Below are 72,089 nucleotides of genomic sequence, written 5' to 3' on the forward strand. Positions count from 1 at the left end.
GTGACTTTAACAGGGTGAAAAAAACTAGGAATAGCGATATGATGACACAATTCTCTGTACAACATGCTGCACACACATCTGTTGAACTTACTGTGAATCAATTTCTTATAGTGTAATAGCCAAAGGAAACCATCTCTAGGGACTGGTTTGGATTCTTTCTTTATTTTAAATGCAATAATAATTTATTAAGGAAAACCTGTCTTCCATAGCAGTGGACGAATTTCCTGTATTCTAAATCTCAAACTTAGAAAACAGTTTCTGAAAGGTACCTTTGTTAATATTCTTTCTTTGCAACAATAATTTACAAGAGGAAACATGAGAGCTCTGAAGCACTGGATCCATTTAATACAGTCTAACCATCATATACTACAGAAAAAAATGAGTAATGAAGTATTACAGGATTTCTAACTATTGTCAAAAAAAGCAGTATGTATTTGTGAATTCATCATCACTCTATGAACAGCAGTGCAAACAGTGTTCCCACTGTTGCCTAGTGTTTTCCAAAGTAATTCTGCAGATATGTATTTGTGAGATCACCACTCCCCAGAGAAGCATAGTCGAAGTTCTCGCTATTGACCAGGTAACTTTGCACTCTGGCTAGATTTCTCACTGTTGCTTAAACTTACTGTGCTGATATAATGCATTAATATTGTTGACACCATAATACTATCAGACATGCAGCGTAACTGTACTGATATTACATATTACTGCTATCATTCTAATATTGTGAAATAAGGTAGAATTTACCTTTTCCTTTAGTCTGTTTATTGTATTCTCATCTTAGAAAAACTAAAATTGCAATTACACCAAATGGACAAAACAACAAAGGATTATTATAATACAAAAATAAAAGAGCATAAAATTCCAGGAAGAGTTCATTCTTCTGTCGAGGTTAAATGTACACATCTCTACTGTTGTTACCCTAACAAGATTTGCATTGTTGTCCAAACTAACTGCACTGATATTATATGTTTGTGACTGTTGTCACCCTGACAATATTTACACTGTTATCCATTGTACTGTGCTGATCTTGCTGCTGTTACTGCATTGGATAACTTCGGGCAGTTCTCACTGCACAGAAGATGTTTCAGTTTGTCTGATCACTGAGGACAATATGCATAATTCCAAATGGACTTTTCAAACTTTTGTACTTTTATGATATCCCCAAAAATATGCCAAAATAAAATTGGAGTAACATGAGATCTTGAAGCGACACTTGCGAATACTGACTCACAAGGTGATATCTGTGTCTTTAAGACACATTTGAAAATGAAAAAAACATAGCAGTATGGTATTTAACATATCAAGCAAATTAAAAAATAATTAGATTGTACTGGGGCAAAAAATAGAGGAGGGGGCAGTGAATGTTGAAAAAAATCCAAGGTAGTGAGTGATTACTTCGCATTTTCACAGATTATGTAAGAATATGAGAATGAATGCAATGATACAGTGGCAGATGGAATGCAATCTAGCTAATAAGGGAATGACATCAGTAGAGGGGGACAGAGAGCCATTGTGTGAATCATCCCAAGGATTGTTTAAATAGAACAGGAAGACGTTGCTAGCCAGACTGCTTCGAGTTCACAGGAATGCAGTAATTAATGTAACATTCTTAAATTATCCAAGATTGTTAACATATTTTAGAATATATATTTTTCTGACTGTGACTCTGATGGCAGCGAAAGTCTCATGTCTACAATATGCAACAAAAGTAATAGATATAGAGGATACAGCCTGTGTAATGAAACACGGTGTCAGTCTTCCTGTATTTCTTCTTATGATGAATTCTATCCATCTGAGCTGTATTCCTTCTTAGGCATAACAAAGAAACATTAATTGTCTGATGGCAGTAAACTGAAACATTCTTTTTTTTATGAATTATAGAATGAGGACATATTCCTAAACATTTTGAAATTCTAGCATTGGCAAACAATGACACTTTTAAGCAGTTATACGAAAAAAGGAAGGATTATAATCTGTTTTAGTTTTTCTGCAAAATATCATAAATGCGTATACACCGGGCAGACACAATAGGTCTGTATGTTCTTCATATTGATCATTCCAGCAGTAGCCTTAGCTATATGGGTTATATCCTACCAAGAAACAGAAAACCAAACATGTATGTACACCTCTTTAAATTTCTTTGGATAGAAGTCGTTTGGTGGGTCTGGCTCAGGGTTTAATTTAGGCTATTGACCCTTCTTGTATAGTAGTTTCTGGTAAAAGAAGGATGCCTCTTTTCCTGAAGAGATTCAAGATTTTGAATTAGAAGAGGAAAATCCAAGGGCAGATTTGGGATTTTGTTCTCAGATTTTTGATTCAGACTCAGAGGAGACCTCAGTTTCTGATTCTCCCATGTGGGGTTGCTTTTTATGTGAGACTACTGCTAGAATGTCCCAGTGTTTTCAGTGGGAGAACAGTAAGGTTTCTCAATCCCTCAGAAAATACTATGAGTTGTTACAGAAAGATTTTACTGAAACTACACTCATTCACCCTGTCCTATCTGCTTTAGAGGATGTTTATGTTTCTGCCTGTAATTTTCCTTATAGCCAGTTGTCCCCAAAAAGGCAGATAAGAAAAATGGGGCCAACCATGTTACTAATGGCAGCCACTGCTTCCCCATGAATGGGTGCACCATTCTGACATAACAGGGAAACCTTCCCTATTCCCTCTCCCAGGACCAGCAAGAGTGGTTCTCCCTTGCCCACTGAGGGAACTCCACAGCCATAGAGGACGTGGATAACCCCCCAGTAAATACTGGCTGTAAATGCTACTTCAGAAGGATTTGGGGTAAAGGATAAGTGGTCTGAGATTCAATAAATGGTCATAGCAGAGTCAGCCACCTGCGGCTGAGGCAAGTTGCTAGCCTGCTGTGCTGGCAAAAGCTGTTTGCTTAACTTTTTTTCTTTTTGGGGCTGAAGAAGGACTGACTGTGGCATCAGCAACCCGTTCCATGGTCAAGCCAAAATGGTGCCTCTTTCCCAGAGAAGACAAGCAGCAAACGCCAGTAAAACTACACAAGTAATTTTTTTGACTGAAAAAAAAAACAGTAAAAAATAGGTTCATAGGAGGTTACAAAGGTTACTCTAGAGTCTTGACAAGCCTAGCCATGTTAATCCCAAGTATCCCCATTTGTTCTTTTTGGGTAGTTCGCAGAACAAATTTACAAACAGAGAGATCTGCGATCAACACTGGTTATCCCTGTCCATGAGGAACATGGGTACCACCCCAGGGGCGAATTTCCAGTCTTCCATCCAATAGGTTGCATCTAGGTTGCATTTGAATAAGGTCACTGAGGAACTCTGTTTTATGTGAATAGGAAGTCTATTCCAGAGAAGCAGCAGCCTAAGGGAGACATATCTGTCTCTCCAGCATGTTCTGTTACTTAAACACTTTGGCAGCCTCACAATGGAAAATTAAACATAATTTCTCCACAGAAATAAGAGTGCTCCCAAAAGTACATTACAGTTGTGAGACTGTCTGTGAAAACATAACACTCCTAACTTTAAAATAACTTTTCTGAGGAGAAAAGTAATAAACATCAGAAAATATAAGAAAGAAGTTTTTTTCCAAAGGGAACTTATCTGCCCAACAAAGGAAAGTATAAGCAGACTGTCAATCCTGAAAAGCCTCAGAGGAGTGCACTCTTCGGCAACAGTAAAGCGCTGAAGGGCTTCACTCCCAAACTTGTCTTTTAGCTGACTCATCTTGATCTGCTTGTCGGTTTGGGTGCATGAAAGGTCCCTTGAAGCTTTAGAAGCTGGCTGGCCATTATATCCTTGGCAGGATATAACTCATATAACTAAGGGTGCTGCAGCAGTGATCATTCAAACAGCTACTGTTATGGTAAGTTCAATTTACACAACTGTTAGAATTTAGGGAGACTATTTATGAAATTTGAAGGTTTATGCTAGGAAAAAAAACAACAGTACAGGAAGCATAACATAAGGCATATTACCTCACTCCCTTCTAAGCATCAGTCAGTTAACCAGTCTTATAATAAGGAGGCTACAACAAGGCAAATTTGCCATAATATAGACATAACATTCTTATGTGCTATTTAAGGGAAAAGCTATGTTATTTTTTTTGCTGGCCACTGATAACTGTGCACAAAGGTGACATGGGAATTTAAGGCACTAAACATGACTGCAGTGAAAAGTTCAAGTAAGATACTGTTGCCCCTTTTATAGTTGGAGAAGTATACATCCGTGACCAAATGATTTGTATACGAAAAAGGTGGCATTGACACTCACTATCAGTGTGTCACAAAGATTGTTAAGAAGATTGCATGGTCATACTTATGCATACTGCTTAACAGAAAAAGCATGTGTCCAGGCTTTACCTGTGTCTTTTTGAGTTACTACTCAGCAAATGTCCAACCATACAAAAATAACAAATCAAGGCTATCAATTCAGTAATGTTTTTTTTAAACACTTTTGCAGGGGAAGAAGTCCCCCACACTTATTGAACGTATATATACCAACTTCATTGTTACATGTCTTTTGCACACAGTGCAGACTAGAGAAGTTGTGACTGCAGCTGAGCTACAAAATATAAGTATCATCTTGATTTTTTTTTGATTATTTTTACAGATTACTGTTTTTACAATTTAATATATATAAAGCACTTTGTCTATTCAGTATCTTCACAAATCCTTATCTGTTTAAAAACTTTCATTTGTCTCTAGTGCTTGCTGTCTGGTAGGCTATTGTGTAAACTGAAACATCTCCTCTGTGTAATTATCTCTTGGCTAGTGGGGGCTGGTTCTTTTGTGTTCTTGTAAAAAAAAAAAAGTTTCTGTCTTTTGCACACAGTGCAGACTAGAGAAGTTGTGACTGCAGCTGAGCTACAAAATATAAGTATCATCTTGATTTTTTTTTGATTATTTTTACAGATTACTGTTTTTACAATTTAATATATATAAAGCACTTTGTCTATTCAGTATCTTCACAAATCCTTATCTGTTTAAAAACTTTCATTTGTCTCTGTAGTGCTTGCTGTCTTGTAGGCTATTTTGTCCCACCCTCCCTCCCTGTTGGTGTCTTGCTGTTATACTTGGTGGCTTTGCAGTTGCCCGCCCCTACTGTGACACACCTCCCAGTCTAGTGTCATTAGCTCATTCTGCTTAATACAGAGAGAACATTTGATAAGGCCTTCTGTTCCTCCTTTTTCCCTTTCAAAAAGTAAAACAAAACTTTTTTTTTTTTTCTCTTTCGCCTGAACCTTCTTGTGTTCTGACTGTCCTTCTCAAACATTTTGGAAATACACAGTATATTTCAGAGCATTTGTTATAACTGTAGTTGCTATAACTGATTTAAGTATTTTTTTCTGGTTTTTTGATTATTTACTGCTTAGCGACTGCATTTTAGCCTGTTTATACAGCTCTGCATTCTATTTAAACTGTTTTTGTGTTGATTAACTGTTTTGCACTTTTAAAAAGTTAGTTGTTGCTTAATTTTACCTGTAGGCTAACACACTCAAGTACGCTAGCCGCTTAAAAGCATTTATAGCATTTACTGTCTGTTTTTCCTCTGTTTTCTGCAAAAAAGAAAGAAAAAAAAAAAAAATCTTGTTTTCCCGCCTTACTGAACTAGAATAGTCCAGTCTTCAGAGTTTGCTGATCGCTGGGCTTTGTCTTGGTTCCTGTGCTATTCCATATCCTTATTTGGATAAAAGGAAGCGTCTTTGTTCACCAGTGGGAGTGGGGAGCACTGAGCGGCCTATTTGTCCCTAGAGGAGTGGTTTCCAGCCAGAAACTTGTAGTCTATTGGCCATTTTGGGTCAATTCCTAGCTCTTTTCAGCCCCCTGTAATAAAGCCCGCTTTAGCTGCTTTTCGCTTGTATTCAACTCAGCACAGCTCCTCGTGGTGTACTGCAGAGTTCTACAAGCAGCAGAGAGCAAAAGAGTGACTTTTTCCTGATTTAAGTATTTTTTTCTGGCTTTTTGATTATTTACTGCTTAGCGACTGCTTTTTCGCCTCTTTATACAGCTCTGCATTCTATTTAAACTGTTTTTGTGTTGGTTAACTGTTTTGCACTTTTAAAAAAGTTATTTGTTGCTTAATTTTACTTGTAGGCTAACACACTCAAGTGCACTAGCCGTTTAAAAGCATTTATAGCATTTACTGTCTGTTTTTCTCCTGTTTTCTGCAAAAAAGAAAAAAACAAAAAAAAAAATCTTGTTTTCCCGCCTTACTGAACTAGAATAGTCCAGTTTTCAGAGTTTGCTGACCTCTGGGCTTTGTCTTGGTTCCTGTGCTATTCCATATCCTTATTTGGATAAAAGGAAGCGTCTTTGTTCACCAGTGGGAGTGGGGATCACTGAGCGGCCTGTTTGTCCCTAGAGGAGTGGTTCCAGCCAGAAACTTGTAGTCTATTGGCCATTTTGGGTCAATTCCAAGCTCTTTTCAGCCCCCTGTAATAAAGCCCGCTTTAGCGCGCTTTTTCACTTGTATTCAACTCAGCACAGCTCCTTGTGGTGTCCTGCAGAGTTCTACAAGCAGCAGAGAGCAAAAGAGTGACTTTTTCCTGATTTAAGTATTTTTTTCTGGCTTTTTGATTATTTACTGCTTAGCGACTGCATTTTCGCCTGTTTATACAGCTCTGCATTCTATTTAAACTGTTTTTGTGTTGATTAACTGTTTTGCACTTTTAAAAAGTTATTTGTTGCTTAATTTTACCTGTAGGCTAACACACTCAAGTGCGCTAGCCATTTAAAAGCATTTATAGCATTTACTGTCTGTTTTTCCTCTGTTTTCTGTAAAAAAAAAAAAAAAAAAAATCTTGTTTTCCCACCTTACTGAACTAGAATAGTCCAGTCTTCAGAGTTTGCTGATCTCTCGGCTTTGGCTTGGTTCCTGTGCTATTCCATATCCTTATTTGGATAAAGGGAAGCTTCTTTGTTCACCAGTGGGAGTGGGGAGCACTGAGCAGCCTATTTGTCCCTAGAGCAGTGGTTCCAGCCAGAAACTTGTAGTCTATTGGCCATTTTGGGTCAATTCCTAGGTCTTTTCAACCCTCTGCTATAAAGCCCGCTTTAGCGCGCTTTGGCGTGATTTAGCGCGGAGTTGCCCATAGAGCACCATCGGGCAGCCGGTTAAACAAGGTTAAACTATTTCTGGCTCCGTAAAGTCTGCTCTTCAATTTTTCCCTTAGAACTTCTCTACTTGCAATCTAAACAGTCTATTCTCTATCTCAATAGCTCAGCACTTGCTCCTAAAGCATTTTTATATAGGTAAAGTACTTGTATACTAAACAAAGTACTACATTAGCCTAGAATCCCTTGAGTACCCATTTCCTATAGGTCCCTTCTGACTCAGTTACACAGCAAACTTTTTCACTTTTTCTAGCATGTCGAAGGGTCAGTTGCTAGCGTCCTCTCCTGTTCAGCTGGTGAATCTGGGCATCTTGAGGCAATGTTACAATTGCCTCATGTACACAGACAACCCACTCCTTCTCCCACAAAACACAAATACATGTGAGAGATGCAACTATATAGCCAAACTGGAGGCTGAGCTCTCTCAACTCAGGACTGGCAAGACCAGACAGGAGGAGAAGGAAACCACGCACACCACAAACCCAGTTTCACATAGAACTATCACATAAACACACAAAGACATACTCGGAGGCACTGATCAAAAATCTACCAAAACTACAGAGGCCTCCAAAGCAGACACCCAAGCAACTGCCACCTCAAGACATAAGACATGCAACACATAGTTCTCAAATTCAGTGTGCTAAACAGTGACAGCCCTTAAGGCCAAACACAATGCCAGACACACTTGTTATAGGTGACTCCATAGTCAGACACACTGACGTCCCACTCACCAGACTGAACAAGGAAAAGATCACAGTTAGCTGCCTGTCAGGCGCTAGAATCCGCCACATAACACAAGCACTCAGGTCACTCCACAGCAAGTACAAGTATGACTCAGTCATTGTCCATGCTGGTGTGAACGACCTGAGACGTACCTCCCTGGACTACATGAAAAGAGACATAGAGGAGCTCTCAGATTATGTAGCCCAGGCCGGTATGACCCTGACCCTGAGCAGTATCCTACCCTCACCAAGAATGATGCCACATTACAGAGACAAAATGATCAGCTTTAATAATTGGCTTAATTACTGGTGTCATTCTAAGGGGATCCAATGTCTGTCTGCCTGGGATGACATGCTTGACAAGCCACGCTGTTTCGCAAGGGACGGCTTGCACCTGTCACCCTGGGCTTCTGGATATTGGCAAAGGCTCTTGCCACCCCATAGTGCCTTTTTAGGCAAGGCTCAAATGATAAACCTACCGCCCTAGAAAACAAAAATGGAGAAAAACTAAGGGTAATACTGCTCAATGCCAGAAGTCTAAACCTCAAGATGCACGCCTCAAGCCCTCCTCAGTATGGAGAACATCGATGTTTGTGCTGTGACTGAAACCTGGTTCAAGGCTCCTGAGAGCACCCCAGCACTATCAGGTTATACCTCATATCATGCGTTCCGGCACCAAAATCCAGACCGAACTACAAAAGGAGGGGAGTATCCATATTCATAAAGGATACCCACACCTCCAGGTTAGTGGCAACGCACAAAGCATCGGAGACCATCCAGGTGCAATTAACCATAGGTAAAACTGCCCTACAGTTTGTAACATGCTACAGACCACCTTCTCAAACTCAGGAAACCCACACAGCCTTCCTGAAGACACTGGAGAGTATAAATGTCTCTCCAAACACCATCATATTGGGTGACTTCAACTACCCAAACATAGACTGGGAACATTACTCAAGCCCCAACACCCTAGCCCAAAGGTTCCTTGACTTCATAAACTCAAATGCTATGGAACAACTAGTCACCATTCCCACAAGAGGAGAAAATATACTAGACCTGATCATCACAAACATGGGGACAAAATGCTCCACACCGGAAGTATATCCCTCATTGGTGAGATCAGACCATAAATTAATCTCACTGGAGATCCACATCCCGTCCCCATCCCCAGCCAAAAAGACCACAGTGAAGAACTTCTCAAAAGCAAACTTCACACTTCTTAAGACTGGAGTGGTATCCTTCAAGGCCCCCGAGCCAGTAGAAACCACAACCCATGCTGCTGAAACCCTTACAAATGCATTCTACGAGCACCTCCAGGAATGTATGGATCAAGCAATCCCTAATAAAATCAAGACCTTTTCCACCAAAGGCAGGCGCCCGGTCTGGTGGACTCCAGCCATAAACAAACTCTACAACAAGAGGATAAAGCTACTACATGACAGAGCAAAATCCCTAAATGGGAAGGCATCTCTGATCAATACTAGCAAAAAACTACGATCACTCATAAAATCATCCAAGGCCAACTTTGAGAGAAAAATCGCTAATGACACAAAAGACAATCATAAAGCCTTCTTTAGTTATGTTAGAAACCTGGGTGGAAACTCCCAGATATGCTCAGAATTAGTCCAAAATGATAAAAAAATCACTGAACCCACAGACATTGCCAACATACTGGCAGACAGGTTCAGTGCAAATTTCTCCCCCCCCCCCCCAAAAGGAGAAATATCTATCCCACCAGAGTCTAGCCTCCCAAACATCTCAGATGCCCAGGTGAGAGCTGCTGTCTCTAAAGCAAAAAACACAGCATCAATGGGACCGGACGGTGTCCCCGGCTGTGTGCTACACGAACTCAATGAGGAACTAAACCCACACATAAGGCTGCTGTTTAATCTTAGCCTTACTACAGGATACGCACCCAAAGAATGGCGTACGGCAACTGTGGTCCCACTCCACACAGGCGGTGCTTCTACGGACCCTGGAAATTACCGCCCCATAAGCTTGACGAGCCTTGTCTGCAAAGCTATGGAGAGGATCATAATGGAACTCATAAATAAAGACATTGGGGACCTACAGACACTGGATCCTACCCAATTTGGCTTTGTCAAGGGCAGATCCTGCCTCTTGAACTTGGTCGACTTTTTCGAAACAGTCATTAAGGCCATTGATGAGGGTAAGGCAGTTCACACAGCCTACCTTGACCTAGCAAAAGCATTCGACACAATACCCCACTCGGGCATCATAGAAAAGCTCACCAGCTTAGATGTAAACCCATATGTCACAAGATGGGTTGCAAACTGGCTCAAGGACAGAACACACAGGGTTAGAGTTGCTGGTGCCATGTCAGACTCTAAGCCGGTCACGAGCGGTGTCCCACAGGGCTCAGTCCTGGGCCCCCCTCTTGTTCGGCATTTATTTTTCTGAAGTGCAGGCAAACATAGGGGATTGTGGCTGACAAAATTTGCAGATGACTGCAAACTGGGCACCATAATTGACACTCCATCAGACACAGACATCCTCCAGAAAGGTCTCATAGAAATGGATAACTGGTGCCAGAGCCATGGCCTTAAGCTAAATGCCAAAAATGTATAGTCATACCCTTTGGGAAAAACAAGGTAACCCCTAATTACCACATAGGTGGTAATCCATTAAACACGGAAGAAGTTATCAGGGACCTGGGGACCCAAGTTGACAGTAACCTCTCTTTTGACACTCACATTGCCAAAGTGGTTAGGAAGACCTTCTACATTGCCCACCTGATCATGAAGGGATTCACATCCAGATCAGGAGAGGTCATTGTACCCCTGTACTCTTCACTTATCAGTCCAATGATTGAGTACAATGCCCCATTCGGAATGTACCTTACCCGACACCTGCAGCAGTTGGAAAGACCCCAAAAGTTCCTCACCAAAAGGATAAAGGGGCTCAAACATATGTCATACGATGCCCGACTGAAGAAACTCCAGCTCTATTCAGTCGCATACCATCTGCTCAGAGGTGATCTGTGCCTGACATACAAGACCATGTCCAACCCGGAATTAATGGACATGCTCCACCTCAAAAAATCCAAATCCACCAGAGCCACGAGAGCAAGAGACTTAAACCTCAACATGGATATAAATAGGACGTGCTGGAGGGACAGATTCATCACCCAGAGACTCCCTACACTATGGAACAGAATCCCAGTCCATGTGAGGCAGAGCCCCTCACTGACTCTGTTCAAGAGAAATCTTGATGAGTGGATGGGAGATCGTAGGTTTACCCCGGGAATCATCTCTGTATCACTGCTGGACAGAGGCACAGCAAACTAATGGGTATAGTATTCTCATCCTAAGGGGTGGTGAAAGCCACACACACTCTGGCTAGGCTTATAAATGCCCTAGGGCAGATAGCCTAGTATGAACCTATGAACCTATGAACCTATAAGCATGGGGAAGATATAGACTTATAGGAAAAGTGAAATCAGTGTTGGCATACAGTTAGAAACAACATCATTAATGATTTCCACTGTAAAAATAAAAAATTTAACAATTGAAAATTAATTTAACCAGTTGAGTCCTCATTGATTTGGAACTTGATGTGGCGTGGGGAAGCCTTAGTCACTTCCTGTGCAGACAGTCAACTCCAAGATTCAAGCAGATGCTTCTCTGTAAAAACATTTTCAAAAGCAAAGAGATAAAAAAAAAAAAAAATTGCTCTACCAGAGTATTACAGTCAGTGCAGAGTAGAGCAGTAGACAGCAAAAGAGACTCCTGGTGTAGCAGCAGAGACTTGCTGCTGTTGACTAGACTGAAGTGTAGCATTATGTGCATGAAAATCACTTCTGACTGTATCACACCTAGTGCGACTATATAAGAGTGATATCCAGTCACCTTACTCATAATAAATTCCTTCACTTTTTTTTACTGGAAGACAAATCCTTTTTTATTTGTTATTTTTTACAATACCCAAAAGGTCACAACATGTGAAGCAAACACTTTTTTATAATTATGCACTACCTTCATACTTTTTTAACATTATTAATAATGATAAATGACATTAAAAAATGGAGAGATAGGTACATCACCAAATATCTTCCTCTGCTCTGGAATAGACTTTCCCACAGGTTAAGCAATATAACTCCATATCCCCATTCAGGTGAAGCCTAGATGACTGATGGGTACTTTTAAGTTTACACCAGGAGTATCTGGCCTCACCCTCCTCGAGAAAAGTGTCAAGGCCTGAGGGTGTGTACTTGGCAAGGCATACATGGTCTTTAGACTGAATGGCCTTGTAGTTCCTGTGATGACCCACCACTGGACCAGTAATCAAGGAGACTCAATCTTCACTACTGGCAACAGTGGGGGGGGGTGGTGTAGACTGGGAGGATGACAAATACACACACAATATTTCCAGATACAGCTCTGTGCAACAAGTGCAATTTCTCTTAAGACCACACAGAGACCACAGTCAGTCTGGGGCTGGTTTCTCCTACCTTTCTCCAGATCTCCAGTAAGACTCCCCAGTGGCACAGCTATAGAGCTGAGATCTCAGCTGAGTGGCCAAGACCTCCATCACCCTCTCTGTCTAACCAATATCCTGTGTCCCTGCCCAAATAGCTGACAGGCATACTTTTTGAGGTTTGATTTACACACACACACACACACACACACACACACACACACACACACACACACACACACACACACACACACACACACACACACACACACACACACACACACCTGGAAAGGCTTGCACAGGTTTGCTATTTATGCCCCCTTTTTGCCCAGACTATGAGGTAGTTATCACTGCCACCAGTCACTCCTTATCGGCTACTTTAAGGCCCTTAACAAGGGGTGTCCAAGCTTACTGTGTAATATTAATATTAACACAAATGGTGGTTTGACCAAGAGCAAGGCTATTAGGAGTGGCCCACACAGTGTTACCAAATAAATATGCAAGTACTCTCAAAACTTAAATACGTCCAGCTAGATCAGCCACAATGAAAGGTTTAAATATATTTAATAATAAATAATAAAACAACAAGAAAATATTTGGTATATATTCACAGTAATATCAGAGTTCAAAATCACAGGAAATATTTAAAACAACATTGCAGGATAGTCTGAAATAAATAAAGAGAAATATCTAAACTAAGCTTTGCTATTGTCCTGACTATATCCAAGAGAATTGCACTGTTTCCTAGAAACTTACTTCAAGGCAGATGTGGTGAATGGCTCTGAAATTCAGATGTGGTGAATGTTTTTTGTCAGGTCTAAGACAAAATACAGAATGTTCTGTCTCTCTAAGAGAGTTTTCAAATTAATATCTCAAATATTAGTGCTATGATAGCTTGCAGAATGATATAATTTCTTGTCATCTGACTCTATTCCAGGTAAAACCCCCACTGCTGGAAGCTGATGGAATTTAGCATCTACCTGTGAAAATACATAGACCTCAGATCTTATGCAGATGCTGGAAGTCATAAAACAATAACATTCCCTCACATTTCAAGGTTAGTAATTACTTCACCCTAGAGACAATACAAAAGGTTCCCTAGTTTTAGACATTGTGACTCCTTGCTGCATTGAAACTGAAAGATACAATCTTTTATGGCATAGCCATAAAGTAATTTAATTTTAGTTATTTTTCTGAATTTAACCTCCTGTATTCCAGTTTCCACTGTTCTAATATATACATTTCAATAGTTACAATAGTACATGTACATTTCTGTTCTTTTCTAGCAGGGCACACTGTGGTTACATTTTAAGCACAAACACTTTATAAAATACCTTTTTAACGTACGTCTGTACAAACCAGTTTGATATATACGTGGCATACAGTTTTAATACATTTGTAACACAAGCAACCTACACAAATCATTTTGATATTCACAAATGACATATAATTATTTACAAAATTCCAGCTAGCTGGGCTGGAAGCATCTCACTTTGTCACACGTCTTCCCCTCTCGAAGACTCAGGCTAGTTTTTCAAGTGGACCTTGAGAAATGTTGCTTGAGAGGGATGAGCCTATCTGGGAATACATTACCCCATACTCTGTCTTGAGATCCCAGCTGCCTTTGCATTGCTGACCCCATTACAGTGTTGCAGTGTCATATCATATACCTGCAACCCTAGGCTCCACCATAGTAACTTGGGATTTTGCTGGCTGGCTCTCTGTAGCCATAAATCCCCCTCAGATTCCTCCTGCCTTCTACTGCAAATACTTAGCACAAGGGCCTCTCTATCTTGGTAAGGTTTTGTCATGTTAACATGGTACAATTTGTGCCCCTGCCTCCTGCCTAGCAGTTCCATGAGGTAGTTAACATCACTGACCTTCCTTTCCACTTTGAAGGGTTCCTCCCAAACTGCCTGCAGCTTGTTGTGTCTGACAGAAATGAGAGCCATAACCTGCTGCCCCACAGCATATTCTAGCTCAAGCATTCCTGTCATGCCAGACCTTTTTCTGCTGTTGGGCTTCTGACAGGTTATCCTGGGCCAAGACCATGAGTTCCCTGAGTCTTGTCCTGAGGTTTAGGATATATGCCACAACAAACTTGTTGTGGGATTCACACTCACCCTCCCACTCATCCTGAATCAAATTTAAAGTTCCCCACATGCTATGCTCATACAGCAACTCAGAAGGTGAGAAACCTGTAGATTCCTGGGGTATCTCTCTGTAAGTAAACAACAGATGGGGCAAATATTTGTCCCACTCCCTCTTGAAGTGGTCTGCAAATGCCCACAGCATGGTCTTTAGTGAAGAGTTTAACCTCTCCACCAGACCATTAGTCTGGGGGATGGTAGGGGGTGGTTTTTAGGTGCTTCACCCCACAGTGCTTCCACAGATAATCCAGCAGGTCTGACATGAAATTGGCACCTCTGTCAGTCAGTATTTCTTTTGGGAAATGTACTCTGCTGAAAATCTCTAACAAAGCATTTTCCACCTTATCTGACTCAATGGAAGACATAGCCACTGCCTCAGGGTATCTGGCAGCATAATCTACTACCATTAGGATATACTTCTTTCATGTGGAACTTGGGGTACTCAGCGGCCTCATGATATCCATAGCTACTCTCTGAAATGGCTCCTCAATCACAGGCAAAGGCATCAAAGGAGCTTTGACCTTGTCTTCTGTCTTGCCTACCTTTTGTCACTGCTCACAGGTCCTACAATACATCTTACATCCCTGAAAATCTCAGGTCAATAAATGTTCAGCATAATACATCTCTTTGTACACGTTATGCCCATATGACCTGCAAAGGGAATGTTGTGTGCTATGGTTAGAAGTGCCAGATGATAGGCTTTGGGCACTGCCAACTGTTGTATTCTCTCTCACTCTAACCCTCCATCAGGGGTGCACTCTCTATACAGTAACCCTTTGACCCAGTATACAGATTCCCCCTTTCATTGAGAATACCTGACTACTTCCTCAAGCCTTGTAATGTAAGGTCTGATAGCTGAGCCTGCCTCAACTCTGTCTTTGTAACCCTTCCTAGCTCCCCTTCCGCAGGAAGCCTGGTATCCTCTGACAGAGGTGCCTCACTGTCAGACTGAGTACTACAACTCACCTCTGCCCTTGCAGTAACTCTGTCCAAGGGAACATCAGTACCCAGAAGCAGCTGTGGCTCACCTTCAGTCCTGCTGCTACTGGGTATCTCCCTCCCAGAAGTAGCCACCTCACCAATACTGGCTTCAAGTGTGTGGTCTGTCTGGGTCCCCCCAGGCTACCAGGCCCACATGATTGTCTCCTAGCCTGACTGTGTGTAAATGCATGCACACACGGTACTGCATTATCAAAACAATTCCCTGTTCGGACATCTACAGGGATATACACAATCACATCTACTTACTTGCTTCCTTTTCCACCATCTCAGTCAAGGTGAACCCTAGCCAAAGGTATTTGGAATGGGGTACCTCCTAAAACTCTGACTGGAGTAGACTGCCCAAGCAAGTAGTGCTCCTCTTTAACCATTGCAAGCTTCACAATGGTTAGGTCAGAGGCTGTATCTCTCTTACAGTGGCCTGTTTCCCATCTACTAAAATAGGATATAACCTCTTGTGGTAGTTTGGTACCCCTGTTGTCTCCAAAAACTTACTGCTGGCATCCTGTCATACCCACTTGCTGGCTCCCCTACCATTTGTTCCCCACCTTGCCTCTGTGGACATCTATATGTTGCATGGCCCCACTGGTTACATTTATAACATTTAACCCTTGATCCTGGCCATGTTCCTGAACTAGTGGCTTCCCCTGTTACTGGCTAACTCTGTTGGGGCAGTTTAGGCTGCCCACCATGGGTTCCCTTAGACCCTTGAGCAGCACTGGGTATCCCTTTCCTATGCAGTGATGCCCTGCTTGTTAGGTATAGGTCTCCTATTTTTCCCAGCTCATCTGTGTTATTACATTCTGTATCTGCTAACCAGGTCCTCATGTCCTCAGTCAAATTGCAAAGGGCTTGTTCCCTCCCCAAAAGGTCTGCCAGCCCTTCAAAAGTGGTGACCTAGCACCCTGTCACCCACCCATGAAAATAAGTGCTTAGTTCGGCAATATATTAACACACACTTTCATCTGCCTTGCGTCTATACTCACAAAACTTTTTTCTATAAGTTTCAGGTGTTAACTTAAAATACTCTAATAAACAATTTTTAGCTGTATTATAATTTATGCAGTTATCCACAGTGATGGTGCTGCAGTAGCGTTGTCGCCTCACAGTAAGACACTGTCCAGTTTGATTCTCAGCTAGAGCATCATCTGCGTGGAGACATGCGTGAATAGGTGTACCTTCGTTGAAGGTTGTGCATCAGGACTGGTAACTCGGCACGTAAAAGTCAACTACCAATCATTAGCGGACTGTGGCAACCCCTAACCGGGAAAATCTGAAATACGCAAACATTTATAATTTATGCAGTTAGTATCAGACAATTTAGAAACAGCAGTTACAGCTTTACTATGGAGTAAGTGGGTCAGGAACCATAGCCAGAGCCCTTCGTCAACATTATACTGTTTACATACCCTTTCAAACATATGAATAAAACTATCAAAATTATCACCCTCTGTAAATTGTGGAAGAAATTTACTAACCTTTATTGCTTCTGGGGTTCAGTCACTCCATTCCCCATTACCTCCATGACCTTGATGAAGAGTTGGCATTTCCTTTTCATGTTGCCTCTGCCTTTCATTTTCATTGGCTTCCAAATGCTGCAATCTCTCTGCTGATTCTATTTCCAAATGTTTGGCCTCCAGTTCAAGTCTGTTTAACTCCAGATGGATTTTTAAGTCCTGTGAGACAAAGTTGAACTGTCCATTTTCTGAGAGTTGTACATCCCCAAGGCCACTTGGTTCCCTCCTGGTCACTGGTCTGTGATGCAGGTGTGACTAAGGTCGCACTCATTTCTACTTTAGTCAGGTTGGCATGCACAAGTCTCTTGTCTTGGCACATCTCAGCCAACTGGCTGCTTGTCAGGTAGCCATAATCCTCTTCTGACATCTTTGCCTGCTCTCCCTGACTAACTAAGCTAATCCCAATATGTGGATATCCCACCACTGCCAACCAATAAATATGTGACAACCCACCACTGGACTAGTAATCAAGGAGCCTCAATCCTCATCTCTGGCAACAGTAGGGGAGCGTACACTGGGAGGATGACAAGTACATGCACAGTATTTCCAGATGCAGCTCTCTGCATCAAGTGCAATTTCCCTTAAGAGCACGCAGAGACCACAGTCAGTCTGGGGCTGGTTTCTCCTACCTTTCTCCAGATCCTCAATAAGACTCCTCACTGACACAGCTATAGAGTTGAGAGCTCAGCTGAATGGCCAAGCCAAGACCTCCAGCACCTTCTCTGTCCAACCAGTGCTTCATGTCCCTGTGCAAGTAGCTGACACACACACACTCATTGAGGTTTGATTTACACACACAGACACCCCCCCCCCACACACACACACACCTGGTAAAGGCTGGCACAAGTTTGCTAGCTATGACTGCTTTTGTCCAGACTATAAGGTAATCATTGCCACGAGCCAACTCGTTATCAGCTACTTTAAGGCCCTTAAAAAAGGCCATCCAGTCTTACCATGTGATATCAATATTAATACAAATGGTAGTTTGACCAAGAGCAAGGCTATTAGGAGTGGCCCACATACTGTCACCAAATAAATAAGCAAGTTCTCTCAAACTTAAATATCTCTAGACAGATCAGCCACAATGAAAGGTTCAAATATATTTAATAATAAATAATAAAAGAACAAGAAAATACTCAGATATATTCACAGTGACACCAGCATTCAAAATCACAGGAAATATTTAAAACAATATTGTAGGACAGTCTCAAATAAATAAAGAAAAATATATAAACTAAGCTTTTCTATATATCCAAGAGAATTGTACTGTTCCCTAGATACTTACTATATCAGAGCAAGGCAGATGTGGTGAATTGTTCTTGTCAGGTCCAAGACAGAATACAGAATGCTATGTCTCTCTAAGAGACCTCTCAAATTAATGTCTCAAATCTTACTGCTGAGATAGCTTGCAGAATGACATCATTTCTTGTCATCTGACTATCCCATATGAAACCCCCATTGCTGGAAGCTGACAGTAGTTAGCATCTACCTGTGAAAATACATAGACCTCAGATCTCTGGCAGATACTGGAAGTCATAAAGCAATTACATTCCTTCACATTTCAAGACTAATAGTTATTTCACCCTAGAGACAATACAGAAAGCTCCCTAGTTTTAGACATTTTGTGTCTCCTTGCTGCATTGAAACTGAAAGCTCCCATCTTTTATGGCATAGCCATAAAGTAATTAAATTTCAGCTATTTTTCTGAAGTTAACCTCCTGTATTTCAGTTTTCATTATTAAAATGCATACATCTAAACAGTTACAATAGTGCATGTACATTTCTGTTATTTTCCAGAAGGGTGGTTATATTTTAAGCACAGACACTTTATAAAATACCTTTTTAGTACATGTCTGTACAAACCAGTTTGATATACACAGGACATGCAGTTCTAATACATTTGTAACACAAGCATCTTGCACAAATCATTTCGATATTCACCAATGACATAAAATGATTTACAAAATTCCAGCTAGCTGGGCTGGCAGTATCTCCCTTTGTCACAGTTCCTATGATCCTATGACTGTAAGATGGAAACCACCTGCAGATTTTTATAACCAGTACGTATATATTTATTTGTTTTTATTTATACATTTGTTAACAGAGTAGGTGTGCTGGGCCAAAGACTCTTTTCAAGCATGATCAGGGCCAAAAGGCAAAAGGAGGACAATAGTTTACATTATGATAAGATACAAAGAATGACAGTAATGATGCTATATTCAAATAAGCACAATGACATAATATTTACATAAAAAATTATGGTCCAACATTGTAACTGTATTAGAAGTGGATGCAAAAGTGTTGACACATACACACACACACACACACACACACACACACGCGCGCACACACACACACACACACACACACACACACACACACACACACACACACACACACACACACACACACACACACACACACACACACACACACACACAGACACACACACACACACTTCCACTCAAAAAAGCACAAATGTAAGGAACAGTGATACAAATGAAAGTGGAGTATATAAGCATGTGCTGAAGGATGTAGAAATAAGTATTACAGCAATTGGGAGAAGATGGTATACCATACACTACATAGATTGCAATTTCAAAGAAGAAATGTAACAATTTAGTGTCCTGGTATGATGACTCTGAAGAAGAGATTAGTCAGTTCTATGTATTGTATACCCAATGCAGTGAAGCTGTTAATTGTTACATAGGAAGATAGGTGAATGAATATATATATATATATATATATATATATATATATATATATATATATATATATATATATATATATATATATATATATGGGTTCACTTCTAAATGTCGAAAGCTCAAAATCCCGAATTTCAAAATGCTGAACTCAAAATCTCGAAAGCTCAAAGTACTGAAAACTCATAATACTGAAAATTCATAATATAGAAAAACATACAGTGTGTGTTGTGACTGTGATGTGTGTGTGCGTGTGCGTGTGTGTGTGTGTGTGTGTGTGTGTGTGTGTGTGTGTGTGTGTGAGGGACTGTAAAATGTGTGGGTGTGAGTTTCCTTTGTGTCTACATTTGTGCAATCTTGGAGTTAGTATATTTAAGTAGAGGGGTGTGGGAGGTATAGGGTGGCTTGCTCCCCTGCTTATCTGTAGTATAGGATTATATGTTTGATTGTGGGGATAAGTTGTGTGTATGTGTATGTGTGTGCTGTATGTGTAGGGGTTTCGGGATTTAGTGTTTTCGGCTATGTAATTTCGAAATACTGAAATTCGGGATTTCAGTATTTCGGGATTACACAGTGGACCCATATATATATATATATATATATATATATATATATATATATATATATATATATATATATATATATATATATAGTGCAAGGAAGGCATTGTAAAAACATAAAGAGGCAAGAAAAGTCATGAATTTAGGAGAAAGGCAGTGTTGGATTTAGGCTTTGGTGCAGGAAAGCAACCTCCCTCCATTTTGATGACCTGTGGTACAAACTGGGCACTCAAGAAAAAGCTTCTCTTTCATGGTTTAACATGCTTTAAAATTTGAAAATGAGCCACCAAAAGATGAATGCTTCTCAACTGCATACCACTTTGGAGGTACATTTTCTGATTTGAAATCATTTAGAGTTACAATTTTTTTGTCTAAATAGTAACCCATCACAATAATGTATGGAGATGAAATTGAAAGAGATATTTATTATCTTAAGATAATCAGATCCCGAATGGCCCTTCCAATTGCATTTCTCATTTCTGGTAAGAAAGCGCACCTCAACAGGTAAAATTGGAGGACCATCACATTGAGATATGAAGAATAAGCAGAAGAAAAAAAAAAACGAAAACATTTCCATAAACTTTGTTGCCTGGAAAAGCAGCCTGGGCTCAGCCGAATAGTCCTACCAATTCGGCAAGACAGCCAGTGAACAGCAGCAGCTGGCGAGAGTATGGAGTACATTTTTTTTTTTTTTTTGTTATCTGTGGCATGCAATGAGATTTGGGCAGTCTTTGGCTGGATAAACACCACACAAGCAAGGTAAAGCAGGTATGTGTTTCATTCACTTAAGAGGTAGAATTCTATCACAAAAGGAAAAGTTTCGTAATTTCTGTTTTAACAAATATGTTTTGATTCCCACTTCAGTCCAAGTGATGGTTTTGATATCCAGTGTCCCTATCCTAAATATGTGTTTTTCTGATAAATCATTAAGAAGGGAAGTTAAAGACTGCAATCATAAATAATGATATTTGAGTTTCAGACTTCATATCATAGAAAAATGCATGTAAATGCAAAACCCATGTGTAGCAACTAAGTATAAGAGCAATATTCAAAATATGCCCCTGATTTTGATCTTTTTTCCTCTCCATTTTTTTTGGCTTTGTCCCAGATTCTTGCACAATCGCTGATGAGTACTGAGGCTATCTATTAATAAATGTGACTTCTCTCTACTGTTGCATGATCACTGTCTGTGATCTGACATGGCAGGACTAATGTCACAAAATGGTACTGTATTTTGCTGCTTTGGCTTATGTTTGTACATGTGTGTGTGTGTGTGTGTGTGTGTGTGTGTGTGTGTGTGTGTGTGTGTGTGTGTGTATGTTTCTGTGTGTGTGTATGTGTGTTTGCAGGGGTGGAAGTACATTTAAGAGTACCAAGTTGGTAATGATTTCTTTCACTTTCCATCACAATCAAACATCACCACTGCAAGATGCATGTGAAAGGAACTGATCACTGGCAAAGTGGTGCACTGAGCAGCATTAGTATCTCTCCGTTTTTGGATGAGTTATTTGCCGTGGCTTCTTCTGTGCAGAGTCTGCATGTCTTCCCTGTATAAGTTTATCCTACATCACCCCAAAAACATGTCATACATGAAGTGAATTCCTCCAATTTGCTTGTAGGTAAGCATGCATCATGTGTTGTGAAGATAGGTGAAGACTGCCAGCCTAGCCAGATAGAATTTTGTAGATAATTCTGTCATTTGTAAATATTAATGTAAGCCACAGGCTTGTTCTCTTAAATGTGAAAAGACTGCATTGGATATTCAACTTTAAAAATGTAAAAACAGTGTACTCTGCTGTAAGAAAGCTAAGTCAAGCATTTTATGACTGTTTTTGATGTCAAAATTCGGAGCTGATATGTCTAGAGGGAGGCATCCTGCCTATTGTTTTAAGACCAGAGTTAATGGCTAGAATTTGCATGTATAAATGTCCTTTGTTGCTCTTGTTTCTGACCATGTGTAAAGAATGTAAATGTAGTTTCTGTTAGCCTGGGAACACCAGAGAATTGTGAAAAATGATGTTATGTAAAGCAGCTCTGTGTTATCAATTTAAAGAGAGAGAATCAGAGAGCTCAGAGCATTTTGTCTTGAAAACATCCAACGTCACCAGCACTGCTTGTTTCTATATGTAAGTTATTTAGAACTGTGTTTTCTCTTAGATATAGCTTGGAAATAGGAAGATAAGACTAGTTTGTTTTTCTGTGATGTCAGAACATTTCTATGGTATTATTTTAAGTATTTCTCTGTGATCTCTGAACTCTTGACTATCACTGTGTAGTAAGAAGTATTGTCTTGTGTTTTTATTATTTATTATTAAATATTTTTAAACCTTTCAACTGTAGCTGTTTTATGTAGAGTTAATTTATGCTGTAGAGTACATTGCATGTATATAGTGATACTGTACCAAGTCACTCTAATAAGCCTTGACTGTTCAGTCACACTTACCATTTGGAATATAATATTACACAGTAATAATTCAACACACGTTCAGAAGGGCCTTTGAGAAGCTGGTATTAGTGGATGGTGGCAGCTGGTACTACCATATAGTCTGGGTAAAAGGGGCACAGCTAAGAACCTGTGCCAGCCTTCCCCAGGAGTGACTGTGTGGTTGTATATAACTTTTATCTCAAAGAGTGTGCGTGTCAGCTACTTAGGCAGGGACATGAAACGCTGGTTGGACAGAAAGGGTGCTGGAGGTTTTAGCTTACCCACTAGGCTGAGATCTGGACCCTATAGCTGTGCCAGTGGGCAGTCTTAATGTGGACCTGGAGAGAAAGGGAGAAACCAGCCCCAGACTGACTGTGATCTCTGTGTGCTCTTAAGGGAAATTGTACTTTACTGGGTGTGTATTTATTATCATTTCCCTATATGGACGCCCCTCCCTGGTGTTAGTGGTGAGGATTGAGGCTACTTGATTGCTGGGCCAGTGCATGGGTGTCACATATTAATTGTTTGGCAGTGGTGGGATATCCACACCACATACTAATTGCTTGGCAAATACAATTTTGCTTGTAGTGGTGTGGGTAGAGTGAATTCCTGTAGCTTGTGTACAGTGATCACTTAAGGTGTTTTGTACTCTAAATCAGCTACACAGTGAATACTCAGAGTTCAGATCATAATTGTTTTATTTCTTTTGTTAGCTTAGTTCATAAGGGAGAGCAGGCAGCATGTTAGCAGAGGAGTACGGAAAGCTGACAATGAGCCAGATGGCTGAGATGTGACAGGCTAGGGGACTGGTGCATGGAAACCTGACTAAGGCAGATATGATTGCAGCTATAGTCACAGCTGCATCAGGAAACAGCAACCAGGAGGACAATCAGACTGGCAGTGGAGACGTACCACACTCAGATAATGGACAGCTCAACCTTTCTGCAGAGGACTTAAAAATCCATCTGGAGCTAAAGAGACTTGAGTTGGAGGCCAGGCATTTAGAAACAGAAGCAGCTGAGAGACTGAGGCATCTAGAGGGTGAAGACAATGAGAAACTGTGATGGTTGCAGGCTGAGGAGAATAAGAAAGTACTACGCCTGGAAGCTGAGGAAAAGGAGTGGCAGAGGCAGCATGAGAGGGAGATGCTGACTATTCACCAGAGTCATGGAGGTAATGGGGAAGGGAGTAACTGGACCCCAGAAGCACAAAAGGTCAGTAAATTTCTTCTGCAGTTTAAAGAGGGGGATCATTTTGATAGTTTCATTCATATGTTTGAGAGGGTATGTAAACAGTATGATGTTGACCAATGGCTCTGGGTGCAGTTCCTGACCCCCTTACTCCATGGTAAAGCTGTAACTGTGTTGTCTAAACTTGGTGATTGTGAATATTTTGATTATGCTGCTGCTAAGAATCACTTGTTAGAATTGGTTAAGCTAACACTTGAAACGTATAGGAAAAAGTTTCGTGAGCATAGACGCAAGGCAGATGAAAGTGTGTTCGAATATGTTGCTGAACTGAACACTTATTTTTATAGGTGGGTGAGTGGATGTCAGGTCACCACTTTTGAAGGGCTGCCAGACCTTTTGGTGAGGGAAAAAGCCCTTAGCACTTTGCCTGAGGACATGAGAATCTGGTTAGCTGATAGACAATGTGCTACTTCAGATGAGTTGGGGAAGAAGGGAAACCTATACCTAGCAAGTAGGGCATCCCTGCACAGAAAAGGGACCACCAGTACTGCTCATGGGTCTAAAGGAACCCAAGGTGTGCAGCACAGACTGCCCCAACAGGATCTGCCAGTAGCAGGGGAAGCCACTAGTCCAGATACACGTCCAGTACCTAGGGTTAAATGTTTTGAATGCAACCAGTGGGGCCATGTGACATACAGATGTCCATGGAAGCAAGGTGGGGACCAAAAGGTGAGAGAGCCAGTAAGTGGGAAAGACAAAATGCCAATAATAGGTTGTCTTGAGACAACAAGGGTACTGAACTACCATCCTGCAGATATCCTGATTGAGAAGGATTTTGATGAGGCAGTACCATGTCCTTATGCAGTTACATGCAGTCAGGTTAGGAGACAAGCATGTGGGTCTGGTAGCCTGGCAGAGACCCAGACAGACTGCATACATTCAGGACTGGTGCGGTTGTTACTTCAGGGAGGGAACTACTCTGTAGCAATGAGACTGAATGTGAGCCACAGCTGCTTGTGGGTACTGATGTTCCCTTGGACAGAGTGACTGCAAAGGTAGAGGTGAGAAGTAGTACCCGGGCTGACAGTGAAGCACCACTGTCAGAGGATGCCAGACTTCCTGTGGAAGGGGAGCTGGGATGGGTTACAAAGAGAGAGTTGAGACAGGCTCACCTCTCATACCCTACATTGCAAGGCCTGAGGCAGGTAGCTAGGGAGGCACCTGATTCTTAAGGGAAGGGGGAATCTGTATACTGGGACAAAGGGTTACTGTATAGAGAGTGGACCCCTGAGGGAGAGCTAGAAGGTGAGAGAGTACAGCAGTTGGTAGTGCCTAGAGCCTACCATCTGGTGCTTCTAGCCATAGCCCATGATATTCCCTTTGCATATCATATGGACATAAAATGTACCAAGAGACATATTATGCAGAACTTCTATTGGCCTGGAATTTCCAGTGATGTAACAGGGTACTGCAGGACCTGTGAGCAGTGCTAAAAAGTAGGCAAGAAAGGAGACAAGGTGACAGCTCCTTTGATGCCTTTGCCTGTGATTGAGGAGCCATTTCAGAGGGTAGCACTGGATATTTTGGGGCCTCTGTGTACCCCATGTTCCACAGGGAAAAACTATATCCTAGTGGTAGTGGATTATGCTACATGATAGCCTGAGTCAGTGGCTCTGTCCTTCATTGAGGTAGAAAATGTGGCAAATGCTTTGTTAGAGATTTTCAGCAGGGTAGATTTCCCAAAAGAAATAATGACTGACAGAGGTGCCAATTTCATGTCAGACCTGCTGGCTTATCTGTGGAAGCCCTGTGGTGTGAAGCACCTGAAGACCACTCCCCTACCATCCCCAGACTAATGGTCTTGTTGAGAGGTTAAACTCTACAATCAAATCCATGCTATGGGCATTTGCAGACCAGTTCAAGAGGGAGTGGGACAAATATTTGCCCCATCTGTTGTTTTCTTACAGAGAGGTTGCCCAGGAATCCACAGGTTTTTCACCCTTTGAGTTGCAGTATAGGCATAGGGTGAGGGAGCCTCTAGATTTAATTTGTGATGCGTGGGAAGGTGAGTGTGAACCTCACAAGGAATCTGTTGTGGCATATGTCCTAAACCTCAGGACAAGGCTCAGGGAACTCATGGGTTTGGCCCAGGAGAAGCTTGCAGAAGCCCAACAACAGAAAAAGGTGTGGTATGACAGGAACGTTTGAGCTAGAGAGTATGCTGTGGGGCAGCAGGTAATGGTTCTCATTCCTGTCAGGCACAACAAGCTGCAAACAGCTTGGGAGGGACCCTACAAGGTGGTAAGAAAGGTGAGCGATGTTAAATGCATGGTGGAACTGCTAAGCAGGAGGCAGGTGCACAAATTGTAGCATGTTAACATGATGAAACCTTACCATGATAGGGAGGCCCTTGTGCTGAGCATTTGCAGTGGATTGCAGGAGGAGTCTGAGGGACAGCTGGTGACTGATCTCCTTAGTGAGGCTTGGACTGACACCTCAGTGGAAGGGGTACCAATGTCTCAGCAGCTATCTCCTACCTAAGTTCAAGAAATCCGATCAGTGTTACAGGAGTTTGGGGACATGTTCACCAAGAAACCAGGGTGCACCCACCTGTTGCAGCACTGGGTGGATACAGGACCCCAAAGGCCTATTAGACAGGCCCTTTATAGGGTGCCTGAGGGAGTCAGACTCTGAGGAAGGATATTTAGGAGATGTTGGAACTAGGGGTGATTCAAGAGTCCAACAGTCCCTGGGTATCCCCAGTGGTGCTGGTGCCAAAGAAGGATGGCAGCACCAGATTCTGTGTGGACTACAGGAAAATAAATAGTCACACAGAGTCAGATGCTTACCCCATGCCTAGGACAGATGAGGTCCTAGAGCAGCTGGGTGGGGCTAAGTATCTTACAACCATTGATCTTACCAAGGGTTACTGGCAGGTGCCTTTAACTCCCAGTGCTAGAGAGAAGCCAGCCTTTGTGACTCCTTCTGGTCTGTATGAGTTCACAAAGATGCCCCAGTGACTTTATAGAGGTTGGTAGATCATATCCTAGCAGTTGCAGGAGGGTTTGCCCTTGCTTACGTAGATGATATTGCCATCTACAGCCATTCCTGACAAGAGCACCTTCAACATGTCAGGGAGGTTCTGGGCAGACTACAGAGGGCGGGGTTGACCAGTAAGCCTAGCAAATGTCAGGTGGGTATGGCAAAGGTCTCCTACCTGGAACATAGAAGTGGGGAGCGGTAAGATCAGGCCAGAACCTGCCAAAGTAGAAGTAATAAAAAATAGCAAGTCAATATCTTTCAAAAATAAGGCATAAAATGCAGCCCAGAATAGACAGATGCTTTGAGATTCTGCAAGCCTGGCAACTTCCACACCACAAACTGTATAACTGGATTTTGGCACAGGCTTAGTAGTAGACTCTACCCTAAATCTCATGTAGTCTGAATCAGGCCCTGCTCAGAGCTGTGCACAGAACATCCCTGTAGCTTGTGTGGATAGCTGTGAATTATGTGGTTATTGCTTTAATTTTCCTCACAAGTAACCCTCAGAGGTGGCACATATGGACACTGTGGCCTGTATTGGGGCTGTGAATAGTGCAGACATTATTTCTTTAAGTTTTCTTGCAAATCTTAAAGGTGTGCAAAGAATATCGCCACAGCTAGTGCTGGAGCTGGCAAAAGTGCTATCATTATTTCTTTAACTTTTCTCACAAACCTGAGAAGTGTGCACAGTAGGCTGTAACAGGTTTTCTATGGCTTTGTAATGTTTAGGATCACCAGTTTGGAATATGTAACTGTGGTCATTATTTTTTCACTTTCCTCACAAATAAATAGTTGATGTATTATATAGGTGGCTCTCTTTTGGGAATAGGGGTAAGCAGGCATGTTTCTAATATATATATATATATATATATATATATATATATATATATATATATATATATATATATGTTACTGTTATTATTCTTTCCTTTTTACCCCAGTGCCTTCCACACATTCAGACCACAAAACAAATTTGAAAAATACAAGGGAGGAGGAATATCCCTCTTCATTAAAGACATATATACCTCTAGACTGGTTAAACAGTACAACTACCAGAGTTACACCAAGTCCAACTAACTGTAGGAAACCCCCCCCACCTATGTAATTGTTGGCTATAGGTACCCCATCGTGAACAACAAAACAACACAGCCTACCTGGACCTACTTGAGTCACTCTCAGTACAGTCAAATATTCTGGTCATGGGTGACTTTAACTATCCTTCCATCGGTTGGGTAAAATATATGAGCACAAACATGCTCTCCCAAAGGTTCCTGGACTTTGTTAACACAAATGCTCTGGAGCAGATAGTCAGCACCCCCACAAGGGGCTCTAACATCCTTGACTTAGTGCTCACCAACATCTGGGATTGCTGTACTACTCCATGTGTGGGTCCCTCCCTGGTAGAGTCCGATCATAAACCAATCTTGTTTGAAATAACGATTGTACCTGACCCACACTCAGGAGGAAAAAGGTTAAAAAATTTCTCCAAAGCAAACTATAGCCTACTAAACATCAATAGTTTCAGACCCCCTGATAACACTGACAGCAATGACCCCTATACTGAGCTGTACATAAATGTCCTGTATAAACACCTAAATAAATGTATAGACTCAGCCATACTGGAAAGGACCAAGTCAGGATCCTCACGAAAAAATAAGCCACGCTGATGGACATGCAGCATAAATAGGTTATACAATTAGAGAAAGAAAGTGCTGTCAAAAAACAAGAGGGAATGGTCCCAGCAAATGAAGAACTCATGCCAGTGCATAAAAAAGCAGATTAGACATCTTGTAAAGTCCACTAAAGCTAATTACGAAATTAAATTAGTTACATTAGCTAAGGTAGATCACAAAGCATTCTTTACCTACATCTGAAATCTAAAAGGGAAGGCCCAGCTTTGTGCAGAACTAGCTGCAGATGGTACCACTTATACTGAATCTGAGGACATCGCCAACCTGCTAGCAGACAGTTTTGGCATAAACTTCACTCCCCAGCAATCCTACCCCATAACACACCTGTCACCAGTCACCAATCCTCTGCCTAGTGTCTCCAGAGTGCAAGTCATAGCCACACTCTCCAAGGCCAAAAACACAGCCTCTATGGGACTGGACAACATCCCAGGCTGCTTATTAAATGGTCTAAAACAGGGGTTAGCCGAACCGCTGAGCACACTCTTCAATCTCAGTCTAAGCACTTGCTTGTCCAAGCTGAGCGGAAAACAGCAACCATAATCCCCTTGCACAAAGGCGGTCCCTCAACCATTCCTGGGAACTATAGACCCATAAGCCTAACTAGCCTTATTTCCATAGAGAGAATCATCATGAATCTTATCAACAAGGATATGGGTGATCTTCAAACTCATGAGCCAACTCAGTTTGGCTTTGTTAAGGGCAGATATTGTCTGCTAAAAATTGTGGATTTTTTCAAGAATGTCACCAAGGACCTGGATGAAGGCAAAACAGTTCACACTGCCTCTCTCAACCTAGCCAAGGCCTTTGACACAATCCCTCACTCAGGCATCATTGATGAACTCACCCAGCTGGGAATTAACTCTTACATAGCTAGATATGTTACCAACTGGCTCACAAACAGAACACATACAGTAAAAATTGGGGATGACAACTTCACTAGCAGACCTGTTACCAGTGGTGTACCACAGGGATCTGTGGTAGGCCCTCTACTGCTTGGTATCTATTTTTCAGAAGTCCAGGTGAAAACTAGATGGCCTATAGCTTACCAAGTTTGCTGATGACTACAAACTGGGTACAATCATCGAATCTCCTAAAGATGTCAATGTACTACAAAATGGGCTTACACAAACAAATGACTGATTTCAAAATCACGGACTTAAACTAAATGCAAAAATATGCATTATTATCCCATTTGGCAAAAAAGAACCCCTGCTAATTACAACATTAATAATATACCCCTAAGTTTAAACTCAGTGGTGAGATATTTAGGAATGCAAGTTGACAGCAGCCTTAATTTTGATCATCAGGTGTGCACAGTAGTAAGGAAGGCCTTCTACATTGCACACTTCATAAGCAAGGGTATAGCATCCAAAGCTAAGGGGATTATAACTCCCCTGTACTCGGCTCTCATCAAACCACTAATAGAGTACAATGCTCCCTTCTGTATGTACCTCACAAAACATTTATTCAACATTCGTTTACCAGGAAAGTCCAACTTGGAACAAAGCTAATTTTCAGCAGAGGCCCAGGGAGAAATGCTCCAGACACATGTCTTTGTGACATAGGAGGAAACCGGAGCACCAGAAGGAAACCCACACAAATGCAATGAGGACAAGCAGAGTCTGCAGAGAAGGCACTCCGGCTGAGAAATTGAACTGGAGGACCTCTTGCTGTGAGGGGACAATACTACCGCTGCACCACTGCAGCCTCATCTGCAGCAAATGGAGAGACCTCAGAGGTTTCTCACCAAGAAAATTCAGGGCCTACAGCACATGACCCACATGGACAGACTGAAGAACCCATCACTGTACTCAGTATCATATAGACTGCTTAGAATCGACTTGTACCTGACCTAGAGAGCAGTCTCAGACTCAGCCTTGATGAAGCTGCTGCGCATCTACAAATCCAATGGGACAAGATTCACTCACTCTAGGGATCTTAACCTAGCCTGTGATATTAACAGGACATGCTGGAGAGACAGCTATGTCTCCCAGAGGTTGCCACTCCTCTGGAACAAACTCCCAATTCATGTAAAACAGAGCTCCTCAATGACTCTATTTAACCTAGACAATTAGATGGGAAGCCATAAATTTACACCAGACATTTCACCTATGTCTCTCTTAGACAGTGGCAGCCGGTGCTGATCTTAAATTCGTACGCAAACATAGACTATATATCTTGGTCCATAAGGAATAAGGATATAGCATGGCTAGGCTTGTAGAGACCTTAGGAAAAATAGCCTAGAGATCTATGATCCTATGAAGACAGTCTAACATCACAGTAGTATACAAAAGTTTGCTGGTTTTTGGAGGTAGGAGTGAGGTCCAGTTTGTACATATGTTTGACTGCAGTCACCAGAAATATATTACTGCGGCTGTTTTTGCCTTAATTTCCATCTGACTATAACATCAAGGGATACACAGAAGGTGGCTATCTTTTCTGGATGGGGCTAGACAGGTAGACAGACATGCACTGCTCCTAGGTATGGGTTATGTATCATCCAATTAATTTGTCTTCTCACTTTATTGGGAACTGATATTTGTCAGGCATAAATTGTTTCTTTCCTTACTCATGGCTTCATTGGATCAAAAGGCTGAAAAAAATGCACTACAATGTACCTCAGAGAACCTAGATCTCATGGCTTCTGGAGGTCTAATGGCTCCTGACCTATAGCTTAGCTCATTTAGTTCCTCCACAGTTATTACAGTATAGACTTGACCAGTTATGATGTGTTGAAAGGATACAGGAAAAAAAGCTGATGGACCTAAGACAAAATGTGAGAAAAGGTAGAAAAAAGTAATCTAGATGATGTGATGAAGCCAAAATGAGGGGAAACAGAGACAGAGACACAAGGGGATGTGTGCAGGAGGCCAGTAGCTAATAGGGGTATGGAGCTCTTCTTCAAGGGTGCCACTTCATGTAAGAATTTCCCTGATTTTCACCCTTCACCCCTGGTCTTGATTTTCAAACACCTCTAGTAGTCTACTTTCCAGAATGCACCCTCTTCTGCAAATTCCTGGATCGTCCACATAAAGTGCAAGTCTAGATATCATAGCAGTTAGAAGTATAGCTGTAATAGGAAATGTTGCTATCACTACATGGCAGTAGCTTTGTCATGCTCATTAAAGCAGTGACTTTGAGAATATTTCTTAATGTGATTCTTTAACGAGTTTATAAAATGGCTGAATGATGTAACAGATCTAATGCTTTGCATATGTTGTTTCAGTATTCTGGTCCTATTTTGGAATATGACCTTTCAGCAGTTGCTATGGTATAAGGAGGCCTAAAGAATAGGCTTAGGTCAGCATTTCTGACAGAGTAGGATGGGTTTCCGAATGGAAGGCAGTATTTGAGTGATGAACAGTAATGTGGACTTAGTAACTTAGAGGTCAGCATACTCAGCAGGAAGGAGGCTCTACCTTCTTTTGGGATCCAGTTTCTGGTGTCTTTCCAGGGGGATTCACTATTTGTGAATATAGGAGAAAATCGTTAACAGACCACATTGTTTTGCAAATATTGGTCTGCACCTGTGCCCCCCCCCCCCCCAGGCTACTGAATATTGGCTAAAACGTTATCCACTCTCTTAGAGTCTTTTTTAGACGATACCAAATTGACAAACCTACTGACATAGCAAAGAATCCTAAAGGTGTTACTGCTAGATGCTAGGACCTTAAACAAGAAATTCCAAACCTTACAAGCTCTCCTCACTCTGGAGAATATAGATATCTTTGCCATTACTGAGAAATGGCTTAAATCCACTCCAACAGGCTAAGCTTCAGTGCCTTCCATACAATTAGACCATCAGCTGCACAGACAGGGACAAAAGGTGGAAGAGTTTCAATCTACATAAGTAACAAGTATAACTCTTGGTCAGTTAAACAGGATGATGCCCTGAAGTTTATCCATGTGCAAATCAGTATAGATAAAGTCCTATACCATGTCCTAGCAAGCTACAGGTCACCAACAATCCCATAGCTCTGGTGTTTGCATAGGTAATTTTATACCCCAAGCAGATTTAAAAGAATGTTTCCTCAGGTAGATGGTAAATGTTGGAGGTGTGATAGGAAAGAAAGAGGTAACTGGGAACATATGTTCTGAGAGTGTGATGAGTTGCCAGATTTTAAAAAAATACCTACAGTGTACTCTGTCTGACTATTGGTTGAGCAAATGGGTATAACTAAGGAAATGATTCTTTTAATGTGGGACACAGGATCCGAATTGCCTAGCTACAGTAAGGCCTTGATAAGTTTAATTGTGGTGGCTGTCAACAAAGCCATTACTACCACAAGGAAATCAAAGTCTAAACCAACTGTATATGAAGTACTGAATATTGTAACCGAGATGAAAGACATGGAAATGGGAATTAGATATTTAGAAAAGGGAAGGAATAAATTATATAGAAATAAATGAAAATTGTGGGAAGAATGCATGCAGAATAATGTACTAGAGGAGGCGTGAGGTTTAAGGGAAGGCAGGAATTGAGCAATTTATGTAATGTTGGAGTGATGATAGTTATAAAAAAGAACACGTGATGTAAAATGTATGTAACTGTAAACAAGTAGGCATAATTTGTTTTCTTTTATATTAATGTGTGTTTACCTATGTCTTTAGTAATAATTTAATAAAGGCATTAAAAAAAAGAAGAATCCCATAGCTTGTACCTAGACATACTGGAAACACTCACCAAGAGACTTTAACTACCCCTCTATAGACTGAGAAACATACACTGCCTCAAAGGCAGAATGATTCCTGGACTTTATTAATGCAGCAACCATTGATCAGATAGTGTGCACACCCACCAGAGGTTCAAACATAATGAATCTGGTACTCACCACTGGTACAACACTCCTTTTGTCATATCATCACTGGTGAGGTCAGACCACAAAGATGTCTTTTTCAAAACAAAAATAAACTTGGTAACCCCAGAAAACTCTGTAACAGGAACTGTCTGCTTTTACTGGCTGGTGTGAGTAAGCACAAAATTATCCCTTCAACTGTTTAAATTTATTGGCCATCCTACTGTATTCCATAGTACCAGAATACATAAGTGACCACCCCCTTTCAGTCTAGCTGGCTGTTTTAAAAATAGTGACTCTCCACTAAAACTTAACTTTTAGGCAGGTAAAACTAAAAGTTACCTACCTTCACATCTAACTCCTCTAGTGCACACTGCAGTGTTTAGGATAAACCATTTTTTTCATCTTACCTTTAAGCATCTATTGCAAGACCACCGGTTATTGCAGAGCCCACGTTCTGCCTCTCAGTAGTCATCTTGGGATTTGTGCTTCTGTTTTCTCCTGGTGAGAGAAGGAGTGCAGTTACCTTATTTCCTGAAGACTGCTAATCACCAGAAAGCTTAATAACTGCTTTATAGGTGACAGCTTAGAATCTGTGCTTATATTCTGATCCTGGTGAGAGTAGGAGCAGAGTGCATTGATTCCTGACTCTTTCTGGCTGGAGAGTGAGTGTTTGTGCTTAACATACATGATTGGTCTGGTTGCTGTTCGAGGCATCTACCAGAAAAAGGCTAGAAGCCTGCAGGCCTGCAGACCCTTGCATCATCTGAGGCAAGACTGTGGATCACTAAACAGGCCATGGCCTGCTTTTCTTCTTGGGACTGGTGCTAAAACTAGCCAGTTTTAGCTAGAACTAACCAGTTTTTTTAGTTTCAGGACTCAAAACTGTATCCTTGTGCTCTGCACTTTCTCAGAACTCATTGTAAGCACTAAATAAACTACAAATTACTACAACACTCAACTTTCCTCACTTGTCAAGATGAAAACAGTTCTTAGTACTTAAATTCATAAGCACCTATCCAGGTATGTCCATGGGTCAGCTCCCGGTGTTTTCTCCTGACCACCTGATGAATCTGGGCATCTTGGGGCAATGTAGCAATTGCCTCATGTACACTGACAACCCGCTCCTCCTACCACCCAAGACTGGACTAGACAGTCAAGAGGAGAAGGTCGACACCTGCACCACACCACATTCAACACATAGTCCTTCAAAACCCACACTACCAAAACCCACACATAGAAACATAAAGCTCACACCCACATTCATGGAGGATCTCAATAAAAATCTGCCCAAGCAACAGAGATATCCCAAGATGAAACTCAGACAACCATCACCCCTCAACACTACCCAAATGACACATAGCCCAAAAATGCAGTGTGCCACTCAACCTCAGCCCATAAGGCAAAACAACGTACCCAACACACTAGTCATAGGTAACTCTATAGTCAGACACACTGATGTCCCACTTACCAGGCTAAACAAGGAGAAAGCTAGAGTCAGCTGCCTGTCTGGTGCCAGGACTGCCACATAATGCATGCACTCAGGTCACTCCACAACAAGTACAAATATGTCATTGTCCATGTTGGTGTGAATGACCTGAGACGCACCTCCCTGGACTATATGAAAAGAGACATGGAGGAGTTCTAAGATCTTGTAGCCCAGGCAGGTATGACCCTAGCCCTGAGTAGCACCCTGCTATCGCCCAGAATGATACCACAGTACAAGGACAAAATGATTGACTTCAACAATTGGCTAGGTTTCTGGTGTCATTCTAAGGGGATCCAGTATCTGTCTGCCTGGGACGACATGGTTGACAGACCACGATGCTTTGCCAGAGATGGCCTGCACCTGTCGCCTCTGGGATTCTGGATACTGGCTAAGGCTCTTGCCACCAATACAGTGCCTTTTTTAGGCAAGGTTCAGATGCTAAATTCACCACCATAACAGGTACAAGCAAGCAAACTCTGAGGTTAATGCTACTCAATGCTAGACGTCTAAACCTCAAAATGCACTCACTCGAAGCACTCCTTAAAATGAAGAACATCGACATCTGTGCAGTGACAGAGACCTGGTTCAAGGCTCCATAGAGCACCACTGCATTACCAGGCTATAATTCACACCACACCTTTCGGCCACCTAACCTGGACTGAAACACTAAAGGTGGTGGCGTGTCCATATTCATTAAGAATATCCACACTTCCAGGCAAGTTGCTCAACATAATGCATCCAAAGTTATCCAAGTGTAACTAACACTGGGCAAGACTGCAGTCCAGGTTGTAGCATGTTACAGATCCCCCAACATGCCCCAGGATTCCCACTCTTCATTTCTTAAGATACTGGAAAATATTAAGGTACAACCCAATACCTTAATTATGGGTGATTTCAACTACCCCACCATCAACTGGGAAAACTACTCATGTACCAACTCATTTGCTCAACGTTTTCTGGAATTCATAAATTCCAATGCCTTGGATCAGCTTGTCCACACCCCCACCAGGGGCAGCAATATTCTGGACCTGGTCATTACCAGTATAGGTAACCGGTGTTCCATGCCAGAGGTCATCTCCTCGCTGTTCCAATCCGACCACAAGCTAATCACCCTAGACATCCAAATCCCACCCCCCCATTAAGGAAACCACCATCAAAAACTACTCCAAAGCCAACTTCATGCTTCTTAAGACAGAAGTGGCAAACTTCAAGACACCCATGCTGATGGAAAATAGAGATACAACTGCTGAATCTTACACAAATGCACTGTATAAGTACATACATGAGTGCATGGATCGTGCCATCCGAACAGAACCAAGACGCTATCCTCCAAAAAAAGGAAGCCAATCTGGTGGTCTCCTGCCATAAACAAACTCTACAACAGAAGGAAGAAGCTGTTGCAAAAAAGAGTAAAATCCCAAGATTGGAGGAACTCCCTAGTCAGCCTCAGCAAAGAAGCTGAGATCCCTCATAAAATCCTCCAAAGCTAGTTATGAAAATAAAATTGCCACTGATTCCAAAGACAACCACAAAACATTCTACAGCTATGTCAAGAATCTCAATGGCAACACTCAGATCTGCTCTGAGCTACAGCACAATGATACTAAATATACAGAACCAACCGATATTGCCAACATCCTGGCAGATAGAATCAGTGCTAGCTTTACGCCCCTCTCACCATCCAATGGGCCCATGTAATACTGGAAGAATGCAAAGTCCCTGTAATCATGGATGAACAAGTAAAGACCACACTCTCCAAAGCAAGAACACAGTATCCATGGGACCAGACAACATCCCAGGCTGCATACTGCATGAATTACAGAACAAATTGGCACCTCACCTAAATACCATGTTCAATCATAGCCTCACCTCAGGCTATGTGCCTACTGAATGGTGCACAAAGATGGTTATCCCACTCCACAAAGGGGGTGCCACCACGGTCCCCGGAAACTATCACCCCATTAGCCTGATGAGCCTGTTCTGCAAGGCCATGGAACGTATCATCTTGGAGCTTAAGACAAAGGCATAGGTAACCTCCAAACCCTGGACCACACTCAGTTTGGGTTTGTAAAAGGTAGATCATGTCTACTAAACCTGACTAACTTCTTTGAAGCAGTCACTAGAGCCGTAGACAAGGACAAGGTAGTGCACACAGCCTATCTTGACCTCCCCAAGGCTTTTGATACCATCCCCCACTCTGGAATTATAGATAAACTCACTAAACTGGGCATAAATCCCTTTGTCACAAGATGGATGGCCAACTGGCTCACTGACAGAACCCACACAGTAAAAGTAGCCGATTCCAAGTCCGACTTTAGACCAGTGTCAAGTGGAGTACCACAGGGTTCGGTCCTGGTTCCTCTCCTGTTCGGCATCTATTTCTGTGAAGTGCAGGCCAATACAGAAGATCTTTGGCTAACAAAGTTCACAAATGATTGCAAACTGGGAGCCACAACAGAATCACCTAATGATGTAGACATTCTACAAAAGGGCCTCACAGAGACAGATGCTTGGTGTCAAAGTCACGGTCTCAAGCTCAATGCCAAGAAGTGCATTGTCATCCTCTTTGGGAAAAACTCAGTAGTCATGAACTACCACATAGGTAGTAGCTCACTAATCACTGAAAGTGTGATAAGAGACCTCGGGACACAGGGGGAGTGTAGTCTCTCCTTTGATAACCACATTGCCACAGTAGTCAGGAAATCCTTCTAGGTGACACACCCCATCACAAAAGGGTTCTCCTCTAGAAAAAAGTAGGTCATTGTTCCTCTCTACTCATCCCTCATCAGACCCATTATAGAGTACAATGCCCCATTTGGCATGTATATCACAAGACACCTACAACAATTGGAAAGGCCACAGAAATACCTCACTAAGAGGATTACTGGCCTCAAACAGATGTCATACACAGACAATCTCAAAAAACTCCAGCTCTACTCCATCACATATTGCCTACTCATAGGTGATCTCTGGCTAACATACAAAGCTATGTCAAACCCAGAGCTGTTGGACATGCTACACTTAAAGAAATCCCAATCTCACCGAACCACATGCTCCAGGGACCTAAACCTTGTCACCACAATAAACAGAACATGCTGGAAAGGATAGATTCCTGTCCAAGAGACTTCCCATACTCTAGAACAAACTACCCATTCATGTCAAGCAAAGCTCCTCATTGGCCCTCTTTAAGAATAATCTTGACGATTGGATGTGAAATAGAAAATTCACCCCGGGGATCACTTCTGCGGCACTGCTTGACAGGGGCACAGGAAAATAATTTTCTTGGGTGGCGAAAGGCAGGGAACCATTTTGGCTAGGCTTATATAGGGCCCAGGGCCGATAGCCTATTACCTACCTATAAACCTATGAACTATTCCAAAGCAAACTATGTCCTGTTAAGTAATAGTTTGCCAACATTCAATTCCCCTCCTAACCCTGAGTTCACAGCAACCCATGGGAATTGTTCACAAAGACACTGTACAGCTATGTAAATGACTTTACAGAGGCTGCTGTGCATACTAGAAGTAAGCCCCAAAAAAATTCTAAAAAACAACCCTGCTGATGGAATCCTAACCTTAACAGGGTATATAATAAAAGGAAAAAACATATGGCTAAAATCAGGAAGAGCAACTCCCATAATGATAAGAGCTCTTTAATTAGACTAAGCAGGAAACTAAGAGGACAACTTAAGTCCAACAAGGCCAGTTATGAAGTAAAGATAGCCTCACAGGCTAAAGACAGTCACAAGGCCTTCTACAGCTATTTCTCTAACTTTAAAGATAGCACACAGCAGTGTGCTGAACTGGTGGTCAGTGGTGCCATCTTCACTGAGCAGAGCAACATAACAAATCTGCTGGCTGACAAATTCAACTCAAACCTTGCCCAAACTTTTCCCTGCCTCATACCATGAAATATCTTCTAGCATATCATATTAGCAGGCAGCTGGTCCTAGCAGTGTTCGCTAAAGCAAAAAACAATAGGCCCCAACAATATAGTGGGATGCCTCCTAAATAGCTTGAAAGATGACCTATCAGGACTAGTTGAGTCACATTTCAACTATAGTCTCAAAGCAGATTTTGTATCATGAGAATGGAGGACTGCAACTGTTATTCTACTTCACAAGGGTGAACCATCAACTGGCCACAGAAACTACAGACCCATTAGTCTGACTAGTCTAATGTGCAAAGCTATGGAACAAATTTTCATGGAAATGGTCAACAAAGACACAGGCAACCTACAGATACTGGACCCAACCTAGTTTGGCTTTCTCAAGAGAAGGTGATGCCTACTAAACCTGATGGACTTCTTTGAAGTGGTCACCAAGGTAATGGATGAGTGGAAAATGGTGCATACTACCTACTTGGATCTTGTTCAGGCGTTCCATAAAAACCCCTAGTGGGTTAGGTAAGACTAGTAGGGCATTCAGGGATAGAATTAAGGAGCATGTGCTAGACATCAAGCACATGAGAAATACCAATGCCTTGGTCAGGCATATTGAATCATGTAAAGGGCACAATTTCAAGTTTTGTGTCATACAACATATTGTTAAGGATAGTCAAGGGAGTGTTTTAGATGTCCATCTTGATATCAGTGAGATGAAGTGGCAGTTAACTTTAGATGCCACAACATTTCCTGGTATAAATGATCATATTAGTATTGCCTCCATTTTAAAGTATAGACATCTCATGGGTTAATGTAAATTGAATTTTAGTGATCAATTTTGTATATTATACTTTACATAATTCATTTCATTTTATGATTTTTATATTTGTTGTACATTCTCAGTTTTATCATGGCTTGTGGTTTTACTAATATTGATGTGATTAATGCAATTAACAATTAATTTTTTACTTTATTTTTTATGTATTTTTGTTTCAATTTCTTTTTTTGTGTTTTTTTTTTTCATGAATTTGATCTTTAAATGGGTGTGTTTTCATGGGTTAATTGGATTCAATTATTTAATTAATGTATTGTAATGTGAGTATTTAATGGCTGTGTTGATTCTAGTACATTTGAAATTGTAGTTCTGAGGAAGTCTGTTTAAAATTAAAAGACAAAACCTAGGTAAACCATTTGTTGTGTGTGGGTGTTGCCAGCAGTTCCTGAAGCTGAATCTGTTGCTGCTCTTTAGTTATATCAGTTTATTGTGGTGCTGTGTATATTTATTAATAAAGAAGTAGCCTCTTTGTCACCTGTTTCCAAAATAGGAGGGGTGGCCGGAAGCATCCTCAATGGTATAGCAGCCCTACAAATGTTTCATAAACTAATGGACAGCCAGAAATTGACGGGTTGGGGGAATTAATTTACAACATTTCCACTATTATATTAACTAGCAATGACAAAGAATTGCTAAATAAAGGTCTGAATTTTATTTCTACATTTTCTGTCTCTGAAAAATAAATGGTTTTGGATCTCAAGTCTTTTTTGTAGAAAATTGAATCTGAAATTGTTTTTTGTTTTTGAATGACATGCATAATTCTGATTTAAATTTAGTTTCAAACCATCTACATCTAATCTTCCATCCAATAAATGTGTTACAGATTTTGATAAGGCTATTATGAAAGATCTACATTTTAATACAGCTGATATGCATGCTAAGAGAGCTGATAACAACATTTGACCAAAGAGAATCCCTCAAAAAGCTATGTAACAATAGGGCTATTATTGTCAACAAAGTAGACAAAGGAGGGGTTCTAGTAGTTTAGGATGCATATCACTATAAGAAGGAAGCATAAATGCAGTTAAGGAGTAGAGTTATCAGAAAATGAGTTATCAGAAAATGATATGATATGATGTCGGACCCTACAAAAAGATGTAAAACAGAGATATATAGATAGATGCATTTGTTTGGTAAGCAGTAGAGGATGTCATGATTAGTAAGAAAATGGCTATACAACTCATGGTTTCTGATCCCAAAATGTAGTCCTTTTACATGTTACCTATAATTCACATGGAACTTTACAATCCTCCACGCAGACCCATAGTTTCTGGTCATGAGTCACTTACTGATCCCTTCCCAAATTTTTTTAAATTATATTTAAAAACATTATTAACAGGTTTTATTTCAAGAATTAAGGACAGCATGTTTTTATACAAATACTTCAAGACATTCAGGAAGAAGAAGGTGGTATATTTGTACATTGGAAGAGAAGTCAGTATATAATAATATCCCACACTGAGCTAATATTCAAGCTTTAGAGTATTCACTATTTAACACTAACCTACACAGTCCATGATTTAATGCATTTTAATAAGTTTCTGAACATGTCTTTACCAAAAATATATTTTACTTTAATCAAGACTGATTTTTATAAGTGAAAGGAAAAGTGATGGGTGCATCCTTTGCACCCACGTATGTGGATTTCTTAATGGACTACTTGGAAGATATTTTGATTTATGATACCAGCCGCAACATCTATATCTATGACATGGACATCTGATATAGATATTTGGATGATTGCTGGTTGATTTGGACTTCAGACAAACTGATTTGGATACATTTGTGGGGTACTTGAATGAAACCGAGTGAGATTTGCAATTTATAAGCTCATAGGTTCATAGGTGTGTACTAGGCTAATGACCATAAGGGCCTTTTATACATAGCCATGCATCCTAAATCTCTGACAAATTCTGGTACCCCTGATAAGTGTAAACAGGGGCTTGGGAGATGAAACATTTACAATCAGGGAACTTGGATGTGAACTATTTACAGGCTGCCTGTGTCTATTAGAGACAAAGGTGACAAACCAGGAACGAACTTCTGGTTCCCCATCCAGTTGTCCAAGTTACTCTTGAATTGGTTTAGGGAGGAGCTCTATTTCACATGGATGGTGAGCCTGTTCCAGGGAAGGGGTAGTCTTTGGGATGCATACCTGTCTCCCCAACAGGTCCTACTTATTTCACTGGCAAGGTTTAGTCTTTAGAATGGTAGCCTTTAGAATGATGCTGTTTGTTTTGAGGATATGCAGGAGTTCCCTCACGATGAGGTCTGACAACAACTTGTATGCCAAGCAGAGATCTTCCCACAATAGCGTGTAGGAGACAGGGCCTTGAGGCAGTTTCCAGAGGACCTGTTACTTACCCCCTGTATTCTTTTAGTGAAGAATCTCTGTGGATGGTCCTGTTTTAGATATGCCTGGTTAGGTACATACCAAAGGAAGCATTGTACTAAATGATAGGTCTGATGAATGCCAAATATAGTGAAACAAAGACCTCCTTGGACCTAGATGCCATACCTTTGTTTATAGTTTGCACAACATAGAATGATTTCCTCACTGCTATAAACATATGATGGTCAAAGGCAGATTACTGTCTATGCGTGTTCCCAAGTCATAGGGTTGCATTGTTAATATGATAGTTACCATGGGTGGATGACTTCCTGAAGGGTACTATAATGCATCTCTTGGCATTTAATTTTAGTTCATGTCTCTGACACCAGTTATTTGTCTGTGTCAGCCCTTCCTGGAGTACAGTTGTGTCAGTGGGGGTTCTATGACTGCTCCTAATTTGCAATCATCTGCAAATTTAGTCAGCCAGAGGCTTGACTTCAGAGAAGCAAATGCCAAAATGGAGTGGTCCCAGGATTTGTGATTGGCCTCTTTGTAGAGGGGAACTCCCCAATTCTGTCTACCTGGGTCCTGTCTGTGAGCCAGCTGGCTATTGACTGGGTGATATAAGGGTTTATACTTAACCTCTTGAGTTTATCAACAATGCCTAACTGGGGTACTGTGTCAAATGCAGTGCCCGGGTCAAGATGGGCTGTATGAACCATTTTGTCCTTATCCATTGCTTTGGTGACCTTCTCAAAGATGTCCAACAGGCTGAGTAGGCATGACCTGCCCTTGAAGAAATCAAATTGGGTTGGGTCCAGTGTCTGGAGATTTCTTAAGTCATTATTGATCATTTCCATGGCAATTCTTTCCATGGCTTTCCATATGAGACTAGTGAGACTTATGAATCTGCAGTTTCTTGGGTCTGTAGTTGGCCCACCTTAGTGCATAGGTATGACTGTTGCTATTCTCCATTCATGTGGCATGAAGCCTGTTTGGAGGCTACAGTTAAATATAATTTCCAGAGGGCTTGATAGGTCATATTTTATGCTATTTAGAAGGCATCATGGGATATTGTCTGGGCCCATTGATGCAGTGTTCTTGGCCTTAGATACAGTGTTGAGGACAGGTTCCCTAGTGATAGTAGGGGGAGTTATATTTTATGGTATTTCCTAAGGTAAGGTTGAGGGAGAGAGAGGGGTAAAGTTAGACCTAACTTTGTCAGCCAGTAGGTTTGCTATATTGTCTGGCTCAAAATAGGTGGCATATAAGATTTCTTAGACTGATAGGTCTGTAACATCTGTGGTGAGTAGTGGGGCCACCCTTGTGGAATGGCATTACAAGTGCTGTGTGCTCTACACATTGGACAAAGCCATTTGCTAGGCTCAGAATATACAGGTTTAGGAGTGCATACACCCTTACTTGTTTAGTGCTATTAATTAAGCAACTGGGTATGCTGTTAGACCCCAGGGATGAAGTATTTATTTTGGAGAATACTTTTAGTACATTTCCTTTTAGACGGTTAGTGGCTTGATTCCATTGTGGATAAGTGAACTTGCAATAGATGTCTCTACTGTGAAATTTGCATTAAATTTATTTGCCAGTACGTTGGCAATATCCACTGTATACTGAGTAGGTAGTTTCATTATTAATATGCTCTGAGCAATGTTGTGTTATTTCTTACTTTCCTAACATAACTAAAGAAAGATTTGCAGTTGTATTTGGCTTCTGTAGCTAATCTGAGTTCATGGAGCCCTTCATTTTTCTAATATTCACTGTTAGTGCATTATCTAGCTGTTTTATATTCTCCTTAATTTGGAATTATTTGTTCTGCTATATAGGTTAAGGCACTTCTTCTTTTTATTGTAACATTTATTGATGCTTGAGGACTGCCACAATGGTTTGCATTAAACTTCCCTGTTCATTTGGTTCTAGATGGGCCTGCCAAATTAGTACATTTGTCTAGGTATAAGTAGAAATTGTTTACATAACTCTTTGCAGTCTGAACATTATAGGTAATAATTGCATGGGCGGCGGAGTGGTTCAGTAGTTAACACTGACACCTCACAGCAAGAGGTTGTCTGGTTCAATTCTTGGCTGGGGTGTCTTCTGGGCAGAGTCTGCATGTCTTCCCTTCATTCATGTGGGTTTCCTCTGGGTGCTCTGGTTTCATCCCACATTCCAAAGACATATCTGGAGCATTTCTCCCCAGGCCTCCACTGAAAATAGTCTCTGTCCTAGTCAGAATTCCTGGTCAACAAATGTTAAATAAATACATATTATTATACTTGAATTTGGATTTTTATCATAGAATTGCAGGAGATTCTGTGGTATTTGCTTCTGGTGGTTTGGAGATTTTGATGAAAAAGGTTACTACTTTGAGGACTGACTTGACCAGTGAGGGAATAGGTACATACAGATGATAAGTTTGTTAGGACCAGGTCATGTACATTCTGTTCTCTTGTGGGTTCATTAGCAGTCTGGTCCATGGAGTTCTTGTTTACAAAATCTGATACTTTTTGTGCATATCATGCATTGGTAGAATAGGTCTCCCAGTTTATCACCGAATAGCTAAAATCATCTAAAATAACTGTGATCTTAATTATGGGGAGCTCATCTAGAATATTTAGGAATTTTGTGTGATTTTATGGAGTCATAGAGGTGGATCCTGTAGTACAATGTGATCTGACACCTAATCCTAGTTAGTCTGATTTGAATCTGTATAAGCTCTGCTTGTGGGACTTTAGGTGTCTGTCTCAAGGTAATGAGGTCTGTAACAAATATGAATATGCCACCACAGTTTCCATGAGGTCTAAATGAGTGATAAGCACAAAATCTGTGTACTGAAGGAGTATTATCTGACCACTTAAACCAGGTTTCTTTAATAACATATACATGGATGCGCTCCAAATGGAGGAAGGCCTCAAGGTCCCCCAGTTTGTTGTTTAGACTTTTAGCATTAAGCAGTAACTTTGATATGGTCCAGTAGTTGGTTTGCTTTGGAAATTAGACTGGAAGGTCCATCAGCTGGACTGTACCTAAAAAAGTTAAAATAGGGGCAGAAAATGCTTTTGCAAAGCAAGTATGGTTGTCAAGCAGCTCATCCTATGCTGACATGTACTGCAACCCATAAGAATGACATCAGGTGATTTAGCCAATTGTTAAATCCAACCATCTTTTCTTTATACCTAAGCATCATTTTTGGTGATGGAAGGACTCTTCTCAATACTTGAGTCATTCCTGCATTTGGGACATGCATGGAGAGCTCTGTCATGTCTCTGTCTATATCACCCAGGATTTTGTGCACCAGGTGGTGTACCCTAACATGGGCCACCACCATGCCATACTCAGATTTGTCTGGTTCTCAGAGACCTTGTAATATCAACAAACTTGGCCCTTAAGAGAGACAGCTTACCATTGCCCTGGCTTTATCCAGCCTTGTGAGTGTGGAATTAGTGTGCCTGAGTATAGAGTAACTGATACTAGTACATTTCTATTTATGTTTGAGGATTGCTTTGGTGTAATGGGTCCAGGAGGTGCTGTTTCCTGCTGACTCACCACTGTGTTATCACTAATTGGTATTGAGTGTTTGGTATATGCTGAGCCTTGTGCCTTCTAGTCCATTGCACAAGGATTTTTTAAGTGCCTCACCATATAATAATTTAGTTTGAGTATGTGCAGAGTGTAGTGTAGGTGAGTGATGTATGCAAAGTTCCCAGTTCACTTACTAGAAATGATTATCCCACGGCTTACCCGTACATGAACATGGGCATAAGCTTTCAACTAAAATATTATGTATTTAGGAAAACCCAATTAAAGAAAATCAAGAATAAGTCAATAAAATAATATTTATCAGAGTAGGAAGATGATGAAGCAACCCAAACACCTGACTTTGGTTTGACATGGAAATTATAAAAGTTGTGAATGATAAGACAATGTTCAGAGATTACAAGTATATTAACACAAAAACAATGTTGTTTGCAGAAGGATATTAAGACTAGGATAATGCAGGGGAAAGTGTAGTTAAGCAGCATAGAATGGTGATATGTAGAATGACGTTGGTGATCAAGAAGAGGAGGAGGAGTGTGAAAGCTGTGCCAAGGATTAAATGGTGGAAGTTAAAAAAGGGTGATTGTGAAGTGGAGTTTAGGGAAGAGTTAAGACAGGCACTGGGAGGCAGTGGAGAGTTACCGAATAGCTGGGTAACTACAGCAGAACTAGTAAGGGTGACTGCTAGAAAGGTGCTTGGTGTGACATCTGGACAGAGGAAGGAGGACAAGGAGACCTGGTGGTGGAATGAGGAAGTACAGGAGAGTATACAGAGGAAGAGGCTGGCGAAGAAGAAGTGGGATTGTCAAAGAGATGAAGAAAGTAGACATGAGTATAAGGAGATGAGGCGCATGGCAAAGCAAGAGGTGGCGAAAGCTAAGGATAGGGCATATGGAGAGTTGTACGAGAGATTGGACACTAAAGAGGGAGAAAAGGACCTGTACCGATTAGCTAGACAGAGGGACAGAGCTGGGAAAGATGTGCAGCATGTAAGGGTGATAAAGGATAGTGAGGGAAAGGTACTCACAAGAGAGGAGAGTGTGTTGAGTAGATGAAAAGAGTATTTTGAGAGGCTGATGAATGAAGAGAATGAGAGAGAGAGAAGGTTGGATGATGTGGGGATAGTGAATCAGGAAGTGAAACAGATTAGCAAGGAGGAAGTAAGGGCAGCTATGAAGAGGATGAAGAATGGAAAGGCTGTTGGCCCAGATGACATACCAATGGAAGCATGGAGGTGCTTAGGAGAAATGGCAGTGGAATTTCTAACTAGATTGTTTAACGAAATTTTGGAAAGTCAGAGGATGCCTGAGGAGTGGAGAAAAAGTGTTTTGGTACCTATCTTTAAGAATAAGGGTGATGTGCAGAGCTGCAGTAACTACATAGGATAAAACTGGTTAGTCACAGCTTGAAGTTATGGGAAAGAGTAGTGGAAGCAAGGTTAAGAAGGGAGGTGATGATTAGTGATCAGCAGTATGGTTTCATGCCAGGAAAGAGCACTACAGATGCAATGTTTGCTCTGAGAGTGTTGTTGGAGAAATACAGAGAAGGTCAGAAGGAGTTGCATTGTGTCTTTGTAGACTTGGAGAAAGCATATGACAGGGTGCCTAGAGAAGAGTTGTGGTATTGTATGAGGAAGTCGGGAGTGGCAGAGAAGTACGTAAGAGTGGTACAGGATATGTACGAGGGTAGTGTGACAGTGGTGAGGACTGCAGTGGGAGTGACAGATCCGTTTAAGGTGGAGGTGGGATTACATCAAGGATCAGCTCTGAGTCCTTTCTTATTTGCAGTGGTGATGGACAGGTTGACAGATGAGATCAGACAGGAGGCCCGTGGACTATGATGTTTGCAGATGACATTGTGATCTGTAGTGAGAGTAGGAATCAGGTTGAGGAGACTCTGGAGAGGTGGAGATATGCTCTAGAGAGCAGAGGAATGAGGTCAGCAGGGCTAAGACAGAATATATGTGTGTAAATGAGAGGGAGGGTAGAGGAATGGTGAGGATGCAGGGAGTAGAGTTGGTAAAGGTGGACGAGTTTAAGTACTTGGGATCAACAGTTCAGAGTAATGGTGAATGTGGAAGAGAGGTGAAGAAGAGAGTACAGGCAGGGTGGAATGGGTGGAGAAGAGTGTCAGGAGTGATTTGTGACAGACGGGTACCAGTAAGAGTGAAAGGGAAGGTCTACAAGAGGGTAGTGAGACCAGCTATGTTATATGGGTTGGAGACAGTGGCACTGACAAAAAGGCAGGAGTCAGAGCTGGATGTGGCAGAGTTAAAGATGTTAAGATTTGCAATCGGTGTGACTAGGATGGATAGGATTAGGAATCAGTATATTAGAGGGTCAGCTCATGTTGGACAGTTTGGAGACAAAGCAAGAGAGACGAGATTGCGTTGGTTTGGAAATGTGCTGAGGAGGGATGATGGGTAGATTGGGAAAAAGATGCTAAGGATGGAGCTGCCAGGTAAGAGGAATAGAGGAAGGCCTAAGATAAGGTTTATGGACGTGGTGAGAGAGGACATGCAGGCGGTTGGTGTGACAGAGCAAGATGCAGAGGATAGGAAGAAATGGAAAGAGATGATCCACTGTGGCGACCCCTAACGGGAAAAGCCGAAAGAGAATGATGATAATGCTGTATGCACCAGAGTATTAGGACTTGGATAATGATGTAGAGTAGGATACTGATTCATGTAGTAAAATATTGAGATTATGATGGTGCTACGTGCACCAGAATATTAAGGCTAGGGTAGTGCCACATGTACCAGAATATTAAGGTTAAGGTAATGCCACATGTACCAGAATATTAAGATTAGGATAGTGCTACATGCACCAGAATATTAAGGCTAGGGTAGTGCTACATGCACCAGAATATTAAGGTTAAGGTAATGCCACATGTACCAGAATATTAAGATTAGGATAGTGCTACATGCACTAGAATATTAAGGATAGGGTAATGCCACATGTACCAGAATATTAAGGTTAAGGTAATGTCACATGTACCAGAATATTAAGATTAGGATAGTGCAACATGCACTAGAATATTAAGGGTAGGGTAATGCCACATGTCCCAGAATATTAAGATTAGGATAGTGCTACATGTACCAAAATATTAAGATTAGGATAATGTAATGTGCACCAGTATATTAAGATTAGGATAATGTCTTGTGCACCAGAATATTAAGATTAGGATACTACAAAATTTACCAGAATATTAAGACTAGGATAGTGCTACATGTACCAAAATAGTAAAATTAGGATAATGTCATGTGCACCAGTATATTAAGATTAGGGTAATGTCTTGTGCACCAGAATATTAAGATTAGGATACTACTACATGTACCAGAATATTAAGATTAAGATAGTGTTACATGTACCAAAATATTAAGATTAGGGTAATCTCTTGTGCACCAGAATATTAAGATTAGGGTAATGTCTTGTGCACCAGAATATTAAGATTAGGATACTACAAAATGTACCAGAATATTAAGATTAGGATAGTGCTACATGTATCAAAATATTAAGATTAGGTTAATGTCATGAGCACCAGAATATTAAGACTAAGATAAATAATTAATACACCAGAATATTAAAATTAGGCTAATACCACATACACCAGAATATTAAGATTAGGATAATGCTATATACGCCAGAATATTATTAGTATAGTGCCACATGTACCAGAATATTAATATTAAGATAGTGCAACTTGTACCAGAATATTAAGATTAGGACAATGTTATGTGCACCAGAATATTAGGATAATGTTATGTGCACCAAAATATTAAGGTTAGAGTATTGCCACATGTACCAGAATATTAAGATTAGGGTAATGCTACATGCACCAGAATATTAAGGCTAGGGTAGTGCCACATGTAGCAGAATATTAAGGTTAAGGTAGTGACATGTACCTGAATATTAAGATTAGGATAGTGCTACATGCACCAGAATATTAAGGGTAGGGTAATGTCACATGTCCCAGAATATTAAGGGTAGGGTAGTGTCACATGTACCAGAATATTATGATTAGGATAGTGGTACATGCACCAGAATATTAAGGCTAGGGTAGTGCCACATGTACCAGGATATTAAGGCTATGGTAGTGCCACATGTACCAGAATATTAAGGCTACGGTAGTGCCAAATGTACCAGAATATTAAGATTAGGATAATGTTGCATGTGACAGAATATTAAGACTAGGATAATGCTTTGTGCACCATAATATTAAGATTAGTATAAAGCTGTGTGCTCCAGAATATTAAGATAAGGATAGTGTTGCTTGCACTAGAATGTTAAGATCTGGATAAAGTTTTGTGCATCAAAAGATTAAAATTAGGATAAATGTCACATGAGCTAGAATATTAACATTAAGATAATGTTTAATGCACCAGAATGTTAAAATTAGGATAATATTTCATGCAGTAGGATATTCCAATTCTGATAATATCATATTCATGAGAATACAAAGATCAAAATATTGATGTGTGCTTCAAAATATTAAGAATAGGATAATGTCATGTGTGGCAGAATATCAAGATTAGGGTAATACTTTGTGCACTAGAGTGTTAGGATTAGTATAATTCCATATGCACCTGTATATTAAGATTAGAATACTGGTCTGTGCACTAGAATATTAAGATTAGGATAATGCCATGTGAACCAGACCATTATGATTAGGGTAGTTGTGAAGGCATCTGGATATTAAGATTAGAATAATATCTTTTGAACCAAAATATTTATATTAAGATAATGTAATGTGAGCAAAAATATTAAGATTATGATAATCTTGTGTGTACCAGGATATTAAGATTAGAATAATATCATGCAAATCAGAATATTTTGAATAGAATAATATCATATGCATCAGATATTAATATTAGGATTTAATGGCATTTGTACCAGAATGCTAAGATTAAGATGGGAGGGTGTATGTGTACCAGAATATTATGATTAGGATAGTATGTTGCATTTACCAGAATATTAAGATCAGGATTAGCGGGTGTGTTTATCAGAATATTATGATTAGGATTGAATGGTGTGTGTACAGTAATATTAAAATTAAGATTAGAGGGTGTGTGTAACAGAATATTAAGATTAGGATTGGAGGATGTGTATACCAAATATTAAGATTAAGATTGGAGGTTGTTTGTGTACCAGAATATTAAGTTTAAGACTGTATGCTGTGTACCAGAATATTAAGATTAGGATTATAGGGTGTGTGTACCAGAATATTAAGATTAGGATTGAACAGTGTGTATACACCAGTATTAAGATTAGTATTGAATGTTGTATGCATCAGGATATTAAGATTAGGACTGGATATAGTGTGTATCATAATATTAACATTAGAACTGGATGGTGTGTGTATTAAATATTAAGATTAGGAGTGGATGCTGTGTGTACCAGAATATTAAGATTAGACACGGATGTTGTATGCACCAGAATATTAAGATTAGGATTTGATGGTATGTGTACAAGAATATTAAGATTAGGATCTGATAGTGTGTATGTACCAGAATATTAAGATTAGGATTGGATGGTGTATGCACCAGACTATTAAGGTTATGACTGGATAGTGTGTGCAACAGAATATTAAGATTGGCTGGTGCATGTGCCAAATATTAAGATTAGGATTTGATGGTGTATGTACCACAGCATCAGCAACATCAATCAGCTTTAGGAGGCAAAAATCATAAAATTGAGCTAAACAGTATAATAAATAAATGTGAACATGAATTTATTTTTCAAGTAAGTAAGAAAAACATATACAAATGACGCATGTATTATACTCTAAGAGAGGTAATTGAGATGGAAAAGCAGAGGGTTTTATCTGGAAGTCTTGTACAGTTGAGAACAGATCTGTAGCACATGAAAGCAGTCTGCGAGGGACTAGAAATTGCAAGTCCCATACGGCGTACTGCAAACCAACATTTCTCAAGGATCATAAAATTACTAGTATCTAAATTTATACCCGAGCATCCTAAGAATTCCTGAGAAGTCCTTTGACAGGTTTTCTTAACCATTTTTCTACATGTTCAAAATCTTATTCATGGAAAATATAAACTAATAGACAGTGCAGTTGTTTTACTATAGGTTGTGAGATAAAAAAAATACCCACAAGTCAGTTTTTATTCATTACAGCTAAATTAATAAAAGAAGCCCAAACAAGGACTGGTTCACTTTGTTCAGAATAATTTTCCCAAGTTACTTTCTTAGATTGCTTTGCTAATTCTTTTTATTCAATTTCACTGTTCATACAGACAATCTAAAACCCTGTTCCCCTTTTTCAGGGGTGACATGGTAAATATGTACATATATGACATTTCTTAGGTTCATAGGTATTTACTAGGCTAATGACCACAAGAGCCTAGCCATGCATCCCAAATCTCTGACAAGTTCTGATACCCTTGATAAGTGTAAGCAGAGGATTGAGAGATGAAACATTTACAAGCAGGGGCATGGGAGATAGTGAAATGTGTGACAACTGTCTGTAGTAGAGACCTGTCATCATAGCAATTCACATAGTATTGCAAGAGAGCCAAGGAATCTGTCTTAGCAAACCGACATTTGGGAAAAATATAACACATGAATTGTTGTACTCCTTTTGAACAAAGCTTAATTTAAGGGAGAAAACAATGTATTAAAAAAAACAAACTAAAAACAATGATTATCAGGTCTATCAGAGTAGCTTTAGCTATGATAGATTTAAAGCTCTCTCTTCTTCTACTCGATGTCATATAAATTCCTAAGGGATGATCTCTGCTTAGCCTTCTCTGTTACAAACAATCCAGCACTCTTTAAACTCCTTCACCAAATTAGAATGGGGGGTAAAATAAATACTGTCTCTATAGAAATGTACACCAGCTATATCAGATCAACAACATCAGTTGGCATGACAGACACTTACCCCAACATATCTCCCTTTTCTGGAATAGGAAATTACCCTTTGGTTTGGATTTTCTGCAACAGGCTGACCTTACCTATCAGAGTACTTCCCCAGCTACCTTTAAAGACTAGTCACTATGACTGAATGGGTTTCACCTGAGAGAAGTGGTGATCATTTGTTTAATGGGGACATTGTTAATCTTCCACCAGTGCTGGTTGATGTAACTGAACTTCTTGATGGTTTGACTAACTATAAATGTAGAAAGAACCCGTGAACCTACAAACACATATTCTTATCTGCTCTGGGCTGTAGGCACCCCCTTGTCTAAAACAAACCATAAACCAAATCTCAACAGACAAATCTAATGAAGATATCGTAATACCTTTGTCGGTATGACTCTTCTAGTAAAAAGGAAAATATGTGCTCTTATGCTCAAGAACCAATGAATATAAGTGGCAGACAGTGCAGTAAAGTGAAAGATGGAAAGCTTAATACCACCTTTCCCTCATCATCATCAGTCCCCTTTTTCCCCATTTTGTACATGGGGTCAGGGAATCATGTTAATTGTCACCATCTGTCTCGATTCAATGCCACATTCCTGCCTTCTTCGACACTCATGCCTGACTGTCACAGATCTTCTTCCACACAATGCATCCACCTCTTTTGCTGAATGCCCTCATTTCCTCTTACCTTCTTTCTGTCTGTCCTAAATCTTCTTCACCAGACTGTCTTCTGCTTTTCTGCACATGCCCAAACCACTGTAATCTGTTCTCTTTGATCTTTTATGCAACTGGAGCTACTTTGGCTTCTGGTCTCATGTCCGCATTTTTTCTGTCCCACAGAGTGCATCCTACCACCCTTCTTAGGCACTTTATTTCCATCACCTCTAGCTTCTTCATCTGCTATGCATTTACTGCCCAGGTTTCTGCACAATACAGTAGTACTGGTCGCAGCACTGTCTTGTACACCTTGCATTTCAGCTACTTTGTCATTCTTCTGTCATAGACTACACCTGACACTCTATGCCAGTTGACTGCAGCCTCTCTGATTCCAGCTTTGACCTCTTCATCCAGACTTCCCTTCTCAACCACCCCTCCCAGATACTTGAAGCTGTTTACCTGTTCCACTATCTTCCCTTCTATCTCAATTCTCAGCTTCTTCTGATTTCCCCAGTTTGCTGCCATTACCACTGTCCTATCAGTGATTAGTTTCATCCCGTGTGCCTTCAGTTTTGCATTCCATTGCTCTATACTTTGCTGGAGTTCTTGCTCAGAGTCTGCCTGTAATGCCATATCATCTATATACAGCAACTTTGTTGATCTGTTCCCTCCAACCTGTTTGCTAAAGTAGTCCATCACCAGTATGAACAGCAGTGGGCTCAGAGCTGAACCCTGGTGTACACCCACTCCCACTGGGAACCTCTCAGTGAGGGTGAATATTGTTCATACTTGAGTCATTGTGTCCTTGTACATAGCCTGCACTAATTCTACCAATGTTTCTGGGACTTTGAACCACTGCAGTACTGCCCAGTTCTGCTTTCTTTGGGACCTTGTCATATGCTTTCTCCAAGTCTAGGAATGCCCAGTTGTACCCTTTTCTCATCTCTAGCTTCTTCTCAACTATCTGTCTCACTGCAAACATTGGGTCAGTTGTGCTGCATCCTGATCTGAATCTGAACTGTTCATCTCCCATCTTACATTCTACTACTCTGTGTATCTATTTATCAATCACCCTCTCTAGAACTTTCATGCAATGTGATAGGAGTTTGATTCCTCTGTACTATACACAGCCCTTTTTTCTTGTACACTGGCATGAGTATGCTTATTCTCCAGTCATCTGGGATATGCCTTTCTCTCCACACTGCTATGAGTACCTTCAGGAGCCATTTCTCCCCTATCTCACCCAGCATCTTTATCATATGACCTCATCTGAGCCTGCTGCTTTCCCTGACTTCATTTTCCTTAGTGCTTTTCTTAGTTCTTCTAGGGTGGGCTCCTCTTCTTCTCTCATTGTCGGCTGTTTGTGGAGGAGTACAGTTTCTGTAGGGTTTTCTTCATTCAGAAGCTGCTGGAAATATTCCTTCCATCTGCCTTTGATGTCCTGTGGATTGGTGAGCAGGTTGCTGCTGGCATCCCTTATGAAGGGTGTCTATCTCCTTTATCTTTCTATCTTTGCAACCTGATATAGTTTCTTTGTGTCACCTAATGAGTCACTTTCCAGAAGTTGGTAAAGTGCCTCTGATGCCCTATTCTTTGCTATTGCAAGTACTTTCTTAGCTTCTTTTTTAGCCAACCAGTATTCCTTCCTAGCCTAGTCAATCTTTTCTATCTCCCACTTTTTCTTGCACTCCTTCTTTCTTTTGATGACTTCCTAGACTTCTGCATTCCACCACCAGCTTTCCTTATGTATCGTATTTCCATACCCAGTTCAGCCACATATCTGTTCTGTAGTCTTCACTCGATGTTTTGAGGCACTGCCATTCTTCTTCAACTCCTCTTCTTGGAGTGCTAGAGCCCTGACTAATTCCTTGAACTGTTGTATTTTCTCTCCAGTCAACTTTCAGTCCAGGCCTTCATCCTGGTCGCTGTTGACCTTAGAGCCTTCTCTAACCACTGCTTGCAGCTGATTGTGGCAACCATGGTTTATGCTGGACTGACTGTTTCACTGGGGATGATTTTGCAATCATTGATTCTTCCCCAGTGCCTTTTCCTTTCTAGGAGGAAGTCTACCTGAGTTACATGTTGGCCACTCTTGTCTGTGATCCTGTGACTGTCTCCCTTTCTAACCATGTGTTGGCTACTATCAAGCCATTTGCTAAAAAGAAATCTAGAATGGCATCTCCTTCTTTATTCATATTGCCCCACCCATGTGTTCCCAGGCAGTCTTTGTATACTGTTCTGTCTGTCCTGAGCACTCAAGTTGCATTCAAGTTGCCCTATCATTACACTGGAGTCTGATTGCCATGAGTCTGCAATTCTGATGATATCCCTCACTGCCTTCTGAAGCCTCTCGGTCACCACAATTCCCACACCATTTCTAGCCTGTCCCCCTCCTCAGTGGTAGACTTTGGTTCCCAAGCAATTCTTAGTTCATGTTTGGCAGGCTGCTTGGTTTTACACTCGACAGAGCTATCCCAGGTAACATAGGCTGGGCAACTACACACCGGCTGGCCAGTATCTTGCTTATTATCCCAGAGATGCTGGGCTTTATAGCAGGAACACACTGGCCAATAGGGGCACAAATGCACCCCTAAACATACACCCCTCCCACTGTTAGCATAGGTCCCAGTAGGCCGGGTCAAGACACTTATCATCGTTAACAGAAAGTTAAAACCTGAAACAACTTTAAAAAAAGCTCAAAAGAGCCAATGAGGTGCTTACTCCAAGCCATAATCCAGGTAACCCCAATCAGCCAATGACCATAAACACTACACTCTCACTGAAATACAAAATGGCTTTTGCTAAACTAAGATGGCCTGGAAAATGTGCTCAAACACACAGTCTCTGCAAACAAACAACTAGGCCCAGAACACAAGCCTGAATATGGACAATACTACAATTACTACCTACACTACTTGGGCAGAAAAACACTACAGAAATGTTTATCACAGCAAAAAAAAAAAAAAAAAAAAAAAAAAAACAGCAGTGAGCCTTTAAATGAAAGTTTTAAACAGATAAAGGAGCAAGGAGACACTAGAGAATGCATTTAACTGCAAACAAATCAATTATATGATACACTCTTTGGCAGGAAATTAGAACAAACACAAACAGATGTTTAACAAATGGAGAAAATTTCCAGTTAATACCTCACACAGTGAAACTAGCTAGAAAAGATTTACAAACAGTGTGATAGCAAAAACCTTATTTATCAGGCCATGTGAGGCAGATAATTTTAGTATAACTCTGCAGATTAGTTTATAACTATAAAATACAGTAAAAAGTATGCAGTAGACAACAAAAGTGCTATAAACATCTATAATAAGCAATACTAGTAAAAATAAGCAAAAACACGTTACTTAATGTTATATATCACAGATCAGAGTTTTGCTCAATGCTTTTCCTCCGATTAGCTCTGTGTGAAATGGCAGAAACACTCACAAGGTAACTTCTTAAGTAACAGAAAGTTGAAACCTGAAACAGCTTTAAAAAAAAGCTCAAAAGAACCAATGAGGTGCTTACTCCAAGCTGTAGTCCAGGTAACCCCAGTCAGCCAATGACCATAAATGCTTTGCTAGAGATGGTCTGCATCTGTCACCCCTGGGCTTCTGGATACTGACCAAGGCTCATGCCACCCCTACAGTGACATTTTTAGGCGGTGTTCCAACGACCAAATTACCACCATAACAGCTACAAACAAATGCAATCCGAGGGTCATGCTGCTCAATGCTAGAAGTCTAAATCTCAAAATGCACTCACTCGAAGCACACCTTAAAATGGAAAACATCGACATTTGTGCTGTAACAGCGACCTGGTTAAAGGCAGCAGAAAGCACCCCTGCACTACCAGGCTATAACTTATTCCACCTTTCGGTCCCAGAAGTTGGACCAAAGCTCCAAAGGAGGTGGTATTTCTATATTCATAAAGGATGTGCACACCTCCAGACTAGTAGCCCAACATAACACATTTGAGATACTTCAGGTGCAGCTAACATTGGGTAAGACAGCGATTCAGGTCGTAGCCTGCTATAGATCTCCAACCATGTTACAAGACTCACACTCCATATTCCTAAGCACCCTGGAGAATATTAGGGTCCATCCTAACACTCTCATACTGGGTGACTTCAACTATCCCTCCATTAACTGGGAAAACTACTCATGTACCAATACACTTGCACAACGTTTCCTGGAATTCCTTAATTTGAATGCCCTGGACCAGCTCATTCTTGCCCCCACTAGAGGTAGCAACATCCTTGACCTGGTCATTACTAACATGGGCAACCCTTGCTCTACACCAAAAGTCAACTCCTCCCTGATTAGATCCGACCACAAACTAATCACCTTGGAAATCCACATCCCTCCCACCCCCCCAAAAAGGTAACCACCATGAAAAACTTCTACAAAGCTAACTTTGGGCTCCTAAAAACAGAGGTGGCTAACTTCACGGCACCCATGCAAATGGAGATCAGTTGCATGACCACTGAATCATACACCAATGCACTGTATGAACACATACACAAATGCATGGATCTCGCCATAGCCAATAGAACCAATACACTCTCCTACAAAAAAAGGAAGCCAATCTGATGATCCCCTGCCATAAACAATCTCTACAACAGAAGGAGGAAACTGATGCTGAATAAGGTGAAGTCCCAAGACTGGAAAAACACCCTTATCAGCCTCAAGAAAAAGTTGAGATCCCTCATCAAATCCTCTAAAACTATCTATGAAAACAGAATTGCAGCAGATAGTAAAGACAACCACAAGGCCTTCTATAGTTATGTAAAGAATCTCCACGGCAATACCCAGATTTTCTCTGAGCTACTGCACAATGGTACCCCCTATACTGAGCCAAAAGATATTGCTAATGTACTGGCCGACAGCTTCAGTGTCAACTTTACCCTCCCCCCAAGGGACCAGTCACAATGCCAGTAGATTGCCAGGCACCCAGTATTACTGCTGCACAGGTTAAAACAGCACAGTCTAAGGCCAAAAATATAGCTTCTATGGAACCTGACAATATCCCTGGCTGTGATCTACATGAACTACAGTGAAATGGCACAACACCTGTGTGCTCTGCTTAATCACAGCCTCATCTCAGGCTTTGTCCCTACCAAATGGCGCACTGCTACAGTCATCCCTCTCCACAAAGGAGGAGTGACTACAGACCCTAGGAACTATCGCTCCATTAGCCTGATGAGTCTGATATGCAAAGGTATGGAACACAGCATCATTATGGACCTAATAAACAAGCACATAGGGAATCTCCAAACTCTGGATCCCACACAGTTTGGTTTTGTGAAGGGTAGATCATGCCTGCTCAACTTGGTCAACTTCTTTGAGTCAGTCACCAGAGCTGTGAATGAAGGCAAGGTGGTCCATACAGCCTACCGTGATCTGGCCAAGGCCTTTGATACCATTCCCCACTCAGGAATCATAGAAAAACTCACTAAACTAGGCATCAACCCCTATATCACTAGGTGGGTTGCAAACTGGCTCACAGGTAGAACCCACAGTGTGAAAGTAGCTGACTCCAAGTCAGACTGCCGACCAGTCACAAGTGGAGTCCAACAGGGTTCGAGCCTGAGCCCTCTCCTGTTTGGTATCTACTTCTCTGAAGTCCAGGCCAACATGAAGGGACTCTGGCTGACAAAGTTTGCAGACGATTGCAAGTTGGGAGCTATTATTAACTCCCCGAGTGATGTTGGCATCTACAGAAAGGCCTCACTGAGACCACCGACTGGTGTCAGAACCATGGCCTTAATCTCAATGCCAAAAAAGTGTCGTCATCCCCTTTGGGAAAAATCCAGTTCCCATGAATTACCACATTGATGGTAGTCCACTGAACACAGAAGGCGTTATAAGAGATCTGGGAACACAGGTTGACAGCAACCTCTCTTATTACCACCACACTGCCACTGTGGTCAGAAAGTCCTTCTATGTGGCACATCTCATTACTAAGGGTTTTGCATCCAGGAAGAAAAAGGTCATTGTCTTCCTCTACTCTTCCCTCATTAGGCCAGTCATCGAGTACAATGCCCCATTTGGCATGTACCTCACTAAACACCTGCAACAACTGGAGAGGCTGCAAAGGTACCTCACAAAGAGGATCCTAGTCCTTAAACATTTGTCCTATATGGATAGACTAAAAAAAACTCCAACTATTCTCTGTCTCATATTGCCTACTTAGAGGCGATCTCTGCTTGACTTACAAAGCCATGTCTGACCCAGCTCTGTTAGAAATGCTACATCTAAAGAAATCCCAATCCTTCCGCTCCACATGCTCCAGAGACCTCAACCTCATTACCACATTCAACAGAACATGCTGGAGGGACAGGTTCATAACCCAGAGGCTGCCCATGCTATGGAATAGACTGCCCATACATGTCAAGCAGAGCATCTCACTGGCCCTCTTCAAGAGAAATCTTGTTGAGTGGATGGGAAATAGAAAATTCACCCCAGGGATCACTCCAGTGGCTTTACTCGACAGAGGCACTGGGAACTAAGGTCGGGTGGCATGATGCCAGGGTAATCCTTTGGGCTAGGCTTGTAAAGGCTCTAGGGCCATTAGCCTAGTACACACCTATGAACCTATGAACTATCAATGCCCATTTGGCGACATTTGTCAACATGACCAAATTACCTAGAGCCATATTTTGCACTGTCGAGTGGCTAGCCCTGCCATGGCATACAGTCTGTGATCCATATTCTCCTATCTTGAGGATACTCTGCACCACAGTAGATGCCCCAAAGTAGTTGGTCTGTACAACTCTTGTCCCTATAGGGCACCATGTATTGTCTGTGCTGTTGCCCACAGCTCCATTCTTTAGTGAATTTGAGATGGAAACACTCAGCATGTTTTTCAGAGGTAGGAGGAACCCCACAGAGACACAGGGAGAACATGCAAACTCCAAACAGGCATTGGTCAAAGGTCAGGATTAAACCTTGTACCTTGTGCATGGGAGGCGAAGTCCTTAACCATTATGTCAACTGGTCTCCCCTTTCCTTATTCATTTGAATAGTCTCTCCTCAGTCCTGGAGTCCCTTTATTTGCATAAAATGTATTTGATTGCCTTATACAATGGTTTGAACCAGACTGCAGAGATATCTATCACCAGATATGACCATAGGGTAGAATAATTTTGACAGATTTCTAATTCTAATGACATTAACCCATTGCAATGTAGATGGAACCCTTCTTTGTAACTACTCATCACCATACACCAGACTCTGTTTAGCTTTCAGTGCTGCAGAACTTCCATATTAGTGGGTATAAACAGGTCCAAACACTGGAACTCTTCTTGTGCCTTACAGCAAGCCATGTTTGAAAATTTCCTATCTCCGTGCTGAAGCATGCAAAGGATAAAAGTTGCCTTGTTCACATTACATTAAGAACTGTAGAGCATCCATATTGCTGAATCATGTCCAGGACTTTGGATACTGTACTGCCTGGATGGGAACTAACAATGCAAGTCATTCCCATAGATGAACTCATTTGCAAGAGATGCCAGCATGGTATTATTAAATGCCTCAGGGTTTACTTTAACACCTCTATGAACAATTCAAGGAAAAGAATATAATGAGGTCCATTGCGAGATTCATAAAAAATGAGTTGAGAGAAGACATCATTACCTTTACTCCTAGCTGAGGAGGCCAGATATAGTACTTGATATGCATGATATGATCCCTAAGAAAAGCTATAGTCTCAGGTAATGCATACGGAAGCCATCAGTCGTCTTTGTCATATAATTTTCAGTGATGCATACTGGCACCACCATCTCCTGTCCAGTATTCTGTTATGCAGGTTAAATAGCCACCAGGTACCCTGTTGTGAGCAGGAGCTACACTCTCTCACTAAGCCAATGTACCCTTCAATAATTATAGTATGGCAACGTCATTGTAACCCCGAAACAGTGATCTTAGCTAATCTCTTAAACTCCCTCAAACTAATGGACTAGGCTTATATCATCCCAGGGACATTGCGTTTTTACCTGGTTTAGATAATAGTCAAATGTCAGTCATTGCTGTGGATAAATTTCTCCACTGCCCTATACTTAAACCGAGTCATCAGTTTCAGACCTTGAATAACCACTAATACCTTATGCACGACCACAGTAAGCCTATCTGGGGCAGGTGCTTCATTGGAAGTATCTTGTTAATGGTATTTTTGAACATATACTGTATACTAAAATGGGGCTGCATAGGACCAAAACTTACAGTTGCAATAGTTGTGTAAGGTTATAATTATCAGTGTACATGTTCTGGGTGTTTTGTCAGAGGATAAATATTAGCCTAAAACTTTAACCAATACACTTTCTCTTGGGTGGTCAGGAAGTGTAACTTGCCTGATTAAGTATCACATATTTGTGCATGTAAATCCCATTATGGACTTTAAAACTTACTGAGGAGTTGTTTTTTTGTATGGAAAATGATTTTGTAGTTCCTTAGCTAATGCACCTTATTCTGTACTTTGTTATTATTCATACCCAGTTAGCCTTTTTAGCTTTGTCTCTGGTGGCTCTTCTGCTCTGCCCTGGTAGTTAGATAATGCTGTACGTCTTTAAGGGTATGCCTGAAGGCATATATTTGAATGTGCTTCCTTTTAGCAGATAGCTGAACTGTTATTTAGCAATTTAGCAATATTTTATATGCTAGTTTAGTTAAATATCACCTGTTAACTAGAGTAATAAACTGTGCTTTAAGAATGCGTTTCAGCTATAGCCTGGAGAAGTATCAGAGTAAAAAACATTACAAACATAATACTAAATTCCTGAAATAATTGCAGCACTAAACATTTTGTGGGTAGCCTTTGATGACAGAAGGTTAAAAGGCCATTAGTTCTATTCCATTTTTAGATACTGGGATTTATTTGTATCACATTTATAGTGTTTTATATCTCTGACATTGCTATTGATATCTGCTTTATTGTAAATTGTTCTCATACTGAATGGAATGCACTTTTACTAAATGTATTTGTGGAGATTTTTCTCCCCGGGCCTCCTCTGAAAAGGAGCACCCAGTCAGATCTTCCTGGTAATCAAAAGCAATAAATAAATAAAATAAATGTTGTTCATCAATTCATGCATGTCACTAATTAGATGACGAGGCATTTGGCTACCTTAAGAGAGTCATAGTTACTCCTGCCGTTTACCCGCGCTTCATTGAATTTCTTCACTTTGACATTCAGAGCACTGGGCTGAACAGGTGCAAGAAGGGCAGAGCAAAACTATGTTTTGGGTTTACTAGGAGGCAGCAAGGCATGGTTCTATGAGTAATCTAAGAGGTAATTTTAGTTTTAGTTAGTGTTAATAGAATTTGAACAACGGTGGCTTTGGAGGAGAAGAAGTTTGGGTGGCAATTGGAGGAAAAAAGAGAGGTGAGTGGGCAGGGTGCAACTGGAGCTGATTTTGTCAGCTAGAATGCTGGTTATGGCCTCACAATTAGAATAATTAGTATTGCAAGATTCAAGTTAAGAGCAGTACTGTTACATATGAACTTCCTAATATAGCTAAAGAAGATTTTATGATAATCGTTGGTAGAGATGGTCTGCTTGAGTTTGAGCCCAGACTTACATTTAAAAATGGTGTGCTTCATATTTTGCTGACCTGTTTTAGATCCTTTTTTGTGGCAGGGTGAGGAGAATATATTATGTAAGACAAACACAGGAGACATGAGTGCAGACTTATTATTTGCAAAGAAGGCAATAGTTTCTTGTGTGCAGTGTGACCATGAAATCAATAAGTTGTAGGTTGGCATCATATGAGATCTGATACAAGATAGTGGGGTCATGGTTAATTATGGATATGTTCTCACAGTTCTCAGAGGATCTGAAAGAAATTCTGGCACTAAACCCAGTTATGGAATGAGTGTTACTGTTATATTGAAACCAAGCTTCACTAATTATGCAGATATGCATGTGTCTGTGTGTCAGGAAGGCACCAGGCTTAGGCATTTTTTTTATTTAGACTCATAGCACTAGACAGTGATGGCTTGATGTAGGCTAGATTGTTATTATGATATGTCTAGAAGACATATTCTACCTAAAAAAGGTACCATGGAGCAGCAAGTGTGTTTTTTAGCCACATTAGCAAACAGGTCGGAGGGGAAAGATCAGCAAAGTTGCTATATGCTGACAATGTGGCATTACAGATAGACAGACTCTGAGCAAGAACTTCAGCAAAGAATATGTAAGCAAAACTGAAGGCACATGGGATGAAAGTGAGTACAGATAATACAGCTGTAATGTCAGCAAATGGTGGAATTCAAAAGAAGCTGAGAATTGAGCTAGAAGGGAAAACAGTGGAACAGGTTAACAGCTTCAGGTATCGGGGAGGAGTGGTTGAGGAGAAGGGAAATATGAATGATGAGGTCAAAGGTAGAATCAGAGGAGCTGCAGCCAAATGGCACAGACTGTCAGTTGTAGTATGTGACAGAAGAATGCTATAGAAGTTGAAAAGCAAGGTGTACAAAACAGTGGTGTGATGAGTACTACTGTATGTTACAGAAACCTGGGCAGTAAAGGCAGAGCAGTTGAGGAAGTTAGAGGTGGTGGAGATGAAGTGATAGGATGCACAGTGTTTAGGTTAAGACATGAAGACATAAGAGTAGAAGCCAAAATAGCTGCAGATGCAGAAAAGGTCAAAGATAACATATTACAGTGGTTCAGTCACATGTGCAGAAAAGCAGTAAACAATCTGATGAAGAAGATTTGGAACAGACATGAAGAAGGCAAGAGGAAACAAGGGCATCTGGCAAAGAGGTGGATGGATTGTGTGAGAGAAGACCTATGACAGTCAGGGATGAGAGTTAAAGAAGGCATTTCAGTGGCAGTGAATAGATGATGACAGTTGACCCAGCATCCCGACTCCCATGTAGAAAATGGGGAAAAGGGGGCTGATGATGATGGTGACATATTTTCGTCAGTATACATAAGCCATGCTAAAAGAGGTGCAGGCCAAAGAAAGAGCATTCACTCCCAGATGGTCAGACACAAGGTCATAATTGTTTTTTGAAGAAGTGGAGAGATCAACAAGCCTAGCTGCATCATAACTCTGCCACCTTTGAGGAAGATTACTGTAATCCAATCCTTGTCCAGCCTGGTGAGGGTATGGTCAGTGTGCCTAACTATAGAGTTGACATTATGAAGGACTTTACCATGGATGACTGTAGAATTTGAAGTTGTTATGGGTGAATGCAAGCAGTGCAAGTGACTCTTCATGGAGATGGGAGGAGAGGATACAGGTGTAAATCTAGTTTTGGTGGTAATCCAAGAGGCTTTATTACCCCAGAACATGTTATTTTAGTGCTGGAATGTTCTGCTGTACAGAAATGAGGTTTACTGACACTGGTAGAAAGTGAGAGATGATTTGAATTAAGTTTGCTAAGCATATACATTTCTCAAAAATGGTGTATGCACAAGCTAATAGAAAGGAGCTATTGGTAAGTATAAAACAATTGCCACACTGTCTCAAGGTACAAGCTGAATGTAGGCAGGCTACATAATGAGTTAGTTTAGACTGTGACCTTATAAAGAAAAAAAAATAGGTGAAGAGAGGGAGTAGCCCTAGATGACCAGGGCAAAGCTAGGATGCTAATGAGTGGAGCATGTGAGCTAAGAAGAGGAAAGAGAACAAGACGGAGAACACAGTAGGCAGCTAGGGCAAGCTTTTTTCAGTTTTATGTGTATTGCAGATTAGCTGTGGTGTGTAATAATGCATTCCATAACAAAAACAGTTGAGCAGGAATACATGCTATGTAAATTAAGGCAAATGTAGGATACTACACCTAGAATGCTGAAAGAGGAATTCAGAAAGATTCAATACATTGAAATACCTTTAATTAAATTAATGTTAAGGTAACAGAGATAATAAGGTCCTGGACAGCCACGTTTTACCAAAATAAAAGACTCAGCTAGAGGTAATATTGAAAGTATAACCAATATATACAATGGTAATGATGAAACAGTTATTACTATTGACTAACCACAGCCAGGTTTAAGCTAATTAAAGTAAAGTAAGGACTAAATAGTACAAGCACAATGTGGAAGATCCAAAGCTTTTCTGGAGTAAATATTTCAGGCACAGTGCCCAGCTAGAGATAATAAATAATACTATATGTGTAGTCTGCATTGAGGTCAAGCTCAAAACAGTCACCCAGGCTCAGAGGAGTACTCATCAAGCTACAGTGATGTTTAAGGCAGTACCAGCAACAGTAATAAATCAAGCATAGTAGTAACTCTGCTAACTACATTTAAGGCAATACCAGTAAAAGTAATAGCACAGACATGAATAACTAATGTTGTAATCACCATCATGGTTATAATAAAGTATTCTCCCTCAGCTGTACAGTGTTAGTCTTTATACTTTGTGGATACAAATGGTCCAACAATATTTACTGAAATGATAATGTGAACTTTAAATTTTATTTATCTAATTTTCACCTTACAGAAATAAAGGACTAGAAGACCTGAACAGTAATTTTCCAAAATACTATTTATCTACAATGACACATATACATTGTTATGTACATCATCTTCACACTTCTTATCTGTTAAAATGCATTTACAGATATTTTAGTTACATTTCCCCTGACTTCTTATGTACTTTTTCTCATTCATCCTCCTCAAACTGTATTCCACAACTAGGGCTTTAATCTTAGCAGTGTTAGTGGTGCTACATTAAGCACACTCACATTTTGTGCTGGAAGACCAAAAGGCTGTTTGTTCTATTCCCAATCCAGGTGACTGGATTACTGACACTGCAGTATAGCATTAGATGAGTACTGCACTCCTGAGTGTGTCATACTTCAGATGAAATGTTAAACTGAGGTCTCATCTGCCTGAGTTACTGGTAGCTCAGATGGATGTAAAAGATCCCACAGTACTTATCAAGAAGAGTAGGGGTTCTTTATTAAAATAAATTATATATATCATATAAATTATTTGCAATTCTTTATACTTTTAACTTATTTTCATTTCAAATTTCACTTTATATACATTCCCCAGGATTCAGCAAGCTCTGCATGGCATGCATAAGCTGCTGCACACAATATGGCCGACAAGCAATCCAGGAACGAGCTCCCGGGACATGCACGAACGCTCCTACACTATTCCTGCATGGACACAGCTCCTGTATGCTAATTACCCCATTTGCTGGTGAAAACCATGCAAATGAGGTGAATTAGTGATCCAGGAAGCAGGCAGGCGTCTGTGCAGGAAAAGTGTAACCTGCAGAAATGTATTCGGTTACTATTCTGCAAATTACAAAACGGAGGCATGACATCTCCAAAGAAAGCATGAATTCAATGTAGTAGGCATACCAATGGCCAAATATATGACCACTGGCATGGGAAATAGTTGCAAAATTATAAAAAATAACAACTTTTTATTTTATTTTTTTTTGGCCGATTTCGGGAGTTTAAGCATAGGGCAGTGGTGCGCAAACGGGATCGGCCCGAAAATAAGGAAAAAAGTAGGAAATAACCTTTTAAACCCAAATCAGCATTCTGCCATAATAGTCAATGTCATGCATAAGACAACAATACCATGGAATAGTGGTTGCTAAGGGGGAGGCTGAGTGTCAGTTTTGTAATCATGCATTAGCAGTCAGTTTTATGCAAATGAGGGGATTGATACTGAATCACAGATTTCCCCTCAGTGTTAGCTTGCACCCAACCGTGTAGGTGCAGCAACACCATGGTATAAGCATACGAGGTAGATGATAAGGGGGAGTGCCTTGCATGCTGTTTGGAGCTCTGTGGCCCATGTTTGCCCTTAGCTAAGCACATCTAAGGAAGGGAGGTGTATCTGAGACTGCCTAGCAGTGTTTACATTGCCTAAACTGGTGTGCGTGCCACGCACCGGGTTTCAAAACAAATAAAAAAAAAAAAACAGGAAATAGCAGCTCTGTTCACATCTGAGCACTGGGTATGTGGGGCACACCTCGGGGCTTAAATAGGAAGGCAATGGGAAGGGAAAACAGTTGTAGGAAGGCAATCAAGGAGAACTAGCATAGCTGGCAGGTGAAATGTATCAGAATCAGCCAATTACACAGTCAGCAGGCCAGCCCAGCACACTACTATAAACTATGCAAACACCTTTTATTCTGGTTTTTCCCAAAAACTCTACACCACTGGTGTACACAGACAGGGAAATTTACCTGACAAAACTAACAAAATGATAGGGGCTGCTGTCCCTCTCATACATCAATATGTGGAAGAGGCTGAGGGTGATGAGGATGAGAATGCTGACGACCAACCCACAGTGAGATGAAGGAGAAGAGTGTACAGACCCAGGGTAACCTACCAGGGGCTACATAAGCTGGAGTGCTATAGGATGGACAGGGACATCCTACAGCAAATTGTTGAGCTGTGCCGGCCACGCCTCACACACAGAACCAACAGAGGGTAACCCATCCCAGTGGATACCAAGGTATGTGTAGGGTTAGGAATACTAGCCACAGGTACCTTCCAAAGGCCAACTGGGAATATCATGGGGATCTCACAAGCATCAGCATCCAGGGTACCCAACCAGTTACTGGATGCCATGTCAGCATATGCCGGTGAGCACATATATTTCCTCAACATCCGTGAGGCGTTGACCAGTAATATGCATCTCTTCCACCAAATAGCAGAATACCTTGAGGTAGTGGGTGCTATAGACCGCACGCACATACACATCAAAGCACCATCCGGTGAGCGGGGTAGGGTCTACTTAAACTGCAAGGCCTTCCCCTCCAACTGCCAGGTCATGTCTGATGCCCAGGGCATTATCATGAATGTGTATGCTGGCAGCCCTGGAAGCTATCATGACTCCCACATCTGGCATATGACACAGCTGTACCAGAGATTTGCCAGTGGGACATCCCATATGGCCATCGAGTGGGGGATGCTGGTTACGCATTGGAGCTATGGCTGATGACACCCATCAGAAATGCACACACACCCGAACAAGAACTCCATAATGAGGCACACACACAAACCTGAATAATAATAGAGTGTGTGTTTGGGATGCTCAAGTCATGGTTCCAGTGCCTGGACATATCTGGTGGAACCTTGGAGTACTCTCCAGCTACATGTCCACAAATTTTCATTTTATGTGCCATACTACACAATATGATCCTGCGGAAACGCTGCAGCAGGAACAGCATTGGGCAGGGCCACACAGACCCTCACCATTGCAAAGGCCAGCACAGGCAAAGAGTGACTCGGAGGAGGACAACTTGAGTCTGCCCATGTAGGCAGAAGGAGGCGTGCCCAGTATGCCCAGGCTTTGGCAAAGAGGCAACGCATAGCACATACACTGACATGGTAGGGACCCAGGGAGTGACACCTCTCTCTGACTTACACGTGCAGTAAAACGGATGCCAAACATGACACTACCTGTGCTTTACCAGGTATAGGGAGTGTACTATGTGCATCCAACATATTCAACCCCCCAGCACCATCCTCAGTACTGGCACGGCCACAAATTAAGTCACTCTTCCTATCAATTGCTGAATGGAGTAGTATGTTCTGCTAGTATGGATGTGAGCATGTATGGGAATCGGGTGGCAGAATGGGATGGCAGCAGATAGTGGACACCTATATGGGCAGCATGAAATCCATAGGTTCATAGGTTAGTACTAGGCTAATTGCCCTTATGAGCCATTTTAAGCCTAGCCAATTACCCCATGCCAGAATCAAACCCTGCACCTTGCATTTCTAAGGTAAGCACCTTAACCATTATGCCAACCTCCCACTATACAGTACTGGCACAACCACAAGGTAACAAATACTGGTATCAACAAAGTAGGCAGTTCTAGACAAAGTGACAAATCCCACTGCAGTACATGTGGTGACCCAAATGTGTGTCCATAGGACACACACATGCATGTCAGTGAGGCTCACATATGCAACAACAGCCTCAGCCAGCAGGACAGGAGTAGATGACTATAAAGAAAGGCTGTGCTAAGGCCTCCAATTAATGGCAATGGAGAACAGCCCCCCTCTATACCTACACAGACAGACTACAACAGGTTTGGCAGTTGTATGTTAGTTCTGAAGGGTAAGAAGTCTGAAACTGAAATATAGGTCAACAAAACCTAAGATGTGTACTCTACTGATATGCCTGTAGTCTGCATGATAGGTCAGAATACAAAACAAAATGGAAGCCAACAGAGTACCTGAAATACCAGTACAGTCATAGCAAATGTTTACAGTTGTCAGGTGTTGCTCACCCCCCCCCCCTTGACAATCCTATGTAGAAATGCATTAACATGTACGTGTAGGTTTAATAACAGTGGAGCACAGATTATCTGAGCTGGCCCAATTTACAGGATAGATTGTTGCATGTGTACAATATGCAGGGGTCTGTGTGTTAGGTTGCTGTGTGTTGCATATTGTGTGGAAGTGGTCAGCATGTAGGCATATGGAGGGTTTTTTCTAGGTGGCTTATGGCCAGTACTGTTGATGACAGGACCATGTTCTGACAACTGCAGTGCCAACCACAATGCATCCCAGCAAGACTCAATTCAGCAGTCATCCATACTCACTGTTCAGATGTCAATATCTGTCACCATCTGAAAGATGGACATGCCATGAATGTGGGCCAGACATAAACACAGTACATGGGTGGAAGTACCCTAGACAGAGTATATAAAATGTTACTGTCAAATGGACACACCTTTGGAATTATACATACAGGTTAGCAGCACATTAGTTGTCTGTGTAGCATGGAATACTGATGTAGTCTGGCAAATCACTGGCAGACCACAAAAGCCACAGTTATGAAGTAATGAGAGACTGCCCATGTCCTTGCATAAGGCAGCATAAGGGGAATGTCGCAGGTAGATCTGTGAGTCAGCTGCAAGAAGCTTCCATATCACACATGCACTCAGCTCACTCCACCATCAGCCACAGGTTTATTACAGGTCATATCCCTGCTGTTGGGAATGAGTACTGTATGACTCCCATTTCTGTATGGGAATACCCACAGAATGCAGCATGCTGAAGAGGTGTCCCATGCAGGTGTATCCTTAGCTGTAAGCAGCACCCTGCCAGCAACCAGAATAATGGATTAATATGGACAGGAACTATTGCCATTAACACCTCGCACAGTTACCCTGTCACCCCAGAGGAATCCAGTGGCTCACAGCCTGGGACTGTAGGAGTGACAGAATGCACTGGCCTGTTACAGATGCCCTGGATTACTACCAAATGCCCTACAGTCCTCTGACAAAGGCCTGTGCCTCACCCATACTACCAATGTATGTTATCTCATGGGGTCCCAACTAACAACATAATGCAGTCCACAGAACACAAATGCAAGGCCATGTTGACAAATCCCAGTAGCATGCCCACCATGTCCTACTGCATGAACTGTGGACCAACACCTAAATACCACTGGGATAAAGGGACAACTATAGGGATACTTCTCAGATATCGCTCACATAATGTTAGGAAGAGGACAGAATAACAGAGTGGGGAGTGTAGAAGCATGGACGCCATGGAGTGTGTGAAGTCTGAAACTCTGATGTGTGCCTATACTACCCCTGCCTGCAAACCTAGTAATGGGTGGCTACAAAGCTGATTGTAAACCACAATGTGAAGGGGAATTGACCGGATATATGAGCCCTGCCTCTGGGTAACCTGGATGAATCTGTACAGCTGAGAGGTATGGCCACGGCAGGATATGGCCATTCTGTTACATTGATAGATATACAAGCAGGGGAGCCTCAGCCACCACAGTACCAAGGTGCTGGACAATTTACACAGACCCATCAGCAAGTGTCTGCAGCTACCCCTCCAGAATAGCATGAGTGTGCAAGAATATGTAGGCTGCAGACCACAATACTGGACACAGCTTCATTCATCTTGTATTTCCCAGGAAATAACTGTGAGCAAATAAGTATATCTGTCAGTAGTTGATGACATAATACATCACAGTGTAAAACAGTACGTATGTCTGAATATCTCTGCTAACTCCAACCATGTAACACAAGCAGCACATACACAATAGTTACAATATCCCACTATCTTTTGCCCATTGTGACTCCATATTGTCAACCTATCTACAGATATCCTGCAGAAACAGGCTGCTAGCTGTAGGTGTAGAACACAAAATCCTGGACTGGAGTACAACCTACATGGAATGGATTCACACACTCAATACAGAAGGTCATACTGGGCATGCTCCTACACTTAGAGAAATGAAGCCCCTGAACCACACAGGAGACTATTGTCATGTGGCCTGATGTCAAGGTATTCCCTTTGCCTAGCCTTGTACATCCTTCCGGCCCATTCACCTAATACACACTTGTGAAGCAATGAACCTATGGATCTCAGTACTGGAAAATGTGTGTGTGTGTGTGTGTGTGTGTGTGTGTGTGTGTGTGTGTGTGTGTGTGTGTGTGTGTGTGTGTGTGTGTGTGTGTGTGTAGATTAATGATTTTGAAGCCATTCACACTCACTACACCTTCCATAGCCCTACCTTAGCATGGCTGCTGATGTCATTCACCTTGAAATAACCTTTTGGCCATGTTTCAGCTATATAAGCTCTTTGGCACTTGTGATAACTGCATAATACTGTAGTGTAGCAAACTAGTTAGGTAGAAATTCTAATCCTGATCCTGCCAACTGTGATAATGTGTGTGTTTCCCTGAGAGAGTGTGTGTGTCTTCAATGATACCTGCTTTTGTGGACATTCACACTTACTACACTTTCCTTACCCCTCCTTTAGCACTGTTGCTGATGTCACTCACTTTCAAAGATACCTTTCGACAGCTCTCTAACATGTAAGCTCCATGGTGCACACAATAACTGTGTAACACTGTAATAGCAATGCATAGTCAGGTAGGGGTTTGAAACTCAGTACTGGTAAGTGTGTGTTTGTGTGTGTGTGTGTGTGTCTCATCAGTATCCTGTGTGGGTGTTGGGGTGATTGTGTAATGACAGGATCCATTGCAGTGTGGGTTTTGCTGCATCATTATATTGAGGACATATATGTCCCATTGTCCACATTACAAGGCCAACAGTTTTCAAACACTGTAGAGGTTGTTGTCGACAAACCTCAGCCATAAATATGTACAGCCATGTGCAATTACTATGTGACAATATGGATTAGTAAACAATATAAGCAACTGTTATAATACCCAGATAACAC

The sequence above is a fragment of the Protopterus annectens genome, chromosome 3.part1, assembly GCF_019279795.1.
Source record: "Protopterus annectens isolate FY-2018-M chromosome 3.part1, PAN1.0, whole genome shotgun sequence".
NCBI lineage: Eukaryota > Metazoa > Chordata > Ceratodontiformes > Protopteridae > Protopterus > Protopterus annectens.